General features: G+C 44.3%; 1 long non-coding RNA gene across 1 annotated transcript; it reads left to right on the forward strand.

Annotated features, from left to right (window-relative positions):
• Nucleotides 1-43,695: 43,695 nt before the first annotated feature.
• On the forward strand, nt 43,696-58,855 carry LOC309551233. The gene is made up of 3 exons (XR_014225063.1): nt 43,696-43,743; nt 56,645-56,734; nt 58,736-58,855. It is a non-coding gene; the product is annotated as an uncharacterized lncRNA (long non-coding RNA).
• The last annotated feature ends 2,093 nt before the right edge of the window (nt 58,856-60,948 follow it).

Below are 60,948 nucleotides of genomic sequence, written 5' to 3' on the forward strand. Positions count from 1 at the left end.
GGAGTGTGTTACATAGAGTATAGGGTTCAGGAGTGAGTTCCATACAGAGTGCAGAGTTCAGGGGTGCGCTATGTACAGAGTAAAGAGTTCAGGAGTGTGTTATGTACAGAGTACAAGAATCAGGAGTGTGTTACGTAGAGTACAGGGTTCAAGGAGTGAGTTACGTACAGAGTGCAGAGTTCAGGGGTGCGTTATGTACAGAGTGCAGAGTTCGTGAGTGTGCTGTGTACACAGTGTAGAGTTCAGGATTGTGCTACGTACACAGTGCAGAGTCCAGAAGTGAGTTATGTACAGAGTACAGGGTTCAGGATTAGGCAAGTACAGAATTCATAGTTCAGGAGTGGGTTACATACAGAGTGCAGGGTTCAGGAGTGTGCTATGTACACAATGCAGAGTTCAGGAGTGCGTTATGCACACAGTGCAGAGTTCAGGAATGCGCTACGTACACAACGCAGAGTTCAGGAGTGTGTTACGTACAGAGTACAGGGTTCAGGAGTACGCTACGTACAGAGTGCAGGGTTCAGGTGTGTGCTGCGTACAGAGTGCAGGGTATAGGAGTGCGATTCTTTGCATCTCTCCTACCTGGCCCAGCTCTAGTACCTCCTTGTGTAGGTCTTGCCTCACAGGGAGATCGTTCTCTCTCTCTGGAGATCTGTCCTTGCCCTGCCCCACCATGAGTGTGTGCAGGGATCTGTTACACCCAAGAGCCACTGAGAGCAAAGCTGTCCCTTGTAAGGCCAGAAGGCTTTTGTGTTCACAAGTGACAGTGGGGAGCGGTAGCAGAAGGCGAGAGCTGGAGGTGGCGGAATGGAGTTCCGCAACGTTCTGGCTACAAATCTCGGTGCGAGGGTCACATGACAAAGTCTGGAGGGCCGAATTCAGGCCATGGGCCTTGTGTTTCACATATGTGGGCTAGATGATGCTGGACATCCTCTAGCCAGGAAATGAGGTGGACTGCATCTGGCTTGGTTTAGTTTCTAATGCATGCTGTAAGAAGCCCACAGTGTGCAGATTTCACTATTAAGTGAAATTATAGGATTTTTATTTTAAGCAGCAGACTACAGACCCAACCCCAGGCAATTTATTTTTTGTTTTGGATGGGGAAAGGATAGAACCTTTGTTAGTTTTTTTTTCTGCCTGTGATCCCATTGGGGAGATTTGCCCCTTAACACCTCTATACGAAATAGAGTGGAGGGTTGTCACCAAGACAGGAAGCGACATACTTTTACAGCTTGCCGACCATCCACTGTATTTTTACTGCGGCAGGTCGGCTCTGTCCCGCGAAATGGCGTACCTGTACGTCGCTTCGTGAGACCGCTAGTGGGGGCTCGCACGTGCCGATTGGCCACAGAGACAGAAAACACAGCAGACCGCTGTTCTGTAAGTAATGAACACAGGGATCCTGTGTTCCTCCTATTTAGGAACACAGGTCTCTGTATTCATTCAGCAAGCCCACCCCCACACAGTTAGAAGCACCCCCTAGGGACACATTTAACCCTTTGATTGCCCCTGGTGTTAACACCTTCCCTGCCAGTGTCAGTATTACAGTTCCAATGCATATTTTTAGCACTGATTACTGTAGTAATGTCACTCGTCCCCCCAAAAGTGTAAAAAATTTAATTTAGGTGTCCGATCTGTCTGCCGCAATGTCGCAGTCCCACAAAAAAAAAATCGCTGTTCGCCACCATTACTAGTATAAAAAGAAATAAAAATGACATAAATCTTTCCCCTAGTTTGTAGAAGCGAAAACTTTTGCATAAACGAATCAATATACTCTTATTGGGATTTTTTTTTTTTTTTCACCAGAAATGTGTAGCAGAATACAAATTGGCCTAAAATGATGAAAGAATTAGATTTTTTTATTTTTTTATTGGGAATATTATATAGCAATAAAGTATATATAAATAAAGTTCCAACTGTATACATAAATATATAATTTAAAATAGCAAGATAGCAGCTACACTAAACATATACTGACCATATGTAAAAGACAAATTGATTAAAAGTATGTAGCGCTTATCATAAATAAATTATTATGGACAAATCAATAAAAAGATAGTCCATAAAAAAAGTCCATAGAAAAGAACTTCCGGAGATCCTCGTGGAGAAGTGTGATAAAACCAACACTAAGTGGGAAGGTGCAACAGATCCACCACCAGATTTAAGCCAAAACACGCTTACCAGAATGATGAATGAATACGCATTTAAGTGATAACCAGGGCAAGCTACAGGTAGCAGTCAGAAGATCGCTTTCCCAATCCACTTCTCAAAAGAGTGGGGATCTCATACAGATACGGTCAAAAAATCCGGCCGGAAACCACTCATATGAAAAGAAATAATCCCTCATAGTGCAGCAGTGGCGTAGCGTGGGGGGTGCAGGGGGGGCCGGCCGCACCGGGCGCAACATCTGGGGGGGGCGCATCCACAGTGTCACTCTGTCTGACTCTGACATACACAGTTCATACACTGTCTGCGGCTGCCTCCATCTTTAGGCTGGGAGATGTCCAGCGCGGCTGCCCTATGGCTGAAAATGGCGGGGCGGGGGGGCTGGACAATCAGAAAGCATTGAAAGGGGGCACGCTGGTCATTCTGCATTGAAAGGGGGCACGCTGGCCATTCTGCATTGAAAGGGGGCACGCTAGTCATTCTGCTTTGAAAGGGGGCACGCTGGTCTTTCTGCATTGAAAGGGGGCACGCTGGTCTCTCTGCATTGAAAGGGGGCACGCTGGTCTTTCTGCATTGAAAGGGGGCACGCTGGTCTCTCTGCATTGAAAGGGGGCACGCTGGTCATTCTGCATTGAAAGGGGGCTCGCTGGTCATTCTGCATTGAAAGGGGGCATGCTGGTCTCTCTGCATTGAAAGGGGGCACGCTGGTTATTCTGCATTGAAAGGGGGCACGCTGGTCTCTCTGCATTGAAAGGGGGCACGCTGGTTATTCTGCATTGAAAGGGGGCACGCTGGTCTCTCTGCATTGAAAGGGGGCACGCTGGTCACTCTGCATTGAAAGGGGGCACACTGGTCTCTCTGCATTGAAAGGGGGCACGCTGGTCTTTCTGCATTGAATTGCATCAGTATTTTCATAACAAACAATACATGTGCTTAGGGGTTAAGGGTTTCTTTAACTAATCTAGTGGAAGAGACTTGAGTGCTAAAATACCACGGGTTAGGGGGCGCAAATTACTTGCCTTGCCCCGGGTGCTGACAACCCACGCTACGCCACTGTAGTGCAGTATGTACGTTTCAAAGAGTTTAATGAAATAAAACTCACATTGTAGCCGGTACAAACAGGCATAAAGACCGCCGATCAGCGTGGTTCAGATCCTACCAACAAAATGGCCGCGGTCGTCCTCTACTGCGCATGTGCGTCACAGGTGTCAACCAATGGGGAGCGGCCCAACGCTGAACACTGTCTGTATCTGTATGAGATCCCCCCTCTTTTGAGAAGTGGATTGGGAAAGCGATCTTCTGACTGCTACCTGTAGCTTGCCCTGGTTATCACTTAAATGCGTATTCATTCATCATTCTGGTAAGCGTGTTTTGGCTTAAATCTGGTGGTGGATCTGTTGCACCTTCCCACTTAGTGTTGGTTTTATCACACTTCTCCATGAGGATCTCCGGAAGTTCTTTTCTATGGACTTTTTTTATGGACTATCTTTTTATTGATTTGTCCATAATAATTTATTTATGATAAGCGCTACATACTTTTAATCAATATTATATAGCAGAAAGTAAAAAATATTGTTTTTTTTTTCAGAATTGTCGCTCTTTTTTTATTTATAGCGCAAAAAATAAAAATCGCAGAGGTGATCAAATACCACCAAAAGAAATCTCTATTTGTGGGAAAAAAAGAAAACAAATTTTATTTGGGTACAGCGTCGCACAACCGCGCAATTGTCCGTTAAAATAGTCGCAAAAAATGGCCTGGTCATTAAGGGGGTAAAACCTTCTGGTCCAGAAGTGGTTAATGAAAACCTTGTCAGAAGATATAACATAATAATGTATTTTTGTCTGTGTTCCCGTCGAAGAGATTTCCCATCATTTTCCATCCTGATAAAAAAAAGAAATTGATTTTCTTCATGGTTCTGTGTACAGCGTACACTCGCACCTCCTTTCCCTCTCCTGGCAGGCTGTGGAGATGATTCTAAAAACACATTAACACCCTAAAAACTGTTCATTTGACACGTTTACTGCTACAGCGATTGTTAGACGATTAGGATCTTCCACAATGCATCCTCGGTTATCGCACCTCTGACAGCAGTTTGGCCTCGTGTCCGCGTTGCAGCCCCGTAGAGTGCAGTGATGTGCCTGCAGATCTCAGCCTGGATTGTGTTGTGGAGTTCGGTGGCCTCGCTCCAATCAGATTGGTGGCTGAATAATTTAGTGTGCCTGGCAGCTGCCGGTAGCATAAATCCCAAAGACGGAGCTGACACCGCTCCCCGGTGAAGGACGGCTCCTCTGGAGATGTGATTGTCACACATTGGCAATAAATAATTACCATATAACACAGATCAGTACGTCCAAGGCTTTGTTTCCTGGTGCACAAGCTAGGAAGGTGTCCATGGGGACAACATGGTCTTAGTTTTCAGCATGGTCTATCACAGTCCTTGGATCAGCTATACACCTCCCCTCTATATATATATATATATATATATATATTTATTTATATATCCCCTCTACTAACTGCCAATTTGCAGCAGTCTGAAGATGGACTGAAGCAAGGAATAGAGTCACAAGCTGGCTTATGGAAGAATCTGGATATGCAGTCTCAATTATTGAAAATGTGTAGCCTTATAAAGAATAGATAAGCAATGGATAATAGTGATGCTCAGTGTCTGCCACCCCTCTCTGCCAATCCCTGCACTGGATTCCAATATAAAAATATTAACAACAACATACAAAGTCATTTACAACTTCATCACCAATCTTGTCTCCAAATACTACCCAAACTGTCCTCGCTGCTCCTCCCAAGACCTCCTGCTCTCTAGTCCCCTCCTCCCAAGATTGTCTCCAGGACTTTTTCAGAGCCTCTCCTATCCTCTGGAACTCTCTACCCCAATCTGTCTGGTTGTCTCCTACTCTGGACACCTTTAGGCGATCTCTGAAAACTCATCTCTTCAGGGAAGCTTATCTCACCTCCAACTGAACTTTTAACTTTTCTATTAGCTCATCCCCCACAGTTATTACCTTTTCTACCACTTGCCCAGTCCTATTAGATTGTAAATTCTTATAAGCAGGGCGCTCTTAACCATCTTGTATATTATTGTCATAGGTGTGCAAAGTCTATTGCATTAGGGTGTGCACACTAAATCTCAAACACACATGCATGTATAGTGTGTATACATATACTGCTCAATAAAATTAAAAGAACACTTTGAAAACATATCAGATCTCAATGGGGAAAATATCATGCTGGATATATATACTGATATGGACTGGGTAATGTGTTAGGAACGTAAGAATGCCACATTGTTTGATGGAAAATAAAAATTATCAACCTACAGAGGGCTGAATTTGTGCGGCCACCATTATTTTCCAGCACTGCCTTAACCCTGGGCATGGAGTTCACCAGAGCTTCACAGGTTGCCCTGGAGTTCTCTTCCACTCCTCCATGGTGACATCACAGAGCTCGTGGATGTTAGAGACCTTGCGCTTCTCCACCTTCCATTTGAGGATGCCCCACAGATGCTCATTGGGTTTAGGTCTGGAGACATGCTTGGCCAGTCCATCACCTTTACCCTCAGCTTTTTAGCAAGGCAGTGGTCGTCTTAGAGGTGTGTTTGGGGTTGGTATCATGTTGAAATACTGCCCTGCAGCCCAGTCTCCGAAAGGAGGGGATCATGTATGTGGAGGCTTCAGTATGTCACAGTACATGTTGGGATTCATGGATCCCTCAATGAACGGTGGCTCCCCTTTGTTGGCAGCACTCATGCAGCCCCAGACCATGACACTCCCACCACCATGCTTGACTGTAGGCACATGTCTTTGTACTGCTCACCAGGCTTGACACCATCTGAACCAAATAAGTTTATCTTGGTCTCATCAGACCATAGGACATGGTTCCAGTAATCCATGTCCTTAGTCTGCTTGTCTTCTCCAAACTGTTTGCGGGCTTCCTTGTGCATCATCTTTTGAGGAGGCTTCCTTCTGGGAAGACCAATTTGAGGCAGTGTGCGGTCTACGGTTTGAGCGCTGAAAGGCTGACCCCCCCACCCTTTCAACCTCTGCAGCAATGCTGGCAGCACTAATACGTCTATTTCCCAAAGACAACCTCTGGATATGACGCTGAGCACGTGCACTCAACTTCTTTGGTTGACCATAGAGAGGCCTGTTTTGAGTGGAACCTGTCCTGTTTAACCGCTGTATGGTCTTGGCCACCGTGCTGCAGCTCAGTTTTAGGGTCTTTGCAATCTTCTTATAGCCTAGGCCATCTTTATGTAGAGCAATGCCTAGGCCATCTTTATGTAGAGCAACAATTCTTTTTCTCAGATCCTCAGTGATTTCTTTGCCATGTTGACCAGTATGATAGAGTGAGAGCCTCACACCTGAGACCTTGTAACACTAACGAGTCACATGACACCGGGGAGAGAAAATGGCTAATTGGGCCCAATTTGGACATTTTGACTTAGGGGTGTACTCACTTTTGTTGCCAGTGGTTTAGACATTAGTGGCTGTGTGTTGAGGTATTTTGAGAGGACAGAAAATTATACAAGCTGTACACTCACTACATTACATTCTAGCAAAGTGTCATTTCTTCAGTGTTGCCACATGAAAAGATATAATAAAATATTTACAAAAATGTGAGGGGTGTACTCACTTTTGTGAGATACTGTGTGTGTGTGTGTGTGTATATTTATATACAGTATATATATATATATATATATACACACATACTGTACACTCTTCCTTGCGGCATTCTGCCCTGCCGGTACATTATCTCCTTGCCTGCAGATTCAGAGTGAAGGAGAAATGCTTCCATACTTCTCTAATAGGCAGAGGCACTCAGTGGGGGATCTTTCCCATCTCTCCATCAGCACACAGAGCTATAATGCTAATGCAAACAGGGTGGTTAGAGTGTGACCAGGCACATCCGGCACATCCTGTGCGCACGCCTATGATTACTGTATTGTAATTACTCTGCCTCTCTTTATACTGTAAAGCACTGAACAAAAGCCTGTTTATTAATAATAATGCAATGATTTTTTATTTGCCTTCTTTTTTATTGTTATTCAGTTTGTTTAAGTCTGACTGCCGGTGCACACTATTACGACTTGCCAGGCGACTTGGTCAGCCTGGCCAGTCGCGTACCGTCGGGTCCATTGAGTAGTACAGGACCGGTTCTAATAGGAGCGACAGAAGTCGCTCAGACTTAGAAAAAGGGTCCTGTACTACTTCGGGGCGACCTGGAGGCGACTTGCATAGACATTCATTTTATGAAGTCCGTGCAAGTCGCGCCGAAGTCGCGGTGCACGCGACTTCACAGGTCGCCCCCTAAGTCGGAGCGACCTAATGTGAACGGGGGCTTACTCTTACTCTGAGGCCTCTTTTACGTGGGTGGCTGAGGGAGGTGATAACAACAGGGAGCTGAACCACGGTTTTACTACCCTTGACCCCCCACCTATAGTGTAAAATACAGAGAAGACTAATCACAAGCCACAAGGGTTTCCGTCACAGCCACAGAAAACGTAATGTGGCAAGATGAGTTGACAAAAAGCCTTGCCTGTCAAACTCGTCTATTCAAGTCAATAGAGCACGCTGCAACTGCAAGTCAAACGCTTGGCCCGTGGTTGTGGCGCATTACTTCATTATATAAATAAAAAAGAAAAAATGCAGGTATTTAGAAGGTGGCCCTGAATGGTTGGCAGCAGGTGCTTAGTTGCACATTAAAGCGATCAATCATGGATAACGTTTTGGAGTATTGGTTAGTATAAACCTAGCCTTACAATGTATTTTCATTGGGCACGTTATTTAGTTGTTTAATATCATTTTTTATGTGACTTTCACAGTTCGCAAGTTTGCTTTTTTGTAATATTCTTGCACTAAAGTCCCATTCTCACCTGAGCATTTTGTAGCTGTAAGCTCCAAAAATCTCAACATTTCCAGCTGTGCCTGTATTCACCTGAGCGTAGTGTTGCCTGAAGCTCATAGCTCAAAAAAAGCACTTGGGCTTTTTTTGAGCTACAAGCTTCAACCATTTTTGGCCAAAACAGAATAAAATAGAAGCACCTGAAAAACACAAATGTGCCAAAAAAATGTGCGAAAACACACATTCAGCTATTTATCCCCTAGTAATCAGCTTTTCATTAGCTAAAAATATAATAAAAGCAATACAAATATGGACAGCAGCAGAAGTGACCAGAGCGAGATATTGGCTGGAGAGGGCACAATAATCTGGAAAACAGTGCAGAGACATGGCTTAAATCAGGTTCATGGGAGTAACAAAAAGTTCAAGAGATTAGCCAGGTGGCACACTGAGAAGAGCTACAGCCCGACAACACAGAGCTTGCTGGTTCAGCAAGATGGGGCAAGCCCCTCCCAGTGACAGAATGGTGGGCGGGTCCCCCCACAGTGGCAGAGCTCCAGGGCTCAGTCGCAACTGTGACTGCTGCGACCCTGGGACAACACAGAGATTGCTGGTTCAGATCCAGATCTTGACAAAGGGTTTCTCTGGAGGTTGTTAGGAGTTCCTTTAGTTGTGGCTGATTGTCTTCCCATTTCATGGTGCCTGTATAGGTCCAGGACCAACATCACTTGGTAGAGCCAGCAGTAATGATCCATTTAGCTATTTGTTAGGGTGGTATTCCAACTGCTACATTCCACTGTAGCATTGACTACAGTGCTAGTCAATGGGACAATTTTCCCATTGACTACAACTGTAAAAGGGACATTTTTCCCACTGACCACCAATGCCACTCTGACCAGTGCACTTTGTAATCGGACAGACGTGGTCAGACACTCCCCTCTTCGTTTAGACACAGCCCTTCTTTTCCTCTACGGGGGGACTCTGGTGCTGATAGGTATGGCTGTAACCCATTTGTCACGCTAGGTATCACTTTTTTTTACGCTGACCCTCAACGCCCTTTCTCTTTAGGAGTGTGTTGGTTTATATAACAAATGCATTCTACTAGAACTGAGCCGTGAAAATAGTTCACTGTAATCCAGCATCACAGGATTCACTAATGACCCTGCCGAGTTTGTTTTCAATTTATTTTATAAAAATATTCAGATGCAAATATTGATGCTATGCGTTTGTCTTTTCTGCAGCTTCTAACGCACGCTGTGAGAAGCTCACGGTGTGCAGTGAACTCAGAAGAAGCAATTTCAGTACAGGAGAGGAGGCAGTACAACTGTGCAAGACTGAAGGGAAGACTGATCAGGTTTAAAGCGTAATTCCACTTTTGTTGAGAAAAAACATTCCCCTCTGGGTGATCTCTGTACATTGCAAGGATTATAACAAACTTTGTTGCAGATTCCTAACTTTTTGTTATTCTGAAGAAATCACTTTTTGTTCCTCCGTGCCTCTGTGCTGAGTGGGTTTAATGGGAGTGGTTTCATAATTATCTATCAGCTGTGCGGTTGAAGAGCACTTATGAGGAAAGCTGCTGGGCCTGCATCCCTTTAGACGTGTTCCTATTAGGAGTATCTCACAAAAAATGACATTTTTGTTGCAGGGGATGCCAGAAATCTGACTTGTATCTAAAGCCCCGTACACACGTACGGATCGTCGTCATACAAACGTTCGTCTTTTCTCCCCGGGATGTCGGTGTCTGTTGAAAAGTGCAAAGACAGCACAAGGACAGCACAAGAATTTTGTCCGCAGACTTCAGCTGACTGCAGAAGTGATGTCATGTAATGGTTAACTTTCCCTGTGTTTTTTATTTTCTGAGCATGCCCAGTCTTGCAAATCTGCGGTCTGTCGGCTGATTTCTGTACTGACAGGCGAACAATCGTCCGTTCTGGTGTCCGCAGACAAAAATTTTCATGTTTGCAAGAAAGACTCTTGTCCGCAGAATGTGCGCAGACAGCTGTCGGAGGCACCATACTAACACGCGTACAATCGGCAGATCTTTCGTCCGCCGACGTTTGTATGACGATGATCCGTACGTGTGTACGGGCCTTTAGGCAGACCTCTGGGAAAATTGGTGAGCCAATCACACAATCAGGAAATGATGTTTCTGGGGTGTGTTCAGTATACATTCTGTGTACAGAACAGCTCCAGGCGGCCATATTGCATTGCATTTTCAGAAAATTACAGCAGATGCAGATTGAAAAGGAAAGGTCCTTTTTAATACCATTCAATTACAATATGAATCCTGTCACAATTGTATACACTAAATAATTGTTTCCTTTATTTGCTATTTTTTCCCCGCACAAAAGTGGAGTTACTTTTTAACTACCTCAATACAGGGCACTTAAACCCCCTTCCTTCCCAGACCAATTTTCAGCTTTTAGCGCTGTTGCAATTTGAATGACAATTGCGCGGTCATGCAACAGTGTACCTAAACCAAATTTGTGTCATTTTTTCCCCACAAATAGAGCTTTCTTCTGGTGGTATTTGATCACCGTCAGGTTTTTTCTTTTTTGGTGCACAAATAAAAAAAGACTGAAAAGTTTGAAAAAAAAAAAAAGTTTTTTTGTTTAGGTTATAAAATTTTGTGAATAGATAAGTTTTTTTCCTGCACTGATGAGCACTGATGATGCCGCACTGACAGGCACTGATGAGGAGACACTGATGGGGTGGCACTGATGGAGTGGCACTGATTGGGTGGCACTGATATGCAGCACTGATGGGCACTGATAGGTAGTACTGATATGCAGCACTGATGGGCACTGATATGTGGCACTGATAGATAGCACTGATATGCAGCATTGGTGGGCACTGATAGGCAGCGCTGATGGGCACTGATAGGCAGCACTGATGGGCACTGATTGGAGGCACTGATGGGCACTGATGGGCACTGATAGGTGGCCCTGTTGGGCGGCAATGATGGGCACTGATCGGCACTGATAGGGGGCACTGATCGGCACTGATGGGGGGCACTGATAGATGGCAATAACGGGACTGGTGGGCAGCACTGATAGATGGCATTGGTGGGCAACACTGATAGGGAGGGCACTGGGGGGCTCTCTGAGCCCTGCTTGCCATCCCTGGTGGCCATGGTGGGCATCCCTGGTGGTCATGGGTGGGCATCCCTGGTGGCTTAGTGGCACCCCTCCCCCCCCCAAGGCTGCACTGGTAATCAATCATCTGATTACCAGCACAGACCCCCCTGTGATCAGTGAGTAATTAGAAATACTCACTGATCACCCCAGCAGCAGCACCGATCCTCTTCTCTTCTCCTCACTGACAGGATCTGTCAGGAGGAGAAGAGATCAAAGTCGTTACAACGGCTCTATTTACATTACATGACAGCTGTGATTGGACACAGCCGTCATGTGATCAGGAGGGCCAATCACAGGGCCCTCCTGCCGAATGATGTTGCTCTGTGTCCGAGGGGCACAGGCACATCGAGATCGCGCCGCTGCGCGTGCCCGCGGCAGCGCAATCTCTCTCCTTCTGAAGGACGTTCCGGAACGTCCATTCAGAAGGACGAGACTCCCGCCCGGCCGTATATTTACAATGGCCCGGGTGGGAGGTAGTTAAATTTTAATAAAAACCTCTGCCAATTTGTTTTAAAAAATGGGCCCCAGGAGCTTTTAGCCATAATTTGTGTGAATGGGCAGCATATTATCCCACTATGACAGACCCACCAGGCAAGCAATCCTTTCCAGTGCTGCACTGTCAATTCTCCCATTGGTCACGGGTGCGGCCATCTTCTCTTCTTTGCAGGCTCTTACTCTTCGGCAGCTTGGCGGACTGAGCTACAATATCATCAGTCCCATGCATGCAGATGGGAGTCTTGTATTAATGGCAAAGACGGGTGCTGTAAATGTACACTGAGCTGTGCATATGCAGCTCAGTGTAAATAAACACTGACAGGCGGGGAGATAGGTAAACGACAGAAAAGACCAATAGGGTGTCTTCGATCTTGAAAATCTTACCTGTCAGTTATTTGTTTTTTAGGTTTGACTTCACTTTAAAGTGGAGTTCCACCCAGAAGTGGAAGCTACGCTTATCTGCTCCCCCCCCCCCCCCTCCGGTGCCAAATTTGGCACCTTTCAGGGAAAGGGGGGAACGGGTACCTGTGTTTGACAGGTACCCGTCCCCACTTCCGTAAGACCCTGCTGCAGCGAGGTCCATCATAAATTCGGTCCCCCTCCTCCACCGCTGGGTAAGTTAGAAAGCGCAGAGCGCTTCGCGCATGCGCAGTAGGGAATCAGCTGGTTTCCCTTAACACGAATGGCGGCGTCAGCACCTGAGAGCCGATCAGAAAATTAGCTGGGGTGCCGACATTGCGGGATCCCCGAACAGGTAAGTGTCCTAATATTTGTATTTGTAACTGATGACTTTTAATTATTTGTGTGTGGGGGGGGGGGGGGGGGGGGGGGGAGCACCGCTTTAACCACTTGCTGCCCAGTATACATATATACAGTAAATGTAATGGACAGCAAGTGGTTATACCAGGGTCATGGCTGTAGCTGCACCCATGATCCTGATATTGTTTTTTCTCAGCTGATCGGCTGTCAGATTAAAGTGATTTAGGCTTTTTTTATAGCTGCCTATTTACTTTTACCCCGCTGGGCAGGAACCCCCCTCCTGCCATCACGCTGGATGAACGGGAGAGCCAGGGACCATGGCAAGCAATCAGCATGGCTTCCCACAGAAGAGATAGAGGAACATCTGCTCCCCCATCTCCTCTATGATGAATGATCCTGGAAGCAACAAGCATTTGTCACTTCCACTTTCACAGCTGTTACAGTTATGCCCCATACACACGTGCAGATTATCTGCATACTTTTGTCTGCAGACTTACCAAAACCATATAATATGAGGTCAAACCTAAACATTTTCAATTTGTATGCAATACGGCAGGCCCTTGCACTACATAGGAAAGGTAAGTCTGCAGACAAAAGTCTGCAGATAATCTGCACGTGTGTACAGGGCATTAGGAAAGCAGCTGATCTTACACAATCTGTGTTTGATCAACTGCTTTAAAGATCAGATGTCTAACCATGTGGATGTCTTAAATACTAACGTCTTGTTTTTTTTTCTTTAAAAATAACAAACTTGTTATACTTACCTACTCTGTGTAGCGGTTTTGCACAGAGCAGCCCGGATCCTCCTCTTCTCAGGTTCCTTGTCGGTGCTCCTGGCCCCTCCCTCCTGTTGAGTGCCCCCACAGCAAGCAGCTTGCTATGGGGGCACCCGAGCTGAGCCGCAGCTCTGTGTGTGTCCATTCAGACTTGGAGCCGCAGTTCAGCCCTGCCCCTATCTCTCCTTATTGGCTGACTGACTTTGATTGACAACAGCAGGAGCCAATGGCTCAGCCAATCAGGAGGGAGAGTCCTGGACAGCTGAGACTCTTTTTACACATTGCTGCATTGAGATGGGGCTCAGGTAAGTATTAGGGGTGCTGGGGGGGGACACACAGAAGGTTTTTTATCTTAACCACTTGTGGACCGGAAGATTTTCCCCTTAATGACCTAGGCCATTTTATTCCAATTCGGCACTGTGTTCGGCACTTTAACTGACAATTGCGCTGTCTTGCGACACTGTGACCCAAAAAAATGGATGTTTTTTTTCCCCCACAAACAGAGCTTTCTTTTGGTGGTATTTGATCACCTATGCAATTTTTTTTTTGCGCTGTAAACAAAAAAAGCGACAATTCTGAAAAAAAAAAACAACAATATTTTTCACATTCTGCTATATAAATTAAAAATCTATTTTTTTTTATCATTTTAGGACAATTTGTATTCTGCTACATATTTTTGGTAAAAAAAAATCCCAATAAGCGTATTTTGATTGGTTTGAGCAAAAGTTATCGCGTCTACAAACTAGGGGAAAGATTTATGTCATTTTTATTTATTTATTTTTTGTTTACTAGTAATGGCGGCGATCAGCGACTTTTAGCGGGACTGCGACATTGCGGCGGACAGATCGGACTCCTAACTGACATTTTTGGGGGGACCAGTGACATTACTACAGTAATCAGTGCTAAAAATATGCACTGTTACTGTAATAATGACACTGGCAAGGAAGGGGTTAACCGAGGGGCGATCAATGTATGCTTAGGGGGTGTTTTCTAACTGTAGGGGGGTGGGCTTATGGAATCATCACAGGGACCTGTGTTTCTAAATAGGAGGAACACAGGAGCCCTGTGATGATTGCTGAGAGAACAACGGTCTGCTGTGTTTACAACAGGAGACCGATATTCTCTCTCCATGGGGAGCGATCGCGGGTGCCTGGTGGCAATTGCGGCCGCCGGCCCCATGCCTCAGCTTCCCCGCTGGTGAATGGGCGCGTGTGAGTGCGCCTCCGGCGGCACGCGCTCCTATGAACCGCTGTACGGGTACGGCGATTCGCGGGAACCTGCCGGCCTGCCGCTGTATATAAAGATAAAAAAAATTCTGTCTTTAGAACCACTTTAAAGCAGAAGTTTGTTTTGCACTCCTGTGACCGGTTTTTAGCTGAGAGCCTGAGCTGGCCGCTCCCGCCCCGCCCCTCCACAGCCCAGCGCTCCAGTGAGCGAGGAGGGGGCAGAGTAAAGAGTCTGGTCTGACTGTCAATCAGCAGCTCTCTGCTGATGGAGCTGTGAGAACTGAGTGATCAGAGGTGTTTGATTGCTCAGTTCTCAGTGTTAGAGGTGCCAGATGCTGCATCCACCTAGGTAAGTATGAATCCAAAAAAAACCTCAAACTTCTCTTTTAACCGCTTGCCGACCGCCGCAAGTAGATATACTGCGGCGGTCAGCCCCGGCCAGGCAAAGTGACGTATATATATACGTCACTAGCCTGTGACCGGTTTGTGAGCCAATAGCGGGCGAGCGCGCGCCCGCTGAGGCGCGCCCCCACCCTGGCTCGTTCACTGAGGAGTCCGCACGTGTGACCGGCAGACCCGATGTCCGGCGGTCACACTACGATCGTCGGTAGAGAGGGAGAAAGGCAGGCGGCTTATGTAAACAAGCCGCTTGTCATTCTCTCCTGTATAAAAATGGAGATCAGACGGTTCTACTATGTAGAACCGTTGATCTCTGTTTTTACAGTAGTAGACATGTCCCATCACAGTTAGAAACACGCCCCTAGGACACACTTAACCCCTCCCTCTCCAATACAGTTAACCCCTTCCCTGCCAGTGTCATTTTTACAGTAACAGTGCATATGTATAGCACTGATTACTGTAGTAATGTCACTGGTAACCCCAAAAGTGTCAAAAATGTCAGTCAAGGGTCCGATCTGTCCGCCGCAATGTCGCAGTCCCGCAAAAAAATCTCAGATCGCCGCCATTACTCGTTAAAAAAAAAAACACCAAAAATGACAAAAATCTTACCCTTTGTTAGTAAACGCGATAACTTTTGTGCAAACCAATCAAAATACGCTTTTTGCAATTTTTTTTACCAAACATATGTAGCAGAAAACAAATTGGCCGAAAATGTTAAAAAATTTTGATTTTTTCATTTTTTTTGGGAATTTAATATAAAAAAATGTGAAAAATATTGTTATTTTTGCAAAATTTACGCTCTTTTTTTGTTTATAGCGCATGATCAAAAAATCACACAGGTGATCAAATACCACCAAAAGAAAGCTCTGTTTGTGGGAAAAAAAGGACGTGCGCCGCTCGCGTGAGCGGCTGCATGCACTGCAAATATCTCCTAAACCGGCACGGTTTAGGAGATATTAATTATACCTACAGGTAAGCCTTATTGTAGGCTTACCTGTAGGTAAAAGTGTCAAAAAGCGGGATACTACCGCTTTAAAGTCACGCAGTAAAAAATCGTAAAAAAACCCCTGGTCAGGAAGGGGGTCAAATCTTCCGGGGCTTAAGTAGTTAAGCATTCACACAGACACAACAAACGATCACTGTATTGTTTGTAAATTATTTATCTTCTATGGTCATCAGCTCCATCTAGTGGTCACAATGCAGTATTTTTTTTTAAATGAGGTATTCCAGGAAAATATTGAATTATGGCCACTAGATTGAACTGACGATCACAGGAGATAATCATATTACAAACAATTTGGCAATAGTTTGTTGAGAATTTTTTTTATACATAGATCTCTTGGAGTGCTTGGCGTATTTCTTCCAGATCTGCGCAGTAATCCAGTATAAGACTTTCTCTCTGTGCAGGAGCTTCCTGTAATAAAGACCAGTGACTGCTGCCCTCTCTTCTTGTGCAGGGTGACTGGTCTTGTCTCCTCCCCCCTCCTGTCATTTTCTGCAGGCAGCCTGTAGTGGGTGGAGCTGCTGGGCCCCTCCCACAGCTCTGCTCTCTGCACTGGCTATGTATTGCACAGTGATAATGTCACAGCTACATTTAGAAATATTTAGGTCTGCAAAGGCATTTAGTGCACATAAAGAGGAATTATATCCTTTGTGGCTATTAAGGAATACATTTAAATTGAGCTTAGCTTTAAAGTTATTCTAGATTAAATTGGAGCCATGTTCCTGTTGTGACAAGTCTATGTATGTGCACCTCTCGGCCTCCTCCTAAGACCCCCCCACCCACCAGCCAAGGGTCTATGCCTTTACATTATACTCTTTGTATGTGAGCACTGCTGTAGAAGACATTGGCAGTTCTCTCCTCCCAGGGTCTCCTCTCTCTCCATCTCCCTGCCCGCTCCTCACCCTCTTTCCCCTGTGTTACGCACAGGATCATCTCATCGGCCTGTGTGAAATCCGCTGTTAGCGCAGCCAGTGGTGTAATCCAGCCGGGGGAAGATAGCGAGCATATATTTGCAGTGTTAGAGTTAATGGACTGCTACATTAACAGAAAAGACACATTTAAAGTTCAATTATGTGAGCTGTTGGAGTGAGTCGGTACAGTGCGGGAAAGTGTCGCGGCGGTACGCCTGTACATTACTGACTGATGTTATCTGCCTCATCAGTAATTCATAGCAGAATGCATGCTGCAGAATGGTGTCACATTCAAAACATTCTACACCCAACTATCATACGCATGTAACTGGCCTTAGTTATGTATTCACTGAGCTCTGAGCGGGCCCAGGCAGGAGAGGCAATAACCCGAGGGGGGGGGGGGGCAAGGAAGAAGGGTTGAGGGCAAAGTGAAGCTAGAAAAATAAACTGCATGGGGGCAATGTCATAAAAATGGCAAATCCCTAAGTTAAAGGGTACCCAAGGCCAATATTATTTTATTTATAGTTTGAGATGGTGTGGGGAAGTGTTTGAACCCCTGTAAGACTTTTATTTTTCTGTGTCTCTACCGGGGTGATTAACCCTCTTTATTTGTCCTGGTGGTCATGGGGACCATTGGACACAAATTGATGGGAAATCCAAAATGTTACAGGAAGGAATCAGAACCTACCAATGAGGATTGCTGTCCAGAAGGGATTTTTCCTCACTTTGGAGAGGTTTTCTTGCACAAACAGATATAACAAAACGCTTTCAATGGTATACTGTATATAACAGAACAAAAGGAGCAAATGGGAAAAGTTCATTTTTAGGGTTTACATACACTTTAACCACTTAAGCCCCGGAAGATTTTACCCCCTTCCTGACCAGGGCCTATTTTGCGATTCGGCACTGCGTGACTTTAACAGACAATTGCGCGGTCGTGCGACGCTGTACCTAAACGAATTTGGCGTCCTTTTTTTCCCACAAACAGAGCTTTCTTTTGGTGGTATTTGATCACCTGTGCGATTTTTTGATCATGCGCTATAAACAAAAAAAAGCATTAATTTTGCAAAAATAACAATATTTTTCACATTTTTTTATATGAATTCCCCCCCCAAAAAATGTAAAAATCTAATTTTTTTAACATTTTAGGCCAATTTTTTTTTTTTTTTACCATATGTTTGCAAAAAATTGCAAAAAGCGTATTTTGATTGGTTTGTGCAAAAGTTATTGTGTTTACTAAAAAAGGGAAAGATTTTTGTAATTTTTGTTGTTATTTTTTTAACGCGTAATGGCGGCGATCTGCGATTTTTTTTGCGGGACTGCAACATTGCGGCGGACAGATCGGACCCTTGACTGACATTTTTGACACTTTTGGGGTTACCAGTGACATTACTACAGTAATCAGTGCTATACATATGCACTGTTACTGTAAAAATGACACCGGCAGTGAAGGGGTTAACTTTTTTGAGAGGGAGGGGTTAAGTGTGTCCCTAGGGGCGTGTTTCTAACTGTGATTGGCTGTGGCTTGATGTGTAAGAACAGTGATCAACGGTCCTACATAGTAGAACCGTTTGATCACCATTCTTACACAGGGGAGACTGACAGGCGGCTTTGTTTACACTAGCCGCCTGCCTTTCTCCCGCTGTCACGGACGATCGCGAGTGCCCGGTGGACATCGGGTCCATCGGGCACACGCACGGGGGGGTCCGTGACCGAGCGGGAGCGCGCATCCAGCGGCGCGCGCTTGCTCCCAAAACCCTTACAGGCTAGCGAGTAGCGACGTAGCCCTACGTCGATTTGCCTGTGAGGGGCTGACTGCCGACGTAAGTCGTGCGGCAGTCGGTAAGTGGTTAAGAGAGGGCAATGAGAGGAATTCCAGTGAGCCACTTAAAGCTCTATTAAGAGTAACCATTCTCAACCAGGGTTCTTCTAGAGCAGCCATTCTCAACCAGGGTTCTTCTAGAGCAGCCATTCTCAACCAGGGTTCTTCCAGAGCAGCCATTCTCAACCAGGGTTTTTCCAGAGCAGCCATTCTCAACCAGGGTTCTTCTAGAGCAGTCATTCTCAACCAGGGTTCTTCTAGAGCAGCCATTCTCAACCAAGGTTCTTCTAGAGCAGCCATTCTCAACCAGGGTTCTTCTAGAGCAGCCATTCTCAACCAGGGTTCTTCTAGAGCAGCCATTCTCAGCCAGGGTTCTCCTAGACCAGCCATTCCCAACCAGGGTTCTTCTAGACCAGCCATTCCCAAACAGGGTTATTCCAGAGCAGCTATTCTCAACCAGGGTTCTTCTAGAGCAGCCATTCCCAACCAGGGTTCTTCTAGAGCAGCCATTCTCAACCAGGGTTCTTCCAGAGCAGCCATTCTCAACCAGGGTTCTTCCAGAGCAGCCATTCCCAACCAGGGTTCTTCTAGAGCAGCTATTCCCAACCAGGGTTCTTCTAGAGCAGCCATTCCCAACCAGGGTTCTTCCAGAGCAGCTATTCTCAACCAGGGTTCTTCTAGAGCAGCCATTCTCGACCAGGGTTCTCCTAGACCAGCCATTCCCAACCAGGGTTCTTCTAGAGCAGCCGTTCCCAACCAGGGTTCTTCCAGAGCAGCCATTCTCAACCAGGGTTCTTCTAGAACAGCTATTCTCAACCACGTGGGTGTAAAGGCAGGCGTTCCAATGTTTTTGGTAATATAGTGTACATTGTAGCCATTAGGCACATCAAAGTACTCCTATAAAGTGCAGTCTCCACATACGTTTGTAAAAGTACACATTTGAGACCTCTTATTTAATGAAGATGCAAGAACCTCAGTATAATTGGGTCCTCCTTGTTAGCAGCCAGCTTGAGTTCTGGAGAATAATATGGTGGCTGCTGGGATTGCTTAGTAATGGTGTATTAATTACAGATTGAAAATGGTATGTAGCACTGTCCCCGCAGGGCCTGCTGTAAGATGACTTCTCGGGCCTCCTCTGATTACCGGTACACAGTCACTTGAGGTACAGTTCACACATCCCTCCTTACTCTCTATGGCTCGTCACACAATAAACAGTCCAGGGGTATTGGTTTTTAGTTTTTATTATGGAACTTGGATGGGAGAAGGGAATAGTGGGATACTCCAACTGTAACTAATCACAATGGATAAAGACAACTCTCACTTGGCCTCACCAGGTTGTTTGTGGAAGCAGCTGCACTGCTTAATCCATACTGCCACATGTATGGAAAGGGTTACGTCTCCATGCTCTTTTTCTCTCCAGCAATAGACTCGGTGAACTTCCATTATCTTCAGGTCACTCACTAGCATCCCCTTTACTGATACCCATACACTGACACTTCTAGCTGCAGGGGTGGCCCCCCTCAGGTCAGGCACCTTGAAACAGATCTGTACTCACTGTACTGCAGAATCAGATCCATCCAGTGTCACCCCTTTCACTCAGCTTCACCAGACCTCTGGGTTCAGGTCCTCACTGGCACTCTTAAAGCGGAGTTCCGGCCACAAAAAAATATTTTCAATGAAAATACCCCCGGGACAGTCAGGGCTAGTACATTCCACAATGGATAGCCTCTGATCTGTCCCGGTTCGCACTTACCTGCAAAAATAAATACTCAGTAAAATTTCTTCTCCAGCGTTGCCATCTCTGATGTGGGCAGCTGAAGCCAGCGCGATCCTCTTCTGCGTCCTCTTTCGTGTCCTCTTCTCCCAGAATGCGCCTGCACCGGCCCCACTCGTCACTTCCGGTGCGGCGCCGCATTCCTCCGGAAGTGACATCGCACCGGAAGTGACATCGCACCGGAAGTGACGAGCGGGGCCGATGCCGTCGCATTGATTCCTGGGAGCGATGACGTTCAGCTCCCAGGAATCATTGCAAACCGGAAGTGACGGCGCGGGCCGCGGCCGCCGAGGGAGGAAGTGGAAGAAAGGTAAGTATATTTTCTTCAATAACAAGGTAAGTAAACAAAAAAAAAATCGTAACTATCCATTTCCTTTTCAGGTGAGGAAAAGCAAGCGGATGGCCACAAAATCGATTTTGTAAAATTTGTGGCCGGAACTCCGCTTTAAGGCCCTCAGGTCGACTACCTGAGGCCGCACGGCCCCCTCTACAGAGAAGGAGGCAGCCGGTCCCCTCCCTCCGGGACTCTACTATCCAGCCAAAAGACCCCGAACACATGCGCTCCTGGCTTTTATAACGTATCCCAGGATGCACCAATGCACGTTTCCTCTGCCAAATCACCCGGGCTGTATCAAAAGCCTGTGCACTCATTTGTCAGGTTTCCTCCCACTGTCCAATATGCCTCTCTATTGGACCAGTGTGAAACACTCTGTAGACAGAACGAGTTGCACCTGAGCACAATGAGCAGACCTCACTAACAGATCCTGCTCTCTGATAGGCAGAGAATAATATAGATTTACCTGTAGCTCTTCTGGTAAGCAGACAGGACCCAAACTATACTTTCTCTCTCTAGCATTTACCTAGGAGGGTGCTACAAGTAGAAGAGAGACATGAAGACACAAGCTTTAATATTTGCCTTTCCTGCACACCTCAGTAAGCAGGAATAACATCCGGGCTGGGCTGCCAGGACACGGCACACAGCAATAACAGATCCTCCCAGCAGATCCAGCGAGTCAGTTCATTAAGCTGGATGAATTTTTGCAGCTGCGTTCGTCATTTTTTCCATGATATGGTAATAATAATATACAATCATTTTTTATGAAGTTTATTAACTATCACAGGCCTTTATTTCCCATAAAACATTATTTTATTTCCATCTTATATTACCCCAATATATTCTCAACAGATCCTCCCATACATTTGTGGTCGTATATTTGCTGAATTCCCTTTTGGCATTTTTGTGATTTTGTAGGAAGAAGTGCGCTGCAGTCAGCTTATCTATCCTTCAGTGAAGTGATTTTAAAGCACTTTTGAGCGTATTTTCTCAATCCCATGTTGCTTGAGCTTGCTCCAGCCGGGGAATGCTAGATAGGTATAATTTTTGTGTTATGAATGCCGGATGGCCTAGACAATGTAAGACTACATACACACATACTACTGCCATACAGGGTATCATGTCCTCTTAATACCAAATTTGTCGTTCCTGACAGACCCTTTTTAGATCCAGTAGCAACCTAGGGGATCACGGACTACAAACCCCTCCCACTGACCCATGGGGGCAACTACTGCTGCATCATAGGTACACAACCTGAAAAAACGATGTTATTATATTGAATGTTATATTCAGCACAATTGTCACTATTTTTTGCAATCTTTTTCACTTTTTTCACTTTATAGAGTATGGTGATTTTTTCCTTGATAAAGGCTATTGTATAAATGCCGAAACGCGTCGGGAATCACCACTCCAAGTCATAAGTACAATAGTTCACAACATAGACTGTATTATTGATGCATAGCACCTATGTTATCCTGCATAATATTTGCATCTATTTCTTGTTTTTTTCATTTGATGTATTTTATCAATAAATTTGCATTTTATCATAAACTTGCCTAAAAAATCCCACCTTTCTTTTGGCCTGAGGAACCAAACCCCCTTTTTTGGATGGCCTAGACTCAGCCTTTTGATGGCCTAGACCAGGCATGTCCAACCTGCAGCCTGGGGGCCGCATGCAGCCCCGAACCGCAGGCAATGCGGCCCACTGCCCCCTGATAATTTTTTTTTCTTTGCTGGGGAGGAAGGAAGTTGAGTCTGGGGCACGGCCACGGCAGTTTCCTACTAACTGTAGACAGAGGCTGCCTCGGAGGGGATCCACTAGTTGTGTTAAATTAGTGCTGGGGGGGGGGGGCGCGGCAGCTCGGGAAGGGCGCAGCGCCGTTTTATTACTTATATACCTTAACTATAGTATATATTTTATATGCGGCCCGAGAAAATTTCTCTACACTCAATGTGGCCCAAAGAAGCCAAAAGGTTGGACACCCATGGCCTAGTCTCAAAGAGGTTAAATGTCTTTGTATGTTGTGTTAAAGAGGTTGCAAACCCAAAAAAAACACCCTGCAAGACAAAGGCATAATGAGCTAGTATGCATCTCATACTAGCTCATTATGAAATACTTACCTTAGAACGAAGCTCCTGCAGTGCCACGTGCTCACCAGTGAAACGGCCCACATGTTCGGCCGTCCTGCTTCCTGGTTCGTGTCCTTCAGCCATCTGATTGGCCTGACGCGCGATGACATCACTCCTGCGTGTGCACGCGGGAGCCGCCATTCAGGTCACAGGACTCTGAAAGGGTGGCTGTTCCTGTGATATACACTATATTGCCAAAAGTATTGTGACGTCTGCCTTTACGATCACATAAACTTTAATGGCATCCCAGTCTTAGTCCGTAGGGTTCAGTATTGAGTTGGCCCACCCTTTGCAGCTATAGCAGCTTCAACTCTTCTGGGTTTAGGAGTGTGTCTATAGGAATGTTTGACCGTTCTTCCAGAAGCGCATTTGTGAGGTCAGGCACTGATGTGGATGAGAGGACCTTGGCTCGCAGTCTCCGCTCTAATTTACTCCAAAGGTATTCTATCAGGTTGAGGTCAGGACTCTGTGCAGGACAGTCAAGTTCCTCCACCCCAAACTCGCTCATCCAGGTCTTTATGGACCTTGCTTTGTGCACTGGTGCGCAGTCATGTTGGAACAGGAAGGGGCCATCCCCAAACTGTTCCCACAAAGTTGGGAGCATGAAATTGTCCAAAATGTCTTGGTATGCTGAAGCCTTAAGAGTTCTCTTCACTGGAACTAAGAGGCCAAGCCCAACCCCTGAAAAACAGCTCCATACCATAATCCCCCCTCCACCAAATGATTTGGACCAGTGCACAAAGCAAGGTACATAAAGACATGGACGAGCGAGAGTAAGGGTCAATGGTCATGATCCAAGTCAAAGGATTATGTCAAAGGGGACCCTTTTCTAAAGGGGGATCTATGGGGACCCTGCTCTAAAGGAGATCTATGGGGAGCCTGGGCCTGCACTAAAGGGGATCCAGGGGAACTGAGCTCTAAAGGGGGATCTATGGGGACCCTGCTCTACAGGGGGATCTATGGAATAGATCCCCTTTAGTGCAGGGTCGCCATAGATCCCCCTTTAGAGCAGGCCAGCATCCCCAGAGATCCCCCTTTAGTAGAGCAGGTCCCCTCATAGATCCCCTTTTAGAGCAGGCCACATCAGGTTAGAAGAGTTACCTGATGCTAGTTGTAGTACCGTAGGCCCTGGTAAGGAGGAATGCTGTGCTCTGTAGTCCCCCTAGTTGTAGTATAGCAGGCTCTGGTAAGGAGGAATGCTGGGCTCTGTAGTCCCCCCTTTTTGCGGCGAGTCATCGGTTCCGCGGTGGTAGGGGGAGCCGAGCGGTGCAGATGGAGGCTGTAGATGGTGTCAGGGGGTCGTAGAAGAGGTCAGTGTCCCCGATGGCCAGCAGAGCGGAGCTAAAAAGCCGCCATTCACTCTGCCGGAAGCCACGCCCCTTGGGCAGCAGCGTGTTAAGTGGGCATGCCGTGTGTATCCCGGGGCCAGAGAGAGCACCGATAGCTCTGCTCTCCTCTCTCGCACCGCAAGGAGGAGCTCCTTGTTCCACAAGCCCGGCCAGCGGCGCCATGTCACTTCTGTCCCCGCCCCCGGAACTGACGTCATTAGGTAATCGATTTTTCAATCACCCCGAATCGATGCAGAATCGCGAAGGGTCGCATCGCGATGCATCGATTCGGCGATTGTATTCAGCAGGCCTACCAGGTATAGATTTTTGTGACATAGCAAGTATGCATATGCCATACCTGTGCAACTGCCGTGGAAGCTGGAAAAAGTTCCCTGGACTACAGTGGTCACCGCTGTCCTTTGGGTCCAATGCTGATTGGCTGCTCTGCTGCACAGAAATCACAGGGGGTTGCTTGCTCTGCATAGATGCCATTGACAGAACTTTATGCAATTTTCTCAATGAAAGGCAAGGGATTCTCTGATTGGACTAGGTGGAGATCATGATGTGAATGTCCCGCCTCTCCACTTTGTCCAATTACAGAACACCTTGCAAGGAGTTCTGTGAATGGCACCCGTGCTGACCACCTTTAAACCTTCTATGAGGTTTTATTGCTAACAAAGCAAATATGATGACCGCTAATGATGAGATGAGGTTCAGGTTCATGGTGAGTTCCTAGGATTCACAAACTTTGAATATAAAAAGCAAAAAAAAAAAAAAAAGCAATTAATAATTTGAAGAAACGCATAACCCAACCTTCCTTCTATAAAAGGTGGAGCTCACAACAGACATTTTACGCCTGTTGTTAGGGGTCATTCCTATTCATAGGGATCGCAACTGTTGTTAGGGGTCATTCCTATTCATAGGGATTGCAACTGTTGTTGGGGGTCATTCCTCTTGATAGGGGTCACAACTGCTGTTGGAAGTCATTCCTGTTCATAGGGATCACAATTGTTGTTGTGTGTCATTCCTGTTGATAGGGATTACAACTATTGTTGGGGATCATTCCTGTTCATAGGGATCACAACTGTTTTTGGGGGTCATTCCTGTTCATAGGGATCACAACTGTTGTTAGGGGTCATTCCTGTTCATAGGGATCACAACTGTTGTTGGGGGCCATTCCTGTTGATAGGGATCACAACTGTTGTTGGGGGTCATTCCTCTTGATAGGGGTCACAACTGCTGTTGGAAGTCATTCCTGTTGATAGGGATCACAATTGTTGTTGTGTGTCATTCCTGTTGATAGGGATTACAACTATTGTTGGGGATCATTCCTGTTCATAGGGATCACAACTGTTTTTGGGGGTCATTCCTGTTCATAGGGATCACAACTGTTGTTAGGGGTCATTCCTGTTCATAAGGATTGCAACTGTTGTTGGGGGTCATTCCTGTTCATAGGGGTCACAACTGTTGTTGGGGGTCCTTCCTGCTTTTAGGGATCACAACTTTTGTTAGGGGTCATTCCTGTTCATAGGGATCATAACTGTTTTTGGGGGTCATTCCTGTTCATAGGGATCACAAGTGTTGTTAGGGGTCATTCCTGTTCATAGGGATCACAACTGTTGTTGGGGGCCATTCCTGTTCATAGGGATCACAACTGTTGTTGGGGGTCATTCCTCTTGATAGGGGTCACAACTGCTGTTGGAAGTCATTCCTGTTGATCAGGGCCGGCGCTACCTGTAAGGCGACCCAGGCAGTCGCCTAGGGCGCAACGACAGCAGGGGGCGCCAGCATCCTACTTGTTGCACTGTCCGCAATGACTGTATGCCGGGCGGCGCCCCTCTTGCTGTGCTAACCACGTTGTGTGTGTCGGCTCGGCCTCGGCGGCGCCCTCGGCTCGGCTCAATCAGCATGTCTGTGTGGGCAGCGTGTGATGTGGGTCTCCTCTCCTGGCTGGCTGGCTCCGCTCCAGCCTCCAGCGTCTGAAGGCTTTGCGTCAGTCAGTGGCCGCGCATGAGCACTAGGCGGTTCCCACTGCCCTGCCGATGACGTCACCCGGGGGAGGACTCGGAGACCGGGCGGGCGGGCGCTTCGCATCCAGCAGGAGCGGGAAGAACATTTTGAATCAGCCAGCGCTGCGCAAGGACCCGTCCCCAGACCAGTCCTCAGACGGTCCCCAGATCCAGCCATCCAGGATCAGGAAGATCCATCCATCCAGCCAGGAGAAGAGGACCTGTCCGACTCCGACCTGGTGCAGCCTGCCGTGCTGGTGCCAATGTGCCATTTTGAACACATTATAAAAACACTGTTTATGGTGAGTGAAAATGGGCATTTGTAATTGGTGGTATATTCAGTGAGGGAGCTCAGGGAGGGAGGGGTAACATTACAATTATCCTTGGGATGGAGTATGTATACTGTAATTGTTTTATTGTGGCTTTTTTTATTGTGGCTCCTTCATTACATGCGATCTCATGTGCGGATGCAAATTCAGCCATACACTTTGTATGGCTGAATTTGCAGTGCATCCGCACCAAACTCGCACAGGACCCTTTTTTTCAGCCGCATCAGGATCGGATCGCATAGTGGTTCACACTTGTGCGATCCGATCCTGTGCGAACTGTCAGATCGCACTGCGATATGCGATCAAACTGGGGGTGTCGTTAACATTTAATTGACACGCCCTGCGTATCGCATATGGCAGTGTGAACTGCCAGATGTGTGGATGCGATGCGGGAACACGCTGCGAATTCGCAGACTTCCCGCATCGCACAAGTGTGAACCGAGCCACTCCCATATGCGATATGCAGGGGGTGTCAATTAAATGTTAACGACACCCCCAGTTTGATCGCATATCGCAGTGCGATCTGACAGTTCGCACAGGATCGGATCACACAAGTGTGAACCACTGTGCGATCCTGATGCGGCTGAAAAAAAGGGTCCTGTGCCAGGGCCGGTTCACATTTGTGCGATCACAGAGATCGCATGTAATTCGGAGCGCACTGCTCCTAAATTACATGCGATCTCTGTGCGGTGCAAATTTCAGCCATACAGTTTGTATGGCTGAATTCGCACAGCATCCGCACCCAACACGCACAGGACCCTTTTTTTTTTATCCACAGCAGAATTGGATCGCATAGTGGTTCACACTAGTGCGATCCGATTCTGTGCGAACTTGCAGATCGCACTGCGATATGCGATCTGATCTGGGGGCGTCGTTTACTTTTAATTGACACCCCCAGCGTATCACATACGACAGTGTGTATGTTGTATTGCACTTTCAGAATGTTTATGTATTAAACTATTAAAATTTGCACTTTATTTTACATTATGGCTTTTTGTGCTTTGGGGGGGGGGGGGGGGGGCAATTTTTATTTTGCCTAGGGCGCCAAAAATCCTTGCACCGGCCCTGCTGTTGATAGGGATCACAATTGTTGTTGTGTGTCATTCCTGTTGATAGGGATTACAACTATTGTTGGGGATCATTCCTGTTCAAAGGGATCACAACTGTTGTTGGGGGTCCTTCCTGCTTTTAGGGATCACAACTTTTGTTAGGGGTCATTCCTGTTCATAGGGATCATAACTGTTGTTGGAGGACATTCCTGTTCATAAGGATTGCTACTGTTGTTGGGGGATCATTCCTGTTCATAGGGATTACAAATGTTGTGGGGTCATTCCTGTTCATAGGGATTGCAACTGTTGTTGGGGGACATTCCTGTTCAAAGGGATCACTACTATTTTTGGGGTCATTCCTGTTCATTGGGATCACAACTGTTGTTGGGGGTCATTCCTGATGCTGGCTGTTGATGAGGGTCACTTTTGTTACTGGAAGTCACCCCTGTTGGTGAGGTTCTCTCCTGTTGCTGGAAATCATGCCTGTTGCTAAAATTCACTACTGTTGTTAAGGATCAACAGGGAGGGGGGGGGGGGGGGGGGGGGTCACCCCTGTTGCTTGGAAAAAATTCCTGTTGCTAGGGGTCACACTTTTTCCAGTTTTCTCATTCCGGTGTCATTGGATTTTGGCATTAAGAAGCTGAGTTGTTTTATGGGTAAAATCTGCCACCTAGTGGCCAACTAATCTAGCTGCATAAAGTGAAAAAAAAAAGCCTCTTTGCAGAACAAGACAACACATCACCCTGCATTGAAGCAAAGATTTTGTGTCATTTCTAATTCATGGGGTATTGTGGTAAATCAGACATAATGGTGACATACACACAATAACACATTGTGCATTAAGGATTCACACAAATGTAAATGGGCTCTTTATGTTTTCACCCAAGATTTACACTACATTCACCCAAGGATCACAATACATTCACCCCACACTTACACAATATTAATCAAAGATTCACAGTGCATTCACCAAGAGTGACACTACATTCACCTACGCTGCACAGTACATTCACCCACGGTGCACAGTACATTCACCCAGAATTCGCACTACAATCAACCAAGATTAACACCACATTCACCCAAGATAGACACTAAATTCACCAAGGATTCGCACTACAATCAAGCAACATTTACACCACATTTACCCAAGATATGCACTAAATGCACCAATGATTCACACTACTATTACCCAAGGTTTACACTACATTCACCCAGGATTCACATAATTTTCGCAAAAGATACATGCTAGAAAAGATGCACACTGCGCTCATTCAAAATTTACACTACATTCACCAAAGATTCACAGTGCATTCACCAAGACTGACACTACATTCACCCACGATGCACAGTACATTCAATCAGGATTCGCACTACAATCAACTAAGATTAGAATCACATTCACCAAAGATATGCACTAACTTCATCATCGATTCGCACTACCTTCACCCAAGATTTACACTACTTTTATGTGCATTTGCAAAAATGTAAAAGGGCCCTTAAGGCTTTCACACAATATTTACATTACATTCACCCAAGGATCACAATACATTCACCCAAAATTTACACTATATTCACCAATGATTTACAGTGAATTCACCAGGATTGACACTACATTCACCCACGGTTTACAGTACATTCACCCAGGATTTACACTACAATCAACCAAGATTCACACCACATTCACCCAAGATATACACTAAATCCACCAAGGATTCGCACTACAATCAAGCAAGATTTACACCACATTTACCCAAGATATGCACTAAATGCACCAATGATTCACACTACTATTACCAAAGGTTTACACTACATTCACCCAGGATTCACATTATATTTGCAAAAGATACATGCTAGAAAAGATGCACACTGTGCTCATTCAAAATTTACACTACATTCACCAAAGACTCACAGTGCATTCACCAAGACTGACACTACATTCACCCACGGTGCACAGTACATTCGCCCAGGATTCACACTACAAGCAACTAAGGTTTAAATCACATTCACCCAAGATATGCACTAAATTCACCAAGGATTTGCACTACAATCAGTGTGTTTATCCTGGGTGAAAGTTGTGTGAATCCTGGGTGAAAACATTGATAAATACACCTCATGACATCATTTTTAACCTTAACCCCTTTATGACCGCCTGCCACAGATTTACTGCGGCAGGCAGCCGCTCCTGGGCAAAGTGCTCGCTCTCAGGATGCTAGGGGGCGATCACGCGCCGCCGCCCCCACTCGTCAGTAGGGAAGCCAGTGCGTGTGTCAGGTGGCTCCGATTGCCACCTGACACCGGCGATCGCTACCCGCTGAGAGAGAAGGATGGACGACTGATGTAAACACATCTGACCGTTCTTCTCCCTGCAATGATCACAGAGCCCATGTGATCCCAGGGCCGGCGCTACAAGTAAGGCGACCTAGGCAGCTGCCTAGGGCGCAACTTAGCAGGGGGCGCCGGCGGAGCCTGACCCAAGGTAAGTGACTTACCGTAAGTCACTGAAGGGGTTTTAACCAGTGGCGGCCGGCCCGTCCATTAGGGGCGCCGCCCCCCCCCATCCGTGTGTCCAGCCCCCTAATCTACATGCAGGGCACTGGATGCATGGATTCCAATGAGGGTTTTTTTTTTTTTTCTTTGAAGCACGTGATTAGAGCCAGAGGCTCAAATAGGCTTCAAAAAAGGGTGGGCTCGGTGACAATAGTGAATTAGTATTTGCTATTGCCACACTGATTCTCCTCCCGGCAAATCAGGAAGCAGGTCCTGAGACCTGTTTCCCAATTGGCCAAAGGAGAAGGCATCTTATTAGTAGAGGAGGATGGAGGAGATGGCCACCAAGAGGGGACATGGAGGAGACTGAGGGGGAAGCCGTCCCCGTCCGGAGGAACAAGGTAAGTGAACTGGCGCCCACCACAGTTAGAATCACTCCCCTAGGCTCACATTTAACCCCTTGATCACCCATAGTGTTATCCCCTTCCCTGCCAGTGTCATTATTACAGTAACAGTGCCTATTTTTAACTGGTACCCCCAAAAAGTGTAAAGAATGTCAGTTAGGGGCGGATCTGTCTGCCGCAATGTCGCAGTCCCACAGAAATCGCAGATCGCCGCCATTAATAGTAAAAAAAATAAAAAAAAATAAAAGTGACATAAATCTTTCCCGTAGTTTGTAGACGCAATAACTTTTGCGCAAACCAATCAAAATACGCTTATTGCGATTTTTTTTTACCAAAAATATGAAGCAGAAAACAAAATGGCCTAAAATGTTAAAAAAAATTGTTTTTTTTTTTGGGAATGTCCTATAGGAGAATGTGAAAAATATTGTTTTTCTTCAGAATTGTCGCTCTTTTTTTGTTTATAGCGCAAAAAATAAAAAACGCAGAGATGATGAAATACCACCAAGAGAAAGCTATATTTGTGGGGAAAAAAGGACATCAATTGTATTTGGGTACAGCGTTGCACGACTGCGCAATTGTCTGTTAAAGTAACGCAGTGCTGAATCGCAAAATAGTCCCTGGTCAGGAAGCAGGAAAATCCTCCAGTCCAGAAGTGGTTAATTAGGGTGTATTTATACATTTGGTAATGTTTCTATTCTACCTAGTTATAAATAAAAAAGAAGTAGAGATCTCTCAGACACATAATAACATAAACCATTGTATATATATATATATACTAGGAGGAGCACAGGATATTCACAGACACATAACTGGAAAGCCTGGTAAGAGTTCTAATCAGATATAGTACAGTAATATATACATATAGCACAATGTCCGGGACCCAGTGATGATCTGAGAAGATCTCCCTCCTCTCCCTTCTACAGACCGCTCCTACCCACAGGACCCGGAGAACGAACCACAGACGGTCCTCACTACACTGCAAATCAGCGCCCTCTGGAGGCACCTACTGGAACTACACCAATTTTATGGGAGGGGTGTGGCCCTTATGTTTCAATTATCGGAAAGAACTATATGCGGAGATATCTATGATCAGCCTTCTGAAGGTGAGACTTTCCTTCTGTATACATCTTTATATCTTAGTGTCTTTATTTATCTAGTATTCATCTCTCTCTATCTATTCTATCTTTCTTTCCATCCAGATACAACACAATGTAACAATTGGGTAAAGATAAATGTATGGTCCATGCTAGGCAGTAGGAAGTAGAACAGGCTGTATAACATGTTCAGCATGCTGGAAAATATTTACATCTCTTTTCTTAGACTTTGCCTCTGTCTACATCTTTATATCTAGTTTCTTTCTTTCAACTTCTTTATTTATCTAGTATTCATCTTTACTAATTTCTATTCATATATCTGACTGTGCTCCTATAATTCTCGTTCTTTCTTTCTTTCTCTTTCTTTCTTTCTTTCTTTCTTTCTTTCTTTCTTTCTTTCTTTCTTTCTTTCTTTCTTTCTTTCTTTCTTTCCTCCTTCCTTACCTCCTTTTCTCTTTGCTTCCTTCCATCCTTCCTTTTCTCTTTCCTTCCTTCCTTCCTTCCTTCCTTCCTTCCTTCCTTCCTTCCTTCCTTCCTTCCTTCCTTCCTTCCTTTTCTCTTTCTTTCTTTTCTTCCTTCCTTCCCTCCTTCCTTCCTTTTCTCTTTCTTTCTTTCTTTCTTTCTTTCTTTCTTTCTTTCTTTCTTTCTTTCTTTCTTTCTTTCTTTCTTTCTTTCTTTCTTTCTTTCTTTCTTTCTTTCCTTCCTTCCTTCCTTTTCTCTTTCTTTCTTTTCTCCATCCTTCCTTCCTTTTATCTTCCTTCATTCCTTCCTTCCTTTTCTCTTTCTTTCATTTCTTCCTTCCCTCCTTCCTGCCTTTTCTCTTTCCTTCCTTCCTTTCCTCTTTCTTTCTTTCTTTCTTTTCTTCCTTCCTTCCTTCCCTTTATCTTCCTTCCCTTTATCTTCCTTCCCTTTCTTTCTTTCTTTCTTTCTTTCTTTCTTTCTTTCTTTCTTTCTTTCTTTCTTTCTTTCTTTCTTTCTTTTCTTCCTTCCTCCCTTCATTTATCTTTTCTTTCTTCCTTTTCTCTTTCTTTATTTTCTTCCTTCCCTCCTTCCTTCCTTTTCTCTTTCATTCCTTCCTTCCCTCTTTCTTTCTTTTATTCCTTCCTTAATTTCTCTTTCCTTTCTTCCCTCCTTCCTTCCTTTTCTCCTTCCTTCCTTCCTTCCTTTTCTCTTTCTTTCCTTCCTTCCTTAATTTCTCTTTCCTTTCTTCCCTCCTTCCTTCCTTTTCTCTTTCTTTCTTTTCTTCCTTCCCTCCTTCCTTCTTTTTCTCTTTCCTTCCTTCCTTCCTTCCCTCCTTCCTTCCTTCCTTCCTTCCTTCCTTCCTTCCTTCCTTCCTTCCTTCCTTCCTTCCTTCCTTCCTTCCCTCTTTCTTTCTTTCCTTCCTTCCTTTCTTCTTTCCTTCATTTCTCTTTTCTTTCTTTCTTTCTTTCTTTCTTTCTTTCTTTCTTTCTTTCTTTTTCCAGATACAAAAAATGTAACAATTGGGTAAAGGATTTTTTCCTTCATTCCTCCTTCATTCCTCCTTCCTTCCTTCCTTCCTTCCTTCCCTCTTTCTTTTTTTCTTCCTTCCCTCCCTCCCTCCTTCCTTCCTTCTTTTTCTCTTTCTTTCTTTTCTTCCTTCCTTCCTTTTCTCTTTCTTTCTTTTCTTCCTTCCTTCCTTCCTCCCCTCCTTCCATTCTTCCTTCCTTCTTTTCTTCTTTCCTTCGTTTCTCTTTCCTTCCTTCCTTCCTCCTTTCTTTCTTTCTTTCTTTCTTTCTTTCTTTCTTTCTTTCTTTCTTTCTTTCTTTCTCTCTTTCTTTCTCTCTTTCCATTTTTTCTCCAGATACAAAAAAATGTAACAATTGGGTAAATGTTTTTTTCCTTCATTCCTTCATTTCTCCTTCCTTCCTTCCTTCCTTCCTTCCTTCCTTCCTTCCTTCCTTCCTTCCTTCCTTCGTTCCTTCCTTCCTTCGTTCCTTCCTTCATTCCCTCCTTCCTTCCTTCCTTTTCTCTTTCTTTCTTTTCTTCCTTCCTTCCTTCCTTCCTTCCTTCCTTCCTTTTCTCTTTCTTTCTTTTCTTCCTTCCTTCCTTCCCTCCTTACTTCCTTCCTTCCTTTTCTCTTTCCTTCCTTTCTTTTCTCTTTCTTTCTTTTCTTCCTTCCTTTTCTCTTTCTTTTCTTCCTTCCTTTTCTCTTTCTTTCTTTTCTTCCTTCCTTCCCTCCTTCCTTCCTTCCTTCCATCCTTCCTTTTCTCTTTCCTTCCTTCCTTTTCTCTTTCTTTCTTTTCTTCCTTCCCTCCTTCCTTCCTTTTCTCTTTCTTTCTTTCCTTCCTTCCTTTTCTCTTTCTTTCTTTTCTTCCTTCCCTCCTTCCTTTCTTCCTGTCTCCCTTTTCTCCATCCTTCCTTCCTTCCTTCCTTCCTTCCTTCCTTCCTTCCTTCCTTCCTTCCTTCCTTCCTTTTCTCTTTCTTTCATTTCTTCCTTCCTTCCTTCATTTATCTTTTCTTTCTTCCTTTTCTCTTTCTTTCTTTTCTTCCTTCCTTCCCTCCTTCCTTCCTTCCTTCCTTCCTTCCTTCCATCCTTCCTTTTCTCTTTCCTTCCTTCCTTTTCTCTTTCTTTCTTTTCTTCCTTCCCTCCTTCCTTCCTTTTCTCTTTCTTTCTTTCCTTCCTTCCTTCCTTCCTTTTCTCTTTCTTTCTTTTCTTCCTTCCCTCCTTCCTTTCTTCCTGTCTCCCTTTTCTCCATCCTTCCTTCCTTCCTTCCTTCCTTCCTTCCTTCCTTCCTTCCTTCCTTCCTTCCTTCCTTCCTTCCTTTTATCTTCCTTCCTTCCTTTTCTCTTTCTTTCATTTCTTCCTTCCTTCCTTCATTTATCTTTTCTTTCTTCCTTTTCTCTTTCTTTATTTTACAACAGATACAACACAATGTAACAATTGGGTAAAGATGAATGTATGGTCCATGCTAGGCAGTAGGAAGTAGAACAGGCTGTATAACATGTTCAGCATGCTGGAAAATATTTACATCTCTTTTCGTAGAGACACAGAAGCCAGCCAAGAAAGGAGAGTCTTCAGCTATGGACAGACAGAACACTGAGGATCAGCATGGAGTTACTGGAAGTTCTGACATGGAAAATCCTGGAGGTGAGATAATATGGGATGGAGCTGGGAAGCTGGACCCCAGAGGATAATATTGGGTGGGGTGAGGAGAAAGAACATCAGGGGGTTCAGGAAATGCCATTACCTGGAGTCATCTATAAGCCTGGGTTCACACTGCCGCAACTTCCTTTGAACCCGACATCCCGACGACATCTTTAACCACTTCTGGACCGGAAGATTTTCCCCCTTAATGACCAGGCTATTTGTTTGCGATTTGGCACTGCGTTAATTTAACGGACAAGTGCGATGCTGTACCCAAAACAAATTGATGTCCTTTTTTCCCTACAAATAGAGCTTTCTTTTGGTGATATTTGATCACCTCTGCGATTTTTATTTTTTATGTTCTAAACAAAAAAGAGCGAAAATGCTGAAAAAAAAAAATATATATATTTTTCACTTCCTGCTATATATGCCCAAAAAAAAAAAAAAAATTAAAAAATCGAATTTTTTCATCCTGTTAGGCCAATTTTGTATTCTGCTACATATTTTTGTTAAAAAAAAATCCCAATAAGCTTATTTTGATTGGTTTGCGTTATTGCATCTACAAACTAGGGGAAAGATTTATTTTATTATTTTTTTTTACTAGTAATGGCGACGATCTGCGATTTTTAGTGGGACTGCAACTTTGCGGCGGACAGATCGAACCCCTAAGTGACATTTTTGGGGGACCCAGTGACATTACTACAGTAATCAGTGCTAAAAATAGGCACTGTTACTGTAATAATGACACTGGAATGGACGGGGTTAACCCAGGGCTGATCAAAGGTTTAAATGTGAGACTAGGGGGTGTTTTCTAACTGTGTGGGGGTAGGCTTGCGGAATGAATACTGAGACTTGTGTTCCTAAATAGGAGAAACACAGGATCCCTGTGTTCATTACTTACAGAACAGCGGTCTGCTGTGTTTTCTGTCTCTGTGGCCAATCGGCGCGTGCGCGCCCCCACTAGCGGTCTCACAAAGTGACGTACAGGTACGCCATTAATAATGACACTGGCAGGGAAGGGGTTAACCCAGGGGCGATCGAAGGGTTAAATGTGAGCCTAGGGGGTGTTTTCTAACTGTGAGGGGGATAGGCTTGTGACATCAACACAGAGAGCTGTGTTCCTAAATAGGAGGATCACAGGAGCTGTGTGTTGAAAGCAGAGAGAACAACGGTCTGCTGTGTTTACAACAGCAGACCGCCGTTCTCTCTTCATGGGGAGCGATCCTGGGTGCCCAGCGGCAATCGCAACTGCACCGTAGATCGGCTTCCCCGCTGGTGAGTGGGCGCACTTGCGCACCCCCCAGGATTGCTCCCGCGAACTGCCGAACAGGTACGGCGATTCGTGGTAACCTGCTGATCTGCCGCTGTATATAGGCGACGGCTGGTCGGCAAGTGGTTAACAGAAGTCAATGCAGGTCATATTGAAGTCACACCAGAAGTAGAGCAGGAACCTTTTTCTAAGTTGGAGCGATTTGAGTCACAGCGATTGGAATGGTTCCATTGCAGTTAATGGGGCTCAAGTTTCAAATCCTATGGCAAGTCGTGGCAGTGTGAACGGGGGCTGAGACTATCTCCATATTAGCATCTGATTCACTAAACTATTAGATTGGGGATCTCCAAACTAGGTCAGCTTAGGATCTATGGTCTCTGCAGTCCTCTCACCCCCCAGTCTCCAGCAAAGGAACATCCTCCATCCAGAAAAGCTGCAACCCCCAGCTCCCACCCTGCTGCTAAATTCACCCTGTTTACTAAACCCAGTAGCCTGCATTCACTATATGTGGTCCCCCACAGTACACACAACATGGAATAGTAATTATTTTAGTAAATATCCACTTACCGCATACTAACGTACCGGTACGTCGGTACACTTTGCGGGGTTATACCGGGATGATGCCTCTAGCTAGAGGCATCATCCCGGTACCGTGGTTTGAAGCCGACGGTCGGCTTTCCGTCGGTAACGACCGATGCGGCTCGGGAGCCGCTCGATCGTTACCCGGGGGCCGGGAAGGGACGTCCCCCCCCTCCCGCCGCCTTCCGTGGCTTTGCTCGGGGCTCCCGTCCCACCGGCACGTCCGCCGGCTGTATGGAGTCCCGATGAATGACGTAACCCGGAGGCGGCGTCCATGACGTCACTTCCGGGTTACTGTGCTGCAAAAGGCGGCAGATTTGAAAAACGGCTGTATGCAAAAATGCAGTTTTCGGCGTTTTGCATACAGGGAAGTGTAGTGGAGGGGTTTGGGGTCTTTTAGACCCTCGATCCCTCCATAAAATGTACCTGTCACTGCATATTGGTGTCACAAGGGATGTTTACATTGCTTGTGACAGCAATAAAAGTGATCAGATTTTTTTTTTAAAAAAAACGTGTAATAAAGTTAAAAAGAGATAAAAAATAAATAGGAAAAAAAAAAAAAATTCGCCGCCCCCGTCACCGTTAGCTCGCGCACAAAAAAAAAACGTATACACAAGTCGAGCCGCGAATGAAATCGCTGTTCAAACCCCACATGTGAGGTATCGCCGCGATCGCCAGAGCGTGGGCAATAATTAAAAAAAAAAAGCTACATTAGTTTTCTAGGAAAAAATACTGGTTTTAACTTGTAAACAAAAAGTGTCCGAAATAGGGCTGGGGCTTAAGTGGATATAAACTGCTAAATACCTTTTCTCATCAGCAGTATATAGCAGTCTTGTGACTTCTACCAGTGTCAGGTTAAAGCATGTAGGAGGAGCTTTCATTTGCCTATGACTGTCCTTTGAGGCTGCAGGGCCCCTGACCCTCTGTCTGGACAGTGCTGATTGGCCCTGTGCTGATCACATGCATTCTCCCCCCCCCAAAAAAAAAAAAAAACTCTCTAGCAATACACACCAAACTGAGCATGTGCAGAGTGGCTCTGTTCTATTAGGAGATGGTTTGGGGACTTTGGAAGAAAGGGAGGATCAGAAAAGACAGGATCAAACTGCCTTTTTACAAAACGCAGAGGATTTCCCTCTTAAGTTCCACAGTGAGTATAACAAGCATGCCTTACTGCATATACAGACTGATTTAACTGTTGTGGGTTTAGTAACACTTTATGCCTTACAGTAGTGAGGGGGACTCTAATGAGGAATGGAAATGGGGGACTCTGTTGAGGACCTTGATTTAGGAGGGTTCTCTGATGAGGACACTGACGTAAATGGGGGTTTCTGATGAGGTTCCTGATGTTAGGAGTGACTTTGATACCTACCCTCATGTATGGAGGGACTGTGTTGGGTACTCTGAGGTAAGGGGGACTGAAAAATGATGTCAAATGTAATGAAGGTCCATTTTTCTTTTCCAATAATTTTTTGATTGAAAGTTTACATATCAAATTCAGAGACAAAAGATTGTTCACATAGGGCAGGTAATACAGTATACCGGAAGATACATCGAGGAAATAGAAGTATGAACATAATGATATATTCCAACAAATACAGTATACCTGTTATATTGCTTGGCTCGATAAGCTGTGTGAAGGTCCATTTTAACCACTTAAGCCCCAGCCCTATTTCGGACACTTTTTGTTTACAAGTTTAAATCAGTATTTTTTCCTAGAAAACTACTTAGAACCCCCAAACATTATATATATTTTTTTAGCAAAGACTCTGGAGAATAAAATGTCGGTCATTGTAATATTTTTTATCACGCGGTATTTGCGCAGCGGTCTTTAAAGCGCCATTTTTTTGGAAAATTTTTGAAAAATCACATTTCACTAATTTTAAAAAATACTAAACAGTAAAGTTAGCCCATTTTTTTTGTATATTGTGAAAGAACATGTCACGCCGAGTAAATAGATACCCAACATGTGACGGTTTAAAATTGCGCCCCCCCCCGTGGGATCGCGACAAACTACGGTCAATAGAGATCTCAATCTGCGACGCTTTAAATTTATTTAACGGTTACCAGTTTTGAGTTAGAGTGTAGCTCTTTTTTTTAAATTATTGCTCACGCTCTGGCAATCGCGGCGATACCTCACATGTGTGGTTTTAACAGCGATTTCATTTGCGGCTCGACTTCCGTATACGTTTTTTTTTGTGCGCGAGCTAACGGTGACGGGGGCGGCTAAAAATTTTTTTTCTTTTTTCCCATTTATTTTATTTATTTTTTTAACTTTATTAAAGTTTTAAAAAAAAAAAAAAAATCTGATCACTTTTATTGCTGTCACAAGCAATGTAAACATCCCTTGTGACACCAATATGTAGTGACAGGTACACTTTATGGAGGGATCGAGGGTCTAAAAGACCCTAGACCCCTCCACTACACTTCCCTGTATGCAAAACGCCGAAAACGGCATTTTTGCATACAGCCGTTTTTCAAATTTGCCGCCTTTTGCAGCACAGTAACCCGGAAGTGACGTCATGGACGCCGCCTCCGGGTTACGTCATCGGAGACCCGATCAATGCCGTTTCCGGCATTCATCGGGACTCCATCCAGCCGGCGGACGTGCCGGCTGGGTGCTCGGGGCTCCCGGTGGAACGGGAGCCCCGGGCAAAGCCACGGAAGGCGGCGGGAGGGGGGGGGGATGTCCCCTCCCGCCCCCCCGGGTACCGATCGAGCGGCTCCCGAGCCGCATCGGTCGGTACCGACGGAAAGCCAACCGTCGGCTCTAAACCACGGTACCGGGATGATGCCTCTAGCTAGAGGCATCATCCCGGTGCACTACCGCAAAGTTTACCGACGTAGACCTACGTTAGTATGCGGTAAGTGGTTAAGTTCATTGGTGATATCAAATAATCTTCAGCAAAACTGATTTTTTTCCCTTGAGCTTTCACTGACATTTTCATCTCTGGGCCGGCTTGAAAACTTCGACTTCACGATTTCACCTCTCCTGGTTCTGGTCATTATGAAGGATCCCACTCCCACTCTTGTTTAATTCCAATTACTATACAGTGGAGGGAAATAATTATTTGATCCCCTGCAGATTTTGTAAGTTTGCTCACTTACAAAGAAATGAAGGGTCTATAATTGTTATCATAGGTGTATTTTATATGATAGAAACAGAATATCAACCACAAAATCCAGATAAACACATAACAAAACAAATGTATAAATTAAAGTTGCAGTTCAGTGAGTAAAATAATTATTTGAACCCCAAGGGAAACATGATTTAGTACTTGGTGGAGAAGTCCTTGTTGGAAAGCACAGAGGTCAGATGTTTCTTGTAGTTGGTGGCCAGGTTTGCACACATCTCAGGAGGGATTTTGGTCCACTCTTCTTTACAGATCTTCTCTAAATCCTTAAGGTTGCTTGGCTGTCTCTTGGCAACTCGAAGTTTCAACTCCCTCCATACATTTTCTATGGGATTAAGGCCTGGAGACTGGCTATGCCACTCCATGACCTTAATGTGCTTCTTCTTGAGCCACTCTTTTCTTGCCTTGGGTGCTTGTCATGCTGGAAGACCCATCCATAACCCATCTTCAGGGAAGAAGATTCTCATCCAAGATTTTACAATACGTGGCCCCGTCCATTAGCCCCTCCATGCAGCAAAGTTGGTCTGTACCTTTAGCAGAGAAACAACCTCAAATCATAGTTTTTTCACCTCCGTGCTTGACTGTAGGGATGGTGTTATTGGGGTAATAGTCAGCATTGTTCTTTCTTCAAACACAGTGAGTCGAGTTAATGGCAAACAGCTCTATTTTGGTCTCATCTGCCCAGCACACTTTCTCCCAATCCTTCTCTGAATTTCTCTGAATCATTTAGATGTTCATTGGCATGACTGTACATGTGCCTTCTTGAGAAGGGGGACTCGCCGTGTTTGGAGGAAGAAAAATGCTTCAGAGAATGATTGGGAGAAAGTGCTGTGTTCAGATGAGACCAAAATTGAGCTCTTTGGCATTAACCACTTGCCGACTGCCTAACGACTACGTCGGCAGTCAGCCCCTCACAGGCAGAGTGACGTAGATCTACGTCGGTAGCCTGTGAGGGTCTAGGGAGCGAGCACGCGCCACCGGAGGCGCGCTCCCGCTCCCGCGTGGTCACGGACACCCCCGCGCATGTGACCGGCAGACCCAATGTCCGCCGGTCACTCTGCGATCGCCGCTGCAGAGGGAGAAAGTCAGGCGGCTAGTGTAAACAAGCCGCCTGTCATTCTCCCCTGTGTAGAAACTGTGATCACACGGTTCTACTATGTAGGACCGTTGATCACTGTTTCTACAGCTCAACAGACAGCCAATCACAGCTAGAATCATGCCCCTAGGGACACACGCAGCCCCTCCCTCTCAAATAAAGTTAACCCCTTCACTACCAGTGTCATTTGTACAGTAACAGTGCATATTTATAGCACTGATTACTGCAGTAATGTCACTGGTAACCCCAAAAGTTTTAAAAAATGTCAGTCAAGGGTCCGATCTGTCCGCCGCAATGTTGCAGTACCGCAAAAAAAATCGCAGATCGCCGCCATTACGCGTTAAAAAAAAACAACAAAAATTACAAAAATCTTTCCCTTTGTTAGTAAACGCGATAACTTTTGCGCAAACCAATCAAAATACGCTTTTTGCGATTTTTTTTACCAATCATAGGTAGCAGAAAACAAATTGGCCGAAAAAGTTAAAAAATTGTGATTTTTACATTTTTTTGGGGGGAATTTCATATAAAAAAATGTGAAAAATATTGTTATTTTTGCAAAATTGACGCTCTTTTTTTGTTTATAGTGCATGATCAAAAAATCGCACAGGTGATCAAATACCACCAAAAGAAAGCTCTGTTTGTGGGAAAAAAAGGACGTCAAATTTGTTTAGGTACAGCGTCGCACGACCGCGCAATTGTGCGTTAAAGTCACGCAGTGCAGAATCGCAAAATACCCCCTGGTCAGGTAGGGGGTAAAATCTTCCAGGGCTTAAGTGGTTAACTCGATTCGCCGTGTTGGGGGAAGAAAAATGCTGACTATGACCCTAAGAAAATCATCCCTAGAGTTAAAGCACGGAGGTGGAAACATGCTTTGGGGCTGTTTCTCTGCTAAAGGTACAGGCGGATTTTGCCACATTGAGGTGCCAATGGACGAGGCCATGTATGGTAAATTCTTGGATGAGAACCTTCTTCTCTCAGCCAGAACACTGAAGATGGGTCATGGATGGGCCTTCCAGCATGACAATGACCCAAAACATACCACCAAGGCAACAAAGGAGTGGCTCATGAAGAAGCACATTAAGGTCATGGAGTGGCCTAGTCAGTCACCAACTACAAGACCCGTCTTGCCTCTGTGCTGGCCAACAAGGGTTTCTCCATGAAATAATAAGTCATGTTTTTCCTCATTTGTGTAAATACACTTGCGCCAAAAAACAAAAAAGTAATATGTGAATAAAATAAATATTGGTTAATAATATGAAGCAGCTGCTGCTGCAAAAACAATGATAAAACTATAAATAAATTGCGGCACTAGTGGTGTACTCTATGCGGTCTGCAACGCTAGCTTCCAGATAAAATATAAACACACCAATCAACAACCATGAATACTTGTAAATGTTGCATCAAAACTATTATCATAAAGTGCTAGTGAAAAACATAAAGTGCTAGTGAAAAACATAAAGTGCTAGTGCAAAGAAAAAAAAGAGGGATTGACCCCTATGAACCCAGTGCACTCTATAAATAAAATTAAAAACATTGAGAAGTATATAAGAAAAAAATATTAAATTATTAATATAAAAAAACTTCAGTCCAGTGGAAAAACAGTCCAGCAATCCATTTATACTAAATCCTTCCCGGATTTCCACCCAAAATAATGCAATCTTCCTGGCACATTGACCAGATGCATCATAAATATGTATCCTGGAAGTAATGATGGTGACACCCTCTGTGCAAAATGTAGAAAGAATTCCCACTCACCAAACGGTGTTGATTCCTCTTACTATATGGCAAATGGGATCAAAGCAAAGCTTTAGTGGTCTCCGTGACCGAGATGGGGATCTCTGAACCGTCCTCGCTGTCAGTTTCCTCCACAGGATAAATAGTAGTCAATGCAATCCCAAGGAGAGGAAACAAAAACAAACGTGCTCCTCATAGCGCAAAAACGTTTTTGCTTTAATTATTTAAAACTATCCCTTGTAGGGCCACTGTACAAAAGAGTTTAAAATTGCAATAGGGAAACACTCCCGTGCGGTTTCTCGCACTGTGCAAGCAAGTGGTGCAAAGCCGGACGGCCCAAAAAATTCTTTCCACGGAAGGTGTCACCATCATTACTTCCAGGATATATATTTATGATGCATCTGGCCAATGTGGCAGGAAGATTGCACCATTTTGGTTGGAAATCCGTGAAGGATTTAGTATAAACAAATTGCTGGACTGTTTTTCCACTGGACTAAACTTTTTTTATATTAATAATTGAATAATTATTTTCTTATATACTTCTCAATCTGTTTAATTTTATTTATAGAGTGCACTGGGTTCATAGGAGTCACTCCCTCTTTTTCTTCTTTGCACTAGCACTTTATGTTTTTCACTAGCACTTTATGTTTTTCACTAGCACTTTATGTTTTTCTCTAGCACTTTATGTTTTTCACTAGCACTTTATGTTTTTCAATAGCACTTTATGTTTTTCACTAGCACTTTATGTTTTTCACTAGCACTTTATGTTTTTCACTAGCACTTTATGTTTTTCTCTAGCACTTTATGATAATAGTTTTGATGCAACATTTACAAGTATTCATTGTTGTTGATTGGTGTGTTTATATTTTGTTTGGAAACTTGCGCTGCTGACCGCATAGAGTACACCACTAGTGTGGCAATTTATTTATAAGTCATGTTTTGCTTGGGGATCAAATACCTATTTTACTCACTGAACTGAAACTTAATTTATAACAATCGTTTTATGTGTTTTTTCTGTATTTTGGTTGATATTCTGTCTCTATCATTTAAAATACACCTATGATAAAAATGATAGACCCTTCATTTCTTTGTAAGCGGGAAAACTAGCAGGGGATCAAATAATTATTTTCCCCACTGTAAATGCAAGAACTTGCCATGGCACAGATATCAGCTTATTGTTCAACCTACTACCAAGCCAGCAAAGCAGTTTTGGTTGGGATTTTAAAATAAACTATATTGATTTATATTACATTTTCTCTTTTATGCAAGGCTACATTTATGTGGACTCTGATGAAGAATGTGTGGAGCTGGTAGAAGAGGGCACATCCATAAGCAAAGGTGAGTCAAACTGGCTGCATGGGATTTTTTTTATATTTCACTGTCTGGATATCATTCGGGGAATTTTCCTTCACTTTTTATTCTAGTGTAGCACTAGAGTCAAGCGTACCCTATAGAGGCCTGAAGTGATGAAGATCTTTACGGGAATGTCACAGCTAGAGATAATGCTGGCTTGCATGCGACTTCCGGGTCTTGGAGAGGCCCTCCACTGTTCTCTATATATATTTATGCAATGTTGATATTGTGTTTAGTTAGTTAGATAGGGTAATGCCTTAAACTGTCAAGTATATTTTGTTTGGCGGGGTGTGCATTGGTCTAAATGCACCTGGTATATGTTTATGTACATACATGTGTGAATATTTGTACAGCAGAGTCATATATTTTTCCATGTAACATGTAATGTATTTACTGGCCACATATGGGTATGCCCCATGGCCCTGTACATTTGTTATTTCCCTTTCCCCTTTTCCAAGTTTGTGGTATACTCTGTAAAAATTTTTGTACAAGAATTTGTAGGGGTAGTGTAATGTTTTGGTACCTTTGGGTACCCTAATTACTCTTTCATAAGTGTATGCGCCCCACCATTCTCTTTTGGTAAGGTGCGCATACACCTTTAAGACTGATGCTGTCATCACTGAGCGCCGGACTGGATGGATATTTAGATCGCCGGCTCTCACTCACATGTGTTCGTTCAAACTGCTTTGTGCCTTGATGCTAACCTGTCTTGAAGCTCTCATGCTTGCAAGCATACCTCGCTGTCGGAACCACGCTGCGCTGATCCCTGTATCCCGCTACCGGATCATCCGCTCTTGCCGAACCTCTCCTCTGCTACATTGCTATTAGTGATAAGTACCCCACAAGGGAAACCTCTATAACTTTCATACTAAAGCTTACACTATCTAGCTCTGCATACTAAGGACTATTACTACATCTGCATTATCTAAGATTGCTAGCTCTTGAGCCTACTACCACCTGTTCTTGCACTGGGTTGATCTCTCTTGTATGTCCACCTGCTACTCTGTCATCTGCTACCATACATGATTGCTAAACCTATCTGCATCCCATCTGCTACTATCTTACTTTCAAGAACATTTCCTTTCAAGTGTCTGTCATCTACCATCTCTACCCAACCTGTCTCTTTAGCCTATCATCACTGTGTTACTATATACATAAGTCACTCTAGGAAACATCTTATTGAGTGTGTGTATTTACCTGCTGAATTGAGATCATCCACACATGATGAGTCATTGAGAGTTGGGATTGGTGTCTCAGCGTTTCTCTACATGACTACTGAAGTGGAATATTTCTGCAGCTGAAAATCCACATCATACATAAAACGCAGGAGCGTTACAGATTGAACGAACCACAAATGGATTCAGCAGAAATAACCACTCAGATGACACAATTAAAACAGCAAGTACCTGCGTTAATACACGCACTTGCTGAATTAAAAGAAGACAATCAGGCTCTGTCGCAGCAGGTAATTAGACTGACACAACTTACCACTGCTCAGTCCCCTGAACCCAAAATAAATCCTCCTTTGGTATTTACAGGCGATCGCAAAAAATTTCGCGAATTTAAAAACGCATGTGAGTTACTTTTCTTGCTAAAACCCCGTACCTACCTTACTGATCACATTAAGGTTTGTACTATTATTTCTTACCTAACAGGCGATCCTCGGGTCTGGGCAGACTCTCTTTTTGAGAAAAGCGACCAGCTTCTCAACTCCTATGCCTTGTTCCTAGCAGAACTCACTAGCCTATATGATGATCCCAATAGGCAGAGTACTGCCGATCTTCAATTAAGATCCTTGAAACAAGGTGGGAGACCTGTAGAAGACTTTGTCGCAGAATTCAAGAGATGGACCCTTGATTCAGAATGGAATGATGCATCTCTGAAATCCCAATTTAGGCTTGGCCTATCAGAGGCCGTTAAAGACGAGCTCGCCCGAGCGGATCTGCCAAAAACCCTGGATGCATTGATACAACTCAGTATCACCATAGATAGAAGACTACGAGAAAGAAAGGCTGAGAAAATGGGAATGCCATTATCCAGTTCTTCTCGGATTTCGGCCGTTGACCCCGTTCCTATGGAGGTAGGAACCATACGCCCACCTCTATCAACTATGGAAAGAGCCAGAAGACGATCTGGTAATCTCTGCTTGTACTGTGCATCCCCGGATCACAAGATAAACGTCTGTCCCCTAGTCTACAAAAAGAAGGGTGAGTGTTCACATGTCCTCCTAGGGGGATTAACAACTTCAATCACTAACCCTTACCTTTCTGTTTGCTTAACATTACAGTGGGACCAGAACAGGATTACTACTAAGGCCATGATTGACACAGGATCTTGTGGAAATTATATTGACATACGTTTTGCTGCTTTAAATAAAGTTCCTATTATTTCTAAACTTAAACCTGTCTCAGTGAGTCTTATTAACGGTGTTCCTTTATCCTCTGGTCCGATCACTGATCAGACACAGGCACTCCTAGTCACTACTAACGGGTCTCATATGGAGACCACTACCTTCGATCTAATACCTTCACCCCACTTTCCCATTGTTTTGGGACTTCCCTGGTTGCACACACATCAACCAACCATAGATTGGAAGGAACGGACCCTGACCTTCCTCTCTTGCTATTGTGAGGGTACGTGTAACCTCCCGTCTTTCGGGAAGATCCTGTCTGTGGTGACAGATGAGATTGAACCACTATGTTATCAGGATCTCTCTGAGGTTTTTCTTGAGAAAAATGCTCAAGCACTACCTCCCCATCGAGACTATGATTGTAGCATTGATCTACTCCCAAATAGCAAATTGCCGTTCGGTCATGTTTATCCTCTTTCACAGGATGAACTTTCCCATCTCAAGGACTATTTGGATGAGAATTTGGAAAAAGGTTTTATTAGACCTTCCACTTCTTCCACAGCAGCAGGACTCTTTTTTGTCCGCAATAAGGACTCAAGTCTCAGGCCTATCATCGACTATAGGCAATTGAATGCTATTACAATAAAAGATCGCTATCCTCTACCGCTTATCCCTGAGCTCATTGAGCAGGTGCGTGGAGCTACCTATTTTTCAAAATTGGACCTGAAAGGAGCATACAATCTCATTCGAATCTGTGATGGACACGAGTGGAAGACTGCATTCAGAACCAGATACGGATTGTTCGAATATCTTGTAATGCCATTCGGGCTATGCAACGCCCCTGCAGTTTTTCAACGATTTATAAACAATATTTTCAGAGACTTACTAGATGTCTGTGTTGTGGTATATCTGGACGATATACTTATATATTCACGATCCCTGTCTGAACACATAAGACATGTAAGACTAGTATTATCGAGATTGCTTGCACACAACCTTTATGTGAAACTGAAAAAATGCTTGTTTCATAAAGAAGAGGTACTGTTTCTAGGCTACATCATATCCAAAACAGGAATCGAGATGGACATGAGTAAGATATCCTGCATTCAGGATTGGCCTACACCAACCACACGCAAGGCGCTACAGCGATTCCTTGGATTTTCGAATTTCTACAGGAAGTTCATTAGAAACTTCTCTGCCATTGTGAGACCCCTCACACAGCTCACTAGCATTAAAAAACCATTCAAATGGTCAGATGAAGCAAATAAAGCTTTTCACCTGTTAAAGACAAGGTTTACTTCTGCTCCCATACTACGCCATCCAGACCCATCCCTCCAATACATTCTGGAAGTAGATGCGTCAAACATGGCAGTAGGAGCAATACTCTCCCAACAACCAACTCACACTTCACCACTTCATCCAGTCGCCTTTTTTTCTAAATCCCTAAGCAGTCCAGAGATAAATTACCCCGTGGGTGAAAAGGAACTGCTTGCTATAAAATTGGCTCTGGAGAATTGGCGACATCTACTCGAAGGCACCCAATTACCAATACTTATATACACGGACCATAAAAATCTCCAATATCTTCAGACTAACAAAACTCTCTCGCACCGACAGGTACGATGGTCACTATTCTTTCTAAGGTTTAACTTCCTAGTGACCTACACACCTGCAGATAAGAACAAAAAGGCGGATGCACTATCACGACTAACTGAAGAAAACTACTTCAAAATCCCTTCCGTTCCTATAATACCTCACAAACGCATTATTGGAGTTGTCCGTTCCTTGAAGGAAGAGGTTTTGCATGGTATAAGTTTGGATTCACCCCCACCACAACTAAATACTGATGCAGAAGGCTTCCTCTACTACAACGACAAACTTTACATACCACCTACCATACGCACCAAGATCTTGGAATTATCGCATGATGTGCCTATGGCAGGACATATGGGTATGACAAAGACTCTTAATCTGATTACCAGGCAATTCTGGTGGCCTGACATGAAAACATCTATACAAAAATTTGTCTCTTCATGCAATGTCTGTGCCAGGTCCAAAATTGACACTACGAGACCATCCGGTCTACTATGCAGTCTACCAATACCCCAAACTCAATGGGAAGTTGTGTCCTTGGACTTTATAGTTGAATTGCCTCCTTCCAAAGGATTTAATACCATCTTAGTGTCAGTGGACCATCTGACAAAAATGACACATTTCATTGCTATTCGCAGACTACCTTCGTCCAAACAAACGGCAGAACTCCTGATGAAACATGTCTTTAAGTTACATGGTATCCCAAAAACTCTTCTGTCTGACCGTGGATCACAATTTATTTCCAAGTTCTGGCAAGAACTATGTCACATACTACGGATTGAGCGGAAGCTCACTTCTCCTTACCATCCGCAGACCAACGGACAGACTGAAAGAGTCAACCAATGCATCGAGCAATATTTACGTTGTTACACTTCTTACCAACAGGATGATTGGGTGGATCTTCTCCCTCTGGCAGAATTTGCCTACAACAACGCAACCCACAGTACGACCAAGCAGAGTCCGTTCTACTTGAACTATGGGTTTCATCCCTCTATTCTTCCACCACGCATCCTTCCTTCAAATAACCCAGTAGCTTCAGACTATCTTACCCAAATAAAGGACTCTCTGGGTTTGCTTAATACTACCATTGCACACGCTCATAGTCAACAAAAGAAGTACTATGATCTTCGCAGAAGACCTTCTCCTCAGTACGCTATCGGGGACCTCGTTTGGCTCTCAACAAAAAAATTTAAGACTGAAAATCCCTAGCAAAAAGCTTGGACCTCTGTTCTTGGGACCTTTCCCAATCAAGAAACTTATTGGAAAAGCTGCAGTACAGCTTACATTGCCAATAGACCTCAAAATACATCCCATTTTCCATGTGTCGCTACTGAAGCCCCATGTTCCTGACCAAGGAATAAGGCCTACTATCCCACCTCCTCCTCCTGTACAAGTTGAAGGTGGAGAAGAATATGAGATAAAAGAGATTCTGGATTCTCGTATCCACAGAGGAAGACTTCAGTACTTGGTTCGATGGAAGAACTATGGGCCCCAAGACGACACCTGGCTAAACACCTCTGACATACATGCCTCTAGATTAATCCGCAATTTTCATGCAAAGTACCCAGACAAACCAGCTCCAGAGGCCTTCAGGAGCCGGCCTTAAGGGGGGGTACTGTAATGTTCTGGTACCTTTGGGTACCCTAATTACTCTTTCATAAGTGTATGCGCCCCACCATTCTCTTTTGGTAAGGTGCGCATACACCTTTAAGACTGATGCTGTCATCACTGAGCGCCGGACTGGATGGCTATTTAGATCGCCGGCTCTCACTCACATGTGTTCGTTCAAACTGCTTTGTGCCTTGATGCTAACCTGTCTTGAAGCTCTCGTGCTTGCAAGCATACCTCGCTGTCGGAACCACGCTGCGCTGATCCCTGTATCCCGCTGCCGGATCATCCGCTCTTGCCGAACCTCTCCTCTGCTACATTGCTATTAGTGATAAGTACCCCACAGGGGAAACCTCTATAACTTTCATACTAAAGCTTACACTATCTAGCTCTGCATACTAAGGACTATTACTACATCTGCATTATCTAAGATTGCTAGCTCTTGAGCCAACTACCACCTGTTCTTGCACTGGGTTGATCTCTCTTGTATGTCCACCTGCTACTCTGTCATCTGCTACCATACATGATTGCTAAACCTATCTGCATCCCATCTGCTACTATCTTACTTTCAAGAACATTTCCTTTCAAGTGTCTGTCATCTACCATCTCTACCCAACCTGTCTCTTCAGCCTATCATCACTGTGTTACTATATACATAAGTCACTCTAGGAAACATCTTATTGAGTGTGTGTATTTACTTGCTGAATTGAGATCATCCACACATGATGAGTCATTGAGAGTTAGGATTGGTGTCTCAGCGTTTCTCTACATGACTACTGAAGTGGAATATTTCTGCAGCTGAAAATCCACATCATACATAAAACGCAGGAGCGTTACAGGTAGCTGCCCAGAGCCAGTGAGGACATAGCTCATTTTTGGCGGGGGGTGAGTGTAGAACCCTCCTAGGTAGGTGCTAGTGAAACAGTATAGTTAGTGCTCTGTCTGCTTATCAGAAGAGCTGCAGGTAAATCTATATTGTTCTCTGCCTAACAGAGAGCAGGATCTGTTAGTGAGGTCTGCTCATTGTTCTCAGAGTGCAACTCATTGTGTCTAGAGAGTGTTTCACACTGGTCCAATAGGGAGGCCTATTGGACAGTGGGAGGAAACTTGACAAATGAGTGCACAGGCTTTTGATACAGCCCTGGTGATTTGGCAGAGGAAAAGTGCCTTGAGGCATGCTGGGATACTGTATAAAAGCCAGGAGCATATGTGCTTGGGGTCTTTCGGCTGGATAGCAGAGTCCCGGAGGGGGGCTGCCTCCTGCTCTGTAGAGGGGGCCATGTGGCCTCAGGTAGTCGACCTGAGGGCCTAGAGAGTGCCAGTGAGGAACTCATTCTGTCTGGAGAGTGTTTCACACTGGTCCAATAGGGAGGCATGTTGGACAGTGGGAGGAAACCTGACAAAACCCGCATGGGCTTTTAATACAGTCCTGATGATTGGCAGAGGGAAAGCCGCCTAAGTGCATGTTGAGATACTGTATAAAAGCCAGGAGCACATGTGCTCGAGGTCTTTTGTTGGGGAGCAGAGTCTCGGAGGGAGGGGGCGGCTGCCTCTTTCTCTGTAGAGGTGCCATGCGGCCTCAGGGGGTCGTCCTGAGGGCCAGAAGAGTAGCAGTGGGGAGCTGAACCCAGAGGTTCAGGGAAGCTCACTGAGAGGAGAGACACTGGAGAATCTTTCTCTGCAGTACCGTGAGTACGGAAATTCGTGTCAAGGGGCCTGACCTGAGGGTGGCCACCTCTACTCCTAGGATAGTCAGTGGACGGGTGTCAGTGCCGGGAAGAGGATGCTAGTGAGAGTGTCCTGAAGATAGATTATCATCCATCAAGTCATCTTGTTAGAGAGCAAAGAGAAAAGAGACTTAACCCCATCCACCCTAGTGGCACAGTGGTTTAACAGCCTGGCTGTTCCATATTTTCAAGCAGAACTCTGACGATAGAAGTCCTCAAACAATATCATTTTTGCAATTGGAGTATCCCACTATTCCCTTCACCTATCCCAAATTATCAATAAACAACAAAACAAACACCACCCCTACACTGTTCATTCATGTGACGAGCCATTGGGAACAAGGAGGGATTTAGAGACTTGTTCAAGTAAATATGTGTTGGTAACTAGGGGAGCCCGCAAAGACAATATCCAGCAGTTCCTGCGGGGGGCAGTGCTACACTAGAGATGCAAAAGGAAGTTAGAGGAAATCCAGCAAACAGGTGTCCCCACTGAAAGATTTTCCCTCACCTCTTGTTCTGGGACAACAAATGTTGGATGTCACCTCACTTTCATTTTCTGTAGCAATGGTCACTTGTACAAATTTAGCGGTTAAACTCCACAATGAGGAAAGAGCAGCAACAGTAAAATTTGACAGATGGTCTAGAGCTGGTTCACACAACAAAAATGCACTCCATATCCATTTTAGATGCATTTTTGCATGCACGGTTTTTACACGATTTTTTAAATTGTAAACTAAAGATCGACCAATAATCGGCAAAGCCGATATATCGAGGGCCGATACGCACTTTCTCTGATATATCGGAATCGGCCTTTTGATTTACCGATATTGCCGATATTTCGGGAAAGTGCATGTACCGAAGTGATGCCTGCAGCTAGAGGCATCACCCCGGTACCGGTGTCCATAGCCAGCGGTCGGCTGTCTTGTAATGACAACCGATGCGGCTGAGAAGCCGCTCGGCTGTCATTCCAAGGAGCGGGAGGAAACGTCCCCCCTCCCGCAGCCTTCCACGGCTCGCCCGGGTCTCCTGTCCCACCGGTAGACCAGGGCATCCTACCTTCACCGCCACCGTCTGACCGGGTCTCCATCTGCACCACTGCCGTCTGACCAGGTCTCCATTTCTTTGAATTTGGCGCCGCCGAGTACCTGGAAATGATGTCGAGACATGACATCACTTCCGCGTACTGGCAGCGCCGAATTTAAAAACTTACAGCATTCAAAACAGCCAAACTTAGCGTTTTGAAATCTTTTAAGTGCAGAGGAGGGACCCCCAGATCCCTCCACCACAGTACCTGTAGACATTAAAAAAAAAAAAAAAAATTTTAATGTCCGAAAATATCGGCCAATATCGGCCGATACCGATATCCAATGACCAAAAAATCGGTATCGGCGGTAAAAAAACTATATTGGTCGATCACTATTGTAAACCATATGGGCCAATTCATACCACATGCAGCCCAGTGCACTTTTTGCTACATCAAAAATGCATGGACAGTAGACTATATGGTTTCCAAAGGCACAGTTCACACCAGGTCAATCAGTTCCAGGGCGTTCCAGTTCCAGAAAAAAGTAGAACATACTGCATTTTTCCTGCACTGGATTGTACTGGAATGCGGTTAAACGCATAAAAAATGCACTGGAATGCATAAAAATGCATAAAAAAATGCAGCTTACCTCAGTACAATGAAAAAAACCTGGAAAAAGTAGAAAAAAAGCATCTGGAATGCATCCGGAAACCTATCAAAAAAGCAGTGGAACGCATCAAAACCGAGCTAAAAAACGCGCATGCAGAAACGAATCCAGAATGGATCTGGAGTGTGTTTTTGTGGTGTGAATCAACCCTATAACCTACTTTCCATGTGTTTTTAATACATGAAAAAATGCACTGGACTGCATGTGGTGTGAATTAGCTCTAAGGCCTGGTTCACACCTATGCGTTTTTTGCAGAAACGCACTGCAGTTAGTTTACCATGGATTGCTACGGGACATGTTCACATCTATGCTTTTTTCAGCCATTGCATTTTTGGAAAGGGTCAGGGACTTTTTTTAAAAATAGTGCTTTTTGGGTTCAATAGACTTCAATGAAGAAGCTGCAGAAAATGATGTAGAATGTTTTTGCCTGCATTTTTTTGGCTGCAATTTGTGTTTTGTGTTTTTTAATCTGCCCAACAACAAATTGCTAAAAAAAAATAAATAAAAAAACCCATAAAAAATGCAAAATGCAATTCGCAGCAAAATCGTGGGAAAATCGCGTGTGCAAAACGGGGAGACCCGGGCAAACCGCAGAAGGCGGCAGGAGGGGAGGCGATGTCCCCTCCCGCTTCTTGTAATGACAGCCAAGCGGCTTCTCAGCCACATCCGTTGTCATTACAAGACAGCCGACCGTTGGCTATGGACGCCGGTACCGGGGTGATGCCTCTAGCTGCAGGCATCACTCCAGTACAGCACTTTCCGAAATATCGGCAATATCGGTAACCTCCGGGGCCGATTCCAATATATCAGGGAAAGTTCAGATCGGCCCTCGATATATCAGCTTTGCCGATAATCGGTCAATCCCTATTATTAACCCATAGTTAACCCTATTTAGCCCTGACTACCTCCTGGCCCTATACTGTTAAATAGTACATTAACATGTACACTGTTTAGTCACAACATTGACCACCTACCTAATATTGAGTATGGCCCCCTTTTACTAAAGCAGCCCTGACCCATTGAGGCATGGACACCAAAGTAACATCCACATGAATGGCAGGACCCAAAGTTTCCCAGCAGAACATTACCCAAAGCATCACACTGCCTCTGCCAACTTCCTTCTTATACTGCATCCTGGTGCCATCTCTTCCCCAGGTAAGTGACTCGCATGCACCTGGCCATCCAAGTGATGTAAAAGAAAACGTGATACATCAGACCAGGCCACCTTCTTCCATTGCTCCGTAGTCCAGTTCTAATATTCATGTGACCATTGTAGACAAAGCTTTTGGCTGTGGACATGGGTCAGCATGGGCTTCACAGCCCCATACACAACAAACTGTGATGCCCATTTTCCACCACACCAACTTCATGTTCACTTGCTGCCTAATATATCCCACCAATTTTCAGATGCCATTGTAATGAGATATTCCCTTTGCCTGTCAGTGGTCAAATGTTATGGCTAATCGGTGTGTACTACACATAAATGAAAGATGATTGAAGAACAAAGGGGGGGGGGGGAGGGGCGGAGAGACTTGGTTCTAAATAACAGATAGAAGGTCAGAAGCTCATTTCATAGTGCAGAAAGGAATAGGATTAATCATCACTGGCTGCTCCCCTGAGTAAGTGAGTCTTTCTATTCACTGTGACGGACCGCTTGGCATCCGTCTTGGGTGCTTCCGGTAGTATACAGCTTCCCCCAGTCTGGAACCATGACCAGTGTAGAACAGATATCCCTTCACATTCCCATGACTGCCCAGCCATACCCTATACTCCACCCTCCAATACTTGTAATTAATGGAGACTACACAACAAATGGAGTAGACAAATGTCCAAAGCAGCCTCTTTATTAACAAATAAACATAAATTAACATAAACGATAAAACATTCCTTATAAGCCAAACATACCAGTAAGTAAAGGCAGTTGGTCCTTGAAGGCCCACCAAGCTACAGTATGTCCCAACTATGCCCTGCGTAACATTTTACCATAATAATAAGGCCTCCAGCCGCAACACACAGGCTCGGAGACAACTCACTGACTGAAGTGCACCCAGTACCATATTCCGGGCAAACCGACGTTGACCAGAATACATCAGAGGGACACATACCACCGATGGGTCCTGAATCCTTCCTTATCCTACTTCTTCCACCAGGAAAGACCAACAACCGTTTCACTGCCATGACATCCTTCACGTCCACCGCACCTGTTTAGAAAATAAAAGTGCCCAAAAAGAAAACAAAAAGGGAGGGTGGGTGGTTAAGCTTCTTCCTGCGTCTGTCGGGTCACTGGACGCCAGGGCTGAGCCTCCCCCCAAAACTTCCCTGGCTCCTCCTTAGTTACCATCTACCCAATCCAGTGAAACCACTGTAACTAAACTGCAACCCACACTGTACTTGTCAGTATACAGCTTCCTTCCCAGTCATGAACATAGATACCAGATTTTCCGAGCCGCCCTTCATACAAAACTCGCAGACAACTTAGCTTGTACTGGAATCTCTCTTTATTGAACAGTCACACATAATTTATATACAGCATGGACCTCCCCCTACTGATCAGATTACCACACACAGGTCAGGGGTTGATTGATTACATTATCATATGCAGATGAAATTGTATACAGAAATAAAATTAACCTGAACTAATTATCTAGCCATCTGATCAGAACAATGTGAGGTCATTAACATTTAACAATAGAACAGAACACAATCCACATAACACCTCAATAGATAGACAATAGGGAGAGCCTGCCATTGACAGTCTGTCCGTCTCCTACATTGAAGTACATGGAATACACATATAAAGCATTGCTTTGAGTATTTAGGAGTCACAAACTTCATGGCAACAGGCTATAGGTCTCACGGTGTAAAGTGGAATAAAATCTTCATATTGCTTGAGAGATATTGTTGATAAATATTACTCTCCCATTTGAAGTTATCCAAACCATATTCTCAGTGTCCATTAAGTATTTGTCTTTCACTCCCAGTGACGGTGAGTACTGTCGCAACCACTAAATTCCAACACCTAACTTTTAACCCTTTCCTAAACTCACTCCCCTCTTCACACTGTAATGCCTGCCCTACGCTATTTTTTTATTTTTTTCTTCACTCCAGGCCTCACTGGAACCAGGTATTCTAGGTGAATATTGCACCCGAGAACTAGACGACGCTAGCTTAGGTGTGAACTGGAACTGACTTTATTGTAAACTCACACAGAATATATACCACACAATATCAGGTAAGATCTTGATCACATTATGCAAACTGAAAACAGTAAGATTATTAACACAGCTAAGGAACAACCTATATAAACATAAACAGTAAGCTAATTAAACAGTAAGCTAATTAACAATTATTCACATAGACAAGCCTAGGTGACCTAGGACAATTCTTTGATTATTTATGGATCCCACCCCACCTCAGACTTTCCGGCACCAGTTTACAACAGTCTATGAGACTTAAACACATACAATGTTCCAGCAGTCTGAAAAGTGGAATTCATTTATCTTCATAACGTTCTTGAGGGATATTTCTATCCCAAGCGGAGGGGCTTCTGGGCTATTGCAACTAATTCTGCAGAAGGGCCACCATATTTCCTCTGACCATTAACCTGTACAAGATTAATATTACACCTTTCCATCCACTCCAGATGGGAAGCCTTATTGTCTTTATTCAGAAAATGAATCCAAGCCTCACTCTCAGCAAACATCACGTTGTTGCCCATCATTAGAGAAAGATCTGTTCTCTCCATGGGATCGGAGGCTGAACTGAGCTCTTCATCATGCTCTGACTGGAAGAAGTAGACAAAATCCTAAGTCCCCTCCATGGGCCATAATCAGTAGGCTTGCCCCTAGTCCTGTCCAAAAGCCTCTGTCCCAGTTGGGTCTGTCACATTCAGTATCCTTTTTTTTTTTTTTTAGAAGATGAAGAAGAAGATGTGATATGCATGGAGTCTGATTGTTCTTATTCTTCAAGAACTGAAGTGGAGGAAGATAAAGAAAGTGACAACGAAGGTACTTCTTCGTCACTGTTTTTATAAAGATTTTACATTTCAAACATGAGTCAGCTACATGGACTCATTCACACCTAGCGTTTTGAGAATTTGGCCACTAGAGAGAGCAAAGTATCACAGGAAATTCTTATGATAGTTAGCCACATCTAGTGGCCAAATGTGGTATTTTCCATTTTAAATCAATGCAAATTATTTGACCAACACAGTAGAAATAGCATTACAGTAAACCCCCCTCCATTGCGGGGGTTATGTTCCGGACCCAGCCGCAAAAAGTGAAAATCCGCAAAATAGAAAAACCCTATTAAAATGCATTGTAGGCATGTTTTTTTTACTGTCACTGTACGTGTAAAAGCATTTTAAGGTATTTAAACACACTTTTAAAACAATAGAAACTCATTTAAACACATAAAAGATACTGAGAGACATAGCAAGAGCTATGGAAAACACAAAAATATTTCATTTTTAATGATTTATATAGTAAAATAACATTACAAAAAAAACCGCAATATACCGGGACCGCAAAAACTGAACCGCGATGGAGCGGGGGTTTACTGTATACCATTTAGAGAGCAGCATTAGGCAATATTGGGTTTTTAAGGTGCAAATTAACACAGACAATTTAATAAATAAAAAATATATTTTATTGTTAGTAATTTAAAAAGCATACATATTAATATATACCGTAAACTTTGACATACAGTAAGCAATTTTCATATTTGTCTCGACATGTATGACTGTCACTGTATCAAAACAGCTTCTTCAGGAGATAATGGGAAATGCTCTCCTAATAATGAAAACAAGCATTGATTATTATAACATTTGCAAATTGTCATTCATCACAACATTTCAACATTTTTTCAATCAATATTAATGATGGTGCTTACATGCATCAATTTTACCAGAAGGGATAAATCCTCTCGGCAAAACAGGAATAAAAAAGGTTATAGATATAACCCATTTTCTTACAACATATAGATTTTCTTAATAACATGATTATAATAATTATAATAATCAATGCTTGTTTTCACTATTAGGAGAGCATTTCCCATAATCTCCTGAAGAAGCTGTTTTGATACAGTGAAACATGTCGAGATAAATATGGAAAATTGCTTACTGTATGTCGAAGTTTACAGTATATATTAATATGTATGATATTTAAATTACTAACAATAAAATATATTTTTTATTTATTAAATTTCCTGTGTTAATTTGCACCTTAAAAACCAAATATTGCCTAATGCTGCTCTCTATATTCTACTAACGAGGGTGTGGTGCAATGTCAGGTTTGTTTGGAACATCCGCCCACTAACATATCCAGCATTATACAAATTTTTTTCCTATTCTATTCATTTGGAAACAATGTAAAAGCACTTGTTCTGGGCAAAAAAATAAATAAATATATATACATACACCCCAAAGTGCCATTGACTTCTCCAATCTCATTGAAAGCCTAGGGACAGTTCATTCAATTGACTTTCTCTGAAAACTGAAGAGGGTTACTATGTAGAACCTCTCCTAATCATTCTAAGCTGGTCATAGATGATTAATGTTTTTGACGGCCAGCTGATTCATACACACATCCAAGGTGGATGAAGGAATCCTCCCTGCTGTGCTATTATATTTTGACAGATATCCTCCTCTGCTGCCAAAATACACTGGTTAGCACTGCAGCCCATTGGCTACATGCACTGGTTGAACACAAATTTTCCAGTAGTACCATTTGGGAGGAGTTGATCACTAGGTTGACTCCTCTTGAACAAGAATGGACATAAATGGATTGAAATGTATCTGGTCCCCCGCTGAACCTCCCACATTTCGATCCACCTATGGCCGGCTTAACTTCTTTCTCTATAAACAGTTGAAATAATTTTCCTTTAAACCTGAAGTCTTGGCTGGATAAAAAGTTACCCTTGCAGTGGTTCCCCCACCTCACTGCACAAACCAAATGCTCACCTGCGGGGGATTGGGATATAGTGAAATACTGTAATTCTCACTCCCACAGGCTTCCTCTGCCCTGTTCGACTGGTCTCCCAAAGCCTTTTCTCTTCCCTGCCTAACTGGTCTCAGATCTCCAACGTCATCAACAAAGCCATGCTACTCCATAAAGATCGCCATCACCATGAAGATTCAAAGGGCAGAACAAAGTGTAGTAAGTCAGTACAGTGTAAAAGATCATCTGCAGAAAGAACATAGGCAATACTGGTATCTATTCCTCTGCACTCTCTCACTGCCAGCCTTTCTTGGGTACAACTTCCAGAGATTAGATCCTTTTGTATTTTATTACTCATGTTGGATACAGTGCATCCTGAAAGTATTCACGGCGCTCCACGTTTTCCACATTTTGTTATGTTACAGCCTTATTCCAGAACAGAATAAATTCATTATTTTCCTCAAAATTCCACAAACAATACCCCATAATGACAGCGTGAAAGAAGTTTGTTTAAATCTTTGCAAATTTATTAAAAATAAAAAACGAAAAAAAATCCAGTATACATAACTATTCAACTGCTCAATACTTACTGATAATTTTGCCCCTGTACAAATCATTAGTAAGAGCTCATCTGGAATATGCAGTTCAGTTTTAGGCACCAGTTTTTAAAAAGGATATCAGGGAACGTGCAGAGAAGGGCAACCAAACTGATAAGAGGCATGGAGGAGCTCAGCTATGAGAAAAGATTAGAGGAACTGAATTTATTCTCTCTTGAGAAGAGGAGATTAAGGGGGGATATGATCAAAATGTATAAATACATAAGGGGTCCATATAGTGAACTTGGTGTTGAGTTATTCACTTTAAGGTCATGACAGAGGACAAGGGGGCACTCTTTAAGTCTAGAGGAAAAGAGATTTTGTCTCCAAATAGGGAAAGGTTTCTTCACAGTAAAAGCTGTGAAAATGTGGAATAGACTCCCTCCAGAGGTGGTTCTCAGTAAATTGCTTTAAAAAAGGCATGGATTCTTTCCTTGGTGTATATAATATAACTGGGTACTAATATTCATAGGTAAAGTTGATCCAGGGAATATCGAAATGCCTCTCGGGGGATCAGGAAGGAATTTTTACCCCTGCTGTAGCAAATTGGATCATGCTTTCCTGGGATTTTTCACCTTCCTCTGTATCAACTGCAGGTATAGCATTGTGTATATGGGATTGTATAGTTGTGTGTTCTTTACTGTTTTTTGTTTTTAATTTGTTAAACCAGATGGACTTTTGTCTTTTTTCAACCTGACTATGTAACTTTGTTGAAGCACCTTTGGCGCCAATTACAGCCTCAAGTCTTTTTGAGCTACAAGCTTGGCACACCTATTTTTAGGCAGTTTCTACCCTTCTTTTTTGCAGGACCCCTCAAGCTCCATCAGGTTGGATGGGGAGTGTCAGGGCACAGCCATTTTCAGATCTCTCCACAGATGTTCAATCGGGTTCAAGCCTGGGCTCTGGCTGGGCCACTCAAGGACATTCACAGAGTTGTCCCCTAGCCAGTCCTTTGTTATCTAGGCTGTGTGCTTATGGTCATTGTCCTTTTGGAAGATGAACCTTCACTCCAGTCTGAGGTCCAGAGCGCCCTGGAGCAGGTTTTCATCAAGGTCTATACATTGCTACATTCCTTTCCCTCAATCCTGACTAGTCTCCCATTTCCTGCCGCTGAAAAACATCCCCACAGCACGATGCTGCCACCACCATGCTTCACTGTAGGGATGATATCGGCCAAGTGATAAGCGGTGCCTGGTTTCCTCCAGACATGATGCTTGTCATTCAGGCCAAAGAGTTCAATCTTTGTTTCATCAGACCAGGGAATTCTGTTTCTCATGGTCTGAGAGTCCTTCAGGTGCCTTTTAGAAAACTACAGGTGGGCTGTCATGTGCCTTTTACTGAGGAGTGGTTTCCGTCTGGCCACTCTGCCATACAGGCCTGATTGGTGGAGTGCTGCAAAGATGGTTGTTCTTCTGGAAGGTTCTCCTCTCTCCGCAGAGAAATGCTGGAGCTCTGTCAGAGTGACCATCGAGTTCTTGGTCACCCCCTTACTAAGACCCTTCTCCCCCAATTGCTCAGTTTGGCTGGGTGGCCCATTCTAGGAAGATTCCTGGGGGTTCTAAACTTCTTCCATTTATGGATGATGGAGGCCATTGTGCTCATTGGAACCTTCAATGCTGCTGACATTTTTCTGTACACTTCCCTAGATTTGTGCCTGGATACATTCCTGTCTCTGGGGGTCTACAGGCA

This window comes from Pelophylax lessonae (assembly GCF_965119305.1).
Source record: "Pelophylax lessonae genome assembly, chromosome: 3".
Classification (NCBI taxonomy): Eukaryota; Metazoa; Chordata; class Amphibia; order Anura; family Ranidae; genus Pelophylax; species Pelophylax lessonae.